The following is a 72089-nucleotide window of genomic DNA, read 5'->3' on the forward strand; positions in this document are numbered from 1 at the left end:
AGTGTCATTTATGTTTGTTACTGTTGCTCCCAGGTATTTGAATTTTTCCATCTCTTCAAAGGATAAATTTCTTACAATACCCTTGTCACGAGACATAATCATATAGGTACTTAGTCTTTTCGGGATTTACTTCCAAACCTGTCTCTTTACTTGCATGAAGTAAAATTTCCCTATCGTTTGTGAATTTTCTCCTAACATATTCACGTAATCCGCATAAACAAAATCAAGCAGCTGATGTAACCCGTTCATTTCCAAATCCTCTCTGTTATCCTGGAGACTTCGTAATGGTATATTCTAGAGCAAGATTAAAAAGTGAAGGTAATGGTGCATCTCCAATAATAATAATAATAATAATAATAATAATAATAATAATAATAATAATTTTACGTGAAGTAAAACTACTAGAGTACATGTGGTAACGGAGCACTTTTTATTCGATGGAAGCCCTATGCAGGATTTTTCTGACTAAAAATTCACCACTCAATGCAGGATTAAACCTACAATGCTTAGTTAGAGAGGCAAGCGTGTACTTTTAGTTTTCCTGGAACAAAGCTTTTATTTACTCGTATCTCATTCATTCATCTTTCGTTCATTTATTCAACTGTCGATTCAGAGAAAACAAGGAAAGTCTGTATAATAAAACTCACATTATAAAAGAAGAGATAACAATCACAAAAAAGACGGCCACTCCAAAGTAACGTTGTACCAAGTATCAAGATAAAAAAAAAAGAGTCTGTTGAGAATTTTCTTGCAAAATGATCCGACATTTTAGGTGAATGAGCAAAAATGTCTTTCTATTCTTACTACAAGCATTAATATGAGTAATTTATAAAACCTTAGTTTTGAATTTGTACAATGCTTTATTGTGAAAATTAATAAGTGTTCCAATACTCACGTTAATGGATACCGTCACAAGAGAAAAGTAGAGGACATTAAATCCGTTCTAAACCCGTCGTTTGTATCACTGAGCCATTGACAGGGATAGCATATTTTTTACCACGCTTTCTATGCCGTGCATGATGTTTCACCACTCCTCTCTTTTCCACCTCATCTGTCAGTGCGGAATGATTCGTAAGGACTCCTGATTGGTCTATTTCTGAGTGGTGTTTTTTTTCCTTGTTGGAGAATTGCATTTTTCAAGGGCTACGGGGCGGAAGGTGGATTGGAGGTAGGCACGGGGGCAGGAACATGTGCGTCGGATGTTCGCACAGCAGGGGTAATGAAACAGTGCGCACAAGGGCTGGTATTTTTAGATGGGGTGAAATTCGTAGAATCAGAGAGGGAGAAAATTTCTGGTACATCATTCTGCAATGTCCGGTTACGAGCTGAAGTATTGTACAAGTGCTGGACGCTTGGGCTTATGTATGTGAACATTTGACATCTTTGTTTCAAACTACATCGTAATTCCATTCGTCGTATCTCCACTTTATATTTTACATTTTATGAACAGAGCCGTAACTCGAATAATAGCATATTTTATTACAAATTAAGTAGATCCAGGTTCGATGTCTGGAAGTGAATGGGAATTTATCTTCCCTTATGCCCAGCCGTGGCGAAAATGTGACTCCCGAGCACATCGTGGCTCGCAATGATAGCTATGCATTTCTCTTCCTTTCTACCTTCCCCACCCCCCACCCTCTCACTCACTGGAGTCAAACTCCGTTCCATTTGTATAGGGACATCATTTTATTTTTACTTCAATTGTATTGTACCTGAGTTTTTGAATGTACTTCACTCCCACCCCTTCTACTAATGAAGTTCGACCGTCCTCCACACAGATCCAAGACCGCATATACAGTCATAATAGCCTTACGGTCATAGTCAACAGGACGTTCCTAAGATATGTTCGCGTTTTCCAGTAACGAAATAGCTTTCAATATTGAATAATTTTCGCACAGGTACTGTCGTACATTTGCCTACGTCGTATCCCGGTTTCCCCCACCAGCTTTTATTCGCCAGCTAGTGGCTGGGCTGTCTTAGCTCTTTTCTGAGAACATTAATTTCTGTTAGAAATTGGACGTCTACGTAATATTATAAAACTGTTTAAAATAACTTAAATAAAAGGGCATCGTTAAGTAATTAACTGTCACGTGATGTCCCTCCCTTTCTACGACCCTACGACATAACCACTTGGACGGACAGTACATAGTATGTCTGAGTAATTTTATCTTTTCGGATCGGGCAGAAGTGAAGATTGAATTTAGAGTACGTAAGGTCTCTTTTATAGAGTAGGTACAGAATTATTTCAACATGAATTACTAGTACGAACAACTAAATTGGTAATTGGGATTAGGTACAATAGTCTATAGTGCGATAATATGCACATTAGAACTGAAACCTGTATGGAAATGAACGGCCACCATTTTAAAAAATGCGTTTAAATATCCATGTTATGATTATTTTTCAATTTAACTTCATTCTCTATATTGTACGCTAATGTGCTGTAGACAGTATAATATACACTGCATAATGAATACGTCCAAATGGACAGCTCAGTTCGTGAGTAAAAACACTCATTGTTAATACAGTACTGTATTTTGATTAAACAAAATCCAAATGAAAATGATTAAACTCAAAAGCGCAATATTTCCTAGTTTACGTAAATGGATGAACTACTTTTCTTCCCTCCTATACCTAGTAAGTGATTTGTGTGTATATTACGCCAGTATCATCGAACTCCAATCGTTGAAGGGGGTAGCAAACGCCGTTGATCCAGAGGTATAGGCAAGTTAATATTAAAAATGTTAGTAAAAATAAAATGATGTCCCTGTAAAAGCAATCGCGGACAGCCGATGAGGGGTGGTCTTCCAGCTTGGGGGTTGGGCGAAGGACTAACAACCCATCACCGTAAAAAACATCTTGTTACGAATCCTTCAAATAAGCCTCGGAATGGGACTGATTCTCTGGCACGACCATAGCAATGGAATAAGGTTTTGGGATTTGGTACTTGGAATGTTAGAAGTCTATATATAATAGGAAGGGTAACATTAGTAGCAAAAGAACTACCTAGATATAGAATAGACTTTGTGGGAGTACAGGAGGTTGGGTTAGATGGGAACAGCATAACACAAATAGGACATTATTTGTTGTATTATGGGGAAGGAAACGATAATCACCATTAGGAACAGGGCAGGGCATGTAGGACGTATGGGCGAATCCAGAAATGCATATAGAGTGTTAGTTGGGAGGCCGGAGGGAAAAAGAGATGTAGATGGGAAGATAATATCAAAATGGATTTGAGGGAGGTAGGATATGATGGTAGAGAATGGATTAATCTTGCTCAGGATAGGGACGACTGGCGGGCTTATGTGAGGGCGGCAATGAACCTCCGGGTTCCTTAAAAGCCAGTAAGTATTTTCGGGAGGAATGTTTCTTACAGTGTTACATCATATGCACAATGTTTCGGACCGAGTTGTACAGGGCTTGAACCGTAAGTCGACTACAAATTATAATAGGGCATAACCATAGGCAGAGTTATGGGAGAGTGTGGGGGGCCCAAATTTGTCTGAACTTTGTTTTTTTTCTATTAACATTTGAAACTGTTGAATTCAAACGACTTTTCTTGCTTTTGTTTCTGAATGGGATATTATTTGTAAATGTTACCACCTTCCTGGAAAATGTTTGTTTTCACAAAAAGAAAGTGTTTGGACTATGGTTGTTTTATGAAAACCACTGAAAATTTCCACTGCTTTAACATGGGACTACAGTGCTTTTTCTTCACTAACACCTAAGTCAGTAGATGGCCGCTGCAGACTTCTAACACAGGAGTACCACTCAGAATGAAAAATAGTGGGACTCCTGATGTCAACAGCACGGCACAGGTTGAATGAGACACATGGCAGTACAAACGATCATCATGATAAAAATTCACTACCTTATATTGGACATAGTGAATAAAAATGTTGTGACCATTTCTGAAACCAATTTTTGTTATACTATATCTGACACCAAAATTTATTGTTGAGCTCTATCATATCTGACACCAGTATTTTGTCGTGCCACTTGCCACAAGGGCGGATGGCTTATCTTTGAGATAATCGCGAGTTATAATTTACTATTAAGACAACACAAACGAATCAGACACTGCGTTATACTTCCTAACTCTCTGATCATTTATGAACTGTACTTGCTTATGGATAGGAAGGATTTCTACTTAGAATGTGATCGCAGGCTTTCGAAATAATCACAAGTGTAGAAATTCACTAATACTGAGTTTATTAATAAGATATCAATTTACTACAGATAGAATATTGAATATTGAGATTGAACGATGTAGAAAGTATGAAAATTTCTGTTAATTTTAAAGTACCAAAATGAACTATTTAAATATAAAGTACAAGAATTGAACTGATGATTTTACTTACAGTAGATAGTAGGGCGAACCCTGATGATGTTCAAAGATGATGCCATTTTCTGAACTTCTTCCTGGACGTTGGGAAATTACGACCGCCACTGCATGACCGCTGTCTTGACCAATAACTAATGACCGCCGTTTTGGACGTTTCATGTCCATTTATAAATTCTCTAACCGCGTCTTTTGTGACGTAACAGAGTGACGCTATTTTACCTGTGAATCTTATAAAAAGACGGTATTGCATTCACTAAACACCACGCTTCTGATTATTAACCATTATTTCAGATCGGCGTTTCCGATCGTCACTTGGAACAATACAGATTTAAGGAACTCTCACGACTGAATCTCTGTTCTTGATTTGACCCAATAGAAATCCAGAGTTCGGAATGATCGCCAATTAAAATGTCTCGCGAGAGACGCTGCATAATCTTTCGTTATATGTCAGCTGTTGCTAGAGACTGCTAAAATGCAAGCGTACGCATTTCCTGTCTTGTTCAAGGACTGGACCTTGCTTCTTTGCTGAGTTAGCTAAACTGTACTCTGTAATCTGTCGAAACAGGAAGCGATCTCTGTCGTATGTCAAAGCATGTCTTAATGCTTTAACAAGTACGATTTCATTACTTTAAAATAAAGTGAAAATATATTGCTTATGATCATAACAAAGTTATGATTGCTTATCATAATCCTTGGGCACAACAAATATATAACGACAAAATCATAATCGACAACTAACGTTCATTTTCAATTACACGCTATTCGGAGATATTGAGATGATTACATGGAGGCAATGAAACAATGGCAGTAGCAAATTAAATATTTGAAAAAAATCTACTCCTAAGTTGTTCTGTTCAACATTTCATAAAAAATACACGGATATTTTGTTATTGCACTCGAAATGTGTATTTTCTTGGACGTTTGAGGATATACTAGAGAATGACTACTACGTAGCCTACATTATTACTATGTCGATTTATTATTAGGAAAAAGTAGACCGTAAAAAATTAGGTACGGTACTCCAAAATATGAGAATACAGTAAAACCTCGTTAATCTGGTTCCCGACAAGCCGGACTTCGTTTAATCCGGACAGGCATAAAAACTATAAGTTTGAAAAAATTAAAGAACCTTGTTTTAAGACTTTTATATATATTAGAACTATGGATTACAATAACAACAATATTACACTTATAGTATTTAAAGTAAAGAAAATCCATCAAGTTTGCATTAAAGAAATTAAATTATACAAACAAATATTATTAGGGCCTTTCGATTACACAAACAAAGGTTTAAAGCAGAGCTGGGCAGCAAGAGCGGATTCTACTCGCTCACAGGGAGCCATATGATTTCTCTTTATCCCCTTTCTTCCCCTCCGAACACCGCGCAGCATTGATTCAGTCACGGATGAATATTAAGCTTCCCCGTTTAGAGTCTGGATCCGCTCCCTATGCCCAGCCGTCGTTTAAAGTATAAATATTCATATTCATATTATTTATTTGCCTGAAGGTACAAGAATACAAGAGGCCTCGTCAATGTAATAATATAAAAAACAATGTGTCAATGTTTAAAATATTAAAAGAGTAAAAAAATAATACAATTTAACTAAAATACTACATCATTTTCAAAAAATTCATTCATATTATAAAAGGGATTATTTTGTAGCCATCTCTTAATCTGAAATTTAAATTGTGTTTCATTAAGTGCCTTTATATTTGTTGGTATCTTATTATATACTTTTATTGCAGTAATTAAATAGCTTGATTGTGTTTTTTGCAACCTGACATGTGGTACATTCAATTGATCATTATTTCTTGTTTCATAGCGATGCAGATCTACTATACTTGTATAATTAGTAATATTCTTGTTTACATACATTAAAAGTTAAAAAATATATAGATTGTAGACTGTCATAATCTTTTCATTTTTGAAAAGAGATCTACATGACAGTCTGGATGGTGACATTGTTATAATACGAACTGCCTTTTTCTGCAGTAACAGAATGTTTGGAATGTCAGAACTATTTCCATATGAAGTAATTCATATCTAATAACACTTTCAAATAGTGCATAGTAAACTTGTTTTAAATAATGTTTGGGAATCTTGTACTTGATACTTCTCAAGAGATAAATTACTCTAGAAATTCTTTGACATACATAACTGACATGGCTGTTCCACTACATACCCAGCATCTTTACAGATTCATTTATCACTTTATTTTGGGTTGTTTCAAACTTAGAGTTAACACATGACTTAGAGTTAACAGAGAGAGTAAGAGCCTATGCCCATTTAATACATCATATAAACGTGTTTTGTTGCTATAAACGGCGTTTTAATTCAGTTTCTACTATTCTTTTAGGTTATTTCAGTTAATCCGGTCTTTCGTTTAACCGGTCCAGTTATGCCCCCAATTAGTCCACATTAACGAGGTGTTACTGCATATACAATATGAATAACTTTTAGTCTGCGCTATTGCGTGAGAGGAGAAGAAGGTAACGACAAGAATCCTACTACAGGAACTGTACAGTACGTTGTATTCTGCCTTCGTTAAATTTTCAAAACTTTATTGATCGACGGAGAAAAGTGACATGGAACGAGAATTTCCCTACTGCACACTGATGTGAAGAGATTTGAACAGACATGAGAATTATTGCGTGAACTTGAAAGGAAGTTTCAGAACTGTTCTAAATGTCAGAATCGCATAAATTTATAATGGCGTAACCTGCCCTATTGGTTTTATGATTATGACTCAGTTCAACGCAGAGCTGTTTCAACAGCCATCTACCCATACTGTTCCTTTTTGCAATACATCGCCACTACTTGTATCATCAGTTTCATATCGAAACGTCATTATTGTCTCTTTCCCGTATCATGAGCCTCATCATGCATAATGTTACATAATATCAGTTAAGGCTCATTCACAATGAAAATTAAACATAACGTAAGAGTTAACTTAAGAATATAAACGTTACGGTAAAATCAAGAAGTCATACCAACATTCACGATGGGAACATAAGCGTAACAGCAAACATACTTGGTAACCATGGAAACATAACAACGACGCCATTTCCTCATAGTCTGTCGTATACTTCAACGGTCCACGATTGTGTTCTGTTTGCAAATCACGTAAGCATAAGCATGAAAGTTTGGAGTTTGCAAACTTTCATGTTAACGTCTTAAGGTAATGTTTATGTCAATGCTTATGTGAATCATTGTGAATGATCCCATTTGATAGCCTGGGCGCAAACTTCTGTGTTTATGTTACGGTTATATTTAATTTTCATTGTGAATGGGCCTTTAGAGAATGGAGAAAGTTACACAACACAGAACTGCACGCATTGTATTCTTCACCTGACATAATTAGGAACATTAAATCCAGACGTTTGAGATGGGCAGGGCATGTAGCAGGTATGAGTGAATCCAGAAATGCATATAGAGTGTTAGTTGGAAGGCCGGAGGGAAAAAGACCTTTGGGGAGGCCGAGACGTAGATGGGAAGATACTATTAAAATGGATTTGAGGGAGGTGGGATATGATGATAGAGACTGGATTAATCTTGCTCAGGATAGGAACCAATGGCGGGCTTATGTGAGGGCGGCAATGAACCTCCGGGTTCCTTAAAAGCCAGTAAGTAAGTATATCAGTTGACCGCATGCAATTGCATGTTTTTATTGATTTGGCATATTGAAAAATTAAAAGTGAATATTTGCCGATCATGGCTTTTACATTGGAATGAAGTCCACACCTGTGGAGTAACGGTTAGAACGTCTGGCCGCGAAACCAGGTGGCCCTGGTTACCTGGTTGAGGTTTTTTCCTGGGTTTTCCCTCAACCCAATATGAGCAAATTCTGGGTAACTTTCGGTACTGGACCCCGGACTCATTTCACCGGCATTATCACCTTCATCTTATTTAGACGTTAAATAACCTGAGATATTGATAAAGCGTCGTAAAATAACCTACATTGGAATGAAGCCAACTTTGTTTGGCATAAATGGATATTTCGAAGGTTTTCCCTTTTAAATTAATATAATACAGGGACATCATTTTATTTTTAGTTCAATTTTTATTGTACCTGAGTTTTTGAATGTACTTCACTCCCACCCCTTCTACTAATGAAGATCAACCGTCCTCCGCACAGATCTAAGACCGCATATACAGTCATAGTGAACAGTACGATCCAAAAATATGTTCGCGTTTTCCAGTGACGAAAGATCTTTCAATATTGAATCATTTTCGCACAGGTACTGTCGTCCATTTGCCTACGCCGTATCCCGGTTTCCCCCACCAGCTTTTATTCGCCAGCTAGTGGCTGGGCTGTCTTAGCTCTTTTCTGAGAACATTAATTTCTGTTAGGAATTGGACGTCTACGTAATATTATACAACTGTTTAAAATAACTTGAATAAAAGGGCCTCGTTAAGTAATTAACTGTCACGTGATTTCCTCCCTTTCTACGACCCTACGACATAACCACTTGGACGGACAGTACATAGTAATTTTATCTTTTCGGATCAGGCAGAAGTGAAGATTGATTTTAGAGTACGTAAGGTACTCTTTTATAGAATAGGTACAGAATTATTTCAACATGAGTTACTAGTACAAGGACGAAACTGGTAATTGGAATTAAGTACAATAGTCTATAGTGCGATAATATGCACATTAGAACTGAAGCCTGTATGGAAATGAACGGCCAACATTAAAAAAAATGCGTTTAAATATGTATTATCCATGTTATGATTATTTTTCAATTTAAATTCATTCTCTATATTATACGCTAATGTGCTGTAGACAGAATAATATACACTGGATAATGAATACGTCCACATGGACAGCTCAGTTCGTGAGTAAAAACACTCATTGTTAATACAGTACTGTATTTTGATTAAACAAAAACCTAATGAAAATGATCAAACTCAAAAGTGCAATATTTCCTGGTTTACGTAAATGGATTAACTAGTTTTCTTCCCTCCTATACCTAGTAAAGTGATTTGTTTGTATATTACGCCAGTATCATCGAATTCCAGTCGTTGAAGGGAGTAGCAAATGGCGTTGATCCAGAGGTATAGGCAAGTTAATATTAAAAATGTTAGTAAAAATGAAATTATGTCCCTGTATTCTTATTTTGCAAATTTAAATGCATGTATTAATATTTTTACTTACTTTTCCCGGTGCAAAATTTCTCTCTAACAAAAATAAGAATAATTTTCAAGAAATATAAAAATTAAGTCAGAAATAAAACCAATAATAATTATTTAATTACTGTTGAGGACATGAAATAGCAGCTACTACAATGGATACTTGTCCCTAGCGTGGAAGTTGGGTCGTTTTCCTCTTTAACACGATACTAGCCGCTTTTCTGTGTATATACTGGTTGTGTAAGTGTAGTTTTCCAGGAGCAAGGTCAAAAATACGCGTCGCCTAGATGTCATTTCGTCTTTCAGTACTTTTACTCTGATTTCTTATAACCAAAAATGAATATTTAGACACCTGCGACTATAGAGTCAAGCATTGTTGAGGTCATGGATCTGCTGCGACGTCACTGAATTGAAGTCAGCTGTATACTAATGCACTAATCTTGATGTCCCTTCAGTCTGTATTATTTGTTCGTATTATGTAACACAAAACCTTCCCACTTTCGATTCAGGGGAAATATACGAGTACATACTATTTTCTCGGCAGATCTTTCGATTTGTAGCAGAATTTACCTGACCGAAAACTGTTTTCTAACGTACGCTCTGTGCGTACAACAGTTCCTAGTCTTTGGGATTGCTGAGTTCCTTAAGTTTCTATCATATTTATTAAATAATTCTGGCGAGGTCACTTCAATACCCTACTGAAAGATGAATAACTATCATTGAGCGATTCAAACTGCAAGTGCTACCATTTACTCTCTGCCTTCGTATGCTGGACGTTAATGAATATATTTTATCTGAATTATCTTTGATATAATTCGTCTGTTCTCATAATTGAAATCCTTGAGCCGGCAGATGGTGCACGGTTAAGAGTCAAACTACCGCTGTTACAGTTACTTCCTTCCCATTTGTGCAGCTGCACTATGTTTCTAGAATAATCACGGCTTTTAACCCTAATGAATAATTAAAACTCATTCAGATTATATCTTATACGCATTTTTACAATATAAATGAACCCTTATAAACACGCCATGTGCGTCCTTACAATTTTATTTCTACAACTTGTTCACCATTTATTTAATAGAGGAGTACAGAAAACTGTGACGGATACCACTTGAAGACCTCCGACCTTGATGCTAGAGTGGTTATCGTTATTACTATTAGACCGGAGTCCACACCTGTGGAGTAACGGTTAGCGCGTCTAGCCGCGAAACCAGGTGGCCCGGGTTCGATTCCCAGTTGGGGCCAGTTACCTGGTTGAGGTTTTTTTCCTGGGTTTTCCCTCAACCCAATATGAGTAAATGCTGGGTAACTTTCGGTGTTGGACCCCGGACTCATTTCACCGGCGTTATCACCTTCATCTCATTCAGACGCTAAATAACCTAAGATATTGATAAAGCGTCGTAAAATAACCTACTAAAATAAAAAATTAGACCCGAGTTAACGGATCGGTGAAGACAGATTTTTAGAAGATGTAAATAATTATTGAAAGCCGTAGATTTTGGAAAAGCAAATTAACCCTTTTCTGGATGAAAAGGCTCAAATCAAAATTGGTCGGTCACGAAGTTACATGATTTGGTAGCAGATGTCTCTCCTGCAAAATGTTGCGTTTGAGTCCTGGTCACATACAGACAAGTGCATAAATACGTAGGTGCATAGTAATACCACAATCTAGTACCTATCAGTCACGAAGCTTGAGGTGATTTTTTGCATTTCTCGTGATACAATGCTCCAAGCGGTTAGCAACTGAGAGTACTAGGAACAATAGACTGTGCGATAGTAGCGATACTAGTGGCTAGTAACTAAAGTTCAACTCTCATTGGCTGCATATTCCCTACGTATTGAGCTTCATGATTGTATGTACTAGATTGTGGTAATACACTATAGTCTTATTATGTACAAATGAAGATTACATACCACTTGTAGGTACATGACAATTGACAATCGACATCAATTTAAGAGGGGAGATACTCTATTGAGGTGATTTTTTGCATTTCTTGTGATACAATGCTCCAAGCGGTTAGCAACTGAGAGTAATAGGAACAATAGATTGTGCGATAGTAGCGATCCTAGTGGCTAGCAACTAAAGTGTGTCTCAGTGAAACGTACAGCAGAGTTGGTATAGGTCAGTTTCTGTCAGATGCGTTTCCAATTCACTGTGGGCTAAAGCAAGGAGATGCACTATCACCTTTACTTTTTAACTTTGCTCTACAGTATGTCATTAGGAAAGTCCAAGATAACAGAGAGGGTTTGGAATTGAACGGGTTACATCAGCTGCTTGTCTATGCGGATGACGTGAATATGTTAGGAGAAAATCCACAAACGGTTAGGGAAAAGACGGGAATTTTATTGGAAGCTAGTAAAGAGATAGGTTTGGAAGTAAATCCCGAAAAGACTAAGTATGTGATTATGTCTCGTGATCGGAATATTGTACTAAATGGAACTATAAAAGTTGGAGATTTATCCTTCGAAGAGGTGGAAAAATTCAAATATCTTGGAGCAACAGTAACAAATGTAAATGACACTTGGAAGGAAATTAAACGCAGAATAAATATGGGAAATGCCTGTTATTATTCGGTTGAGAAGCTTTTGTCATCTAGTCTGCTATCAAAAAATCTTAAAGTTAGAATTTATAAAACAGTTATATTACCGGTTGGTCTATATGGCTGTGAAACTTGGACTCTCACTTTGAGAGAGGAACAGAGATTGAGGGTTTTTGAGAATAAGGTGCTTAGGGAAATATTTGGGACTAAGAGGGATAAATTTACAGGAGAATGAAGAAAGTTGCACAACACAGAACTGCACGCATTGTATTCTTCACTTGACATAATAAGGAACATTAAATCCAGACGTTTGAGATGGGCAGGGCATGTATCACGTATGGGCGAATCTAGAAATGCATATAGTGTGTTAGTTGGGAGGCCGGAGGGAAAAAGACCTTTAGGGAGGGCGAGACGTAGATGGGAAGATAATATTAAAATGGATTTGAGGGAGGTGGGATATGAAGATAGAGAATGAATTAATCTAGCTTAGGATAGGGACCGATGGCGGGCTTATGTGAGGGCGGCAATGAACCTCCGGGTTCCTTAAAAGCCAGTAAGTAAGATACACTATTGGCCTGCAAAAATTTAGTGAAATTCATATTTCTTTATATCTCAATTACTATAAAGCTAAATGAACAAAACTTTTCTTGCTCAACAAACATACACACACACACACACACATACACACACACGCACACTCACATTACACTTTATAAAACACTATTCAGAATATTAAAATAAATAATAATTAATTTCATTTAAAAATAATATCCATTCTAACGGATTTTTATGAAATTTTGTTTAGTAGCTATAGGTAGCATATAATTTTTGTGTACAAACTTTGATTACATCTGTATGCTACCTGTAATTCTTATACAGAGTTTCACCAAAATATATTATATAGGACAGAAGTTATTAATTTTGTCTAAATACGCCATTATACAAGAGCAGTTCCTCTTATGGAAAGATAGACTTTGTAGACAAAAAATATACGCTACTTGTAACTTCTGTACAAAGTTTCATAAAAACATGTTGGGTAAGAGAGAAGTTATTAATTTTGTCTAAATACACCCCGTATAAAACATAATCAGAATTTGTACACAAAAAATATGTACCACCTGTAAGGCCTGTACAAAGTTTCATAACAATCCGTGAGAATGCAGAGAAGTTATTAATTTTTTTTCAGCTACTGAATTAATAACTTGAATGATTAGAAAAGCGCTTTTGTGTCAAAAACAAGACTTTTTTCTGAATCTAAGCTTCAGAAAGCATCATTATTCGACCAAATAAGAAAAACTGACGTAAGAGAATTAATATTTGAGGAGAAAAATTCGCTCCGGCGCCGGGCATCGAATCCGGGTCCTTGGTTCTACGTACCAAGCGCTCTGACCACTGAGCTACGCAGAATTCAATCCACAGTACCGGACCGAACCCTCCTCCTTCAATGTTTCCCTTAGTGGCCTGACTCCAAGTTAGGCATATATGTTGACGTATATATCCAATGTCAACTGCCATTATACTAGGAGCGCACTCAGCTGAGTGACTTGTTTGGCCGGGATTCCGCAGTTGCACAGTAATCTGTACAAATATATTCACTGCAGCTATGAGAATATTATAGATTTATTAATTTGTCCTACAGAACAATGTCTGTAAAATTGACAATTTTTCTCCTCGAATATTAATTGTCAATATTACAGATATTATTCTGTAGGACAAATTAATAAATCTATAATATTGACGTAAGAGAAGCCTGGAAATACAAAATTTCGAGAAATGGGAGAGAACAAGACGTGGAGGTTGTAAAGAACTCGTCGAGAGACTGAGGGACCACAGGCTAGCGGAAATAGTCCAGAATAACTCGCAAAAAAAAAGAAAAACCTGCCATGGAAGCCACCAAAGTTCTCGTATGATAGCCATATGTCTTCGGAAATACCCAAACCGAGGGGTCAATGACCCCCTGTAAATAATAAGTAGAAGGAAATTTAACCGTATGTAATCTGACCTCGCTTTTCTTAGGTAAGATTAGATTAGACTACGCAATATGAAGTTATTCGATCTGATTTATTGATATATTGATAAAAACATAGATACATTGATTCATGGACAAAAAACAATAAGTATGTTCACATCAACCACTATATTAATCATCTTGAATGAATACATATGAATAGATATGAATAGATACATTTGAAATGAATACATATGAATAGATACCCGAAATGAGCATATGCTTGTGCTCGGGTACAGTCCAGTAGTCTACATAAATTTTACAGGGATCAAATATTAATGCTGATAATAGAAATAATAGTAACAACAACAATAATAATAATAATAATAGTAATAATAATAATAATAATAATAATAATAATAATAATCCATGTATGGTGGGTCCCTATCACCACGGCATGGCGCGTCCTCAGGTTGCGGATAGAGGAGACGGCCTCCAGATATGGAGGGTAGCTGCGAATATATTGAATAAGCAGTCGTGGACAGCCGATAAGGGGTGGTCCTCCAGCTTGGGGGTTGGGCGAAGGGCTAACAACCCATCACCGTAAAAAACAGCTTGTTACGAATTCCTACAGTAACGTAGATGGGAGGATAATATTAAAATGGATTTGAGGGAGGTGGGGTATGATGATAGAGACTGGATTAATCTTGCACAGGATAGGGACCGCTGGCGGGCTTATGTGAGGGCGGCAATGAACCTTCGGGTTCCTTAAAAGCCATTTGTAAGTAAGTTGTAAGTAAATAATAATAATAGAATAGACGTGACAGAAATAATACAAAGATTGTAATACAAAATAATTCATTAATAATAATGATGATGATGATAATAATAATAATAATAATAATAATAAAACAAAAATATTTACAATAATAAAATAAATACTAAGACGGATAAATTAAAATATAAAACCACTAGCGAGAGTTAACACAACTCAAATAAGCACAAAATAACCGAAAAAAATGACGAACTCGAAAATTAACAGAAAAGTTCGTTGTATCGCAGACGACAGCAACCGCCGTATTGACATTGTGTTGTGCATTAATGGTAGTAGGGGGGAACCGAAAGTCTACGTAACTGCCGTTCTCTTCGAATCTTCTCGTAAAATCATGGGAAGTTAATGCTGCAAAAACAAAATGTCTACGAGTCAAACTGTTCATTATTACCAGGATAAATACAAATAATACTGAAATATATTAATCAAGTTTCAGTTATAGATCTCCCCTTTTGTGCAAGAGGTATCATATCAAAATATTTTATGAATGGCGGGGAAAATATAAATTTCAAGAACTCTCTAGTGACAAGAGATAGTGACAAGTACAATCAAGTGTAGGCCCTATCTGTGGCGATGATAAGAAATCATTTATTGGAGATATACACTGTTATTAATTAAGAAAATGATCTATTTATATTTATTACAATGTTTTATCTTATAGGTTACATTCATCAGATAAATACAATAAAAATTAGTACCATGTAATACTAGTAACACTTAAAAAAAATAATAAAATTTATCAAATATCATACAAACTTTTTTTCAGTGTACACGTGTTTGCGAGTGATAGTGAGACTATTTTATAAAAATGCTTTATTTAGATTTTATTATGGACAAATTTTTAATTCGAAAAAGATAATCTGAATCAAATTTGGGTTAGAATTAAATGACAGCAGTGATAATTCTAATAATGTGTGCGAAAATTCCCTTCAGGGTTTACAAGAACGTACTACGTTTCGTAAATATAGTGATGAATACTTGCAATATGGTTTTACGTGACGTAAAGATGAATTAATATACTGTAAACAAAATCCCGAGTGTCTTATATGCGGAAATGTTTTATCGAATCAGTCGACGGTGCCGAATAAACTAAAACGACATTTTAGAAATGCCGTTTTCAACGTCATACTTGTGTGAATCAGTATTTTCTAGAATGAAAATAGTGAAATCTAACAGACTGCTGCATCTTAAAGATGACTTACGTGTCCTGTCAACCAAAAGGCCAAGTATAGAGAAACTCTGTGTAACCCACCAAGCGCAGACTTCCCATTAATTTAACGATAATAAACATTTTTTATCGGACATCCAGCATAGATGGGTTGGAATCGTGTTAACATCGACCTACAACACAGGATGTCTGACACTACATAGCAGTTATCAGTGCTTTTTTTTTCTAGCGGAACGCGCTGGAACGGCGTTCCGACATCTTTTTGTTGCATTTTTCATCATTCAAGCGAAATATGTTTGAATAACTATATTTTTAATAGGGGAGGCTCGGCTAATTCCGCAATATTAAGAAGTAAATCTATCATATTTTTATCAAAATGTTTATTGAAAAATATTATGAAAGTATGTAGACATGGACGGAATCTTTCATTACCAAATGAGATAAAGAGACCTATTAAAATGCAAATATATTTAGTTGTACATACATTACAGTTGAAAAAGAACAACTCGGATAATTTCGCAACAGTGCGGATAAATCCGCAATAGGAGTTGGCTAATTCCGCAGTAGTAAATAAATATGAACTACATTATGGATGTAACATAAAAGGAACAATTCTGTGATGTTCGGGTAAAGGGGTATAAGTTATTTTTTTGTTCAGGTGGAATTTTGTTCCCCAGATGAACACACAGGATAAATTATACAAGTGGGTGTGCAAAAATCAAAGAATACAAACAGTTGATGTGTTTTGTGTAGAAAATTATTTGTAATAAGAGTTCCAAATTTAATTTTCATTTCTCTCCGAACTCATTTTTATGACTTATCTCCCTTTACCCACACACCACAGAATTTATATGTAACAATGCTCACTTTCTTCACAGCTGTATAGCAAAACACGAAAAACTTTCGATGTTTCACTGTATTGCCGACGGAGGTATCGACCAATATTCTTGATTTTTTCTATAGCACCGCAGAGGACATGCCTCCTGTTGGCAGCCTCTCAAAACTTACGTTCACGCTATTGTAAAGCCGCAGTTAAATCATATATGTACTACTGCGGAATTACCCGTACTGCGAAATTAGCCGAGTTTCCCCTATAATTTTTCTTTGAATTCCGCTTAGGTCTTGAAAGTCTTAGTTGGACGAAAATGAGGTTAAAAACGACAAAATTCCCGTACAGTGAAAAGTAATCATCTCCCTGTCCGCTATAAGATATTCTACGTAGAGTTTCACCGTCTTTTTCTCCAGACGAAAAGCACTGGTTGTTATATTATTATTATTATTATTATTATTATTATTATTATTATTATTATTATTCTCCTTCTTGGATTAGATCATTACTGATCTGTCCCGGCTCCTAAGTATAGTTGATCACTCCATCTTTTGGTTGGTCGTCCTCGACTTCTGTGACCTTGAGGCTTATAATTTAGGATCATACGGGGCAACGTTTCTTCATTCATTCTGCTGACGTGTTCAAACCATTTATTTCTACAATTCTTCTATTTTTGTTACTATGCTGACTATTTGTAGTTCTTTGCAGATATCTTCATACCTTTTTCTTGTCCAAAAGAGCTCAGAATATGTGCGTCAGATACGTGTGCAACATCCGACGATATGATCACAAATCACCGTCCTTCGCAAGTCTTTCGTGGCTCCGACTTAAAGAACGCAGAACTTTACACTTTTTGTCTTTACTCTTTCGAATTCTGCACACCTCAACACCAAATTACCTTTCGTCTCGTTTCTCTTATCTATACTCTAGTCCACACGGTCAGTAACGGTCAGCGCGTCTGGCCGCGAAACCAGGTGGCCCGGGTTCGAATCCCGGTCGGGGCAAGTTATCTGGTTGAGGTTTTTTTCGGGGTTTTCCCTCAACCCAATACGAGCAAATGCTGGGTAATTTTCGGTGCTGGACCCCGGACTCATTTCACCGGCATTATCACCTTCATTTCATTCAGACGCTAAATAATCTAGATGTTGATACAGCGTCGTAAAATAACCCAATAAAAAATATATATACTCTAACCACGACGTAAATAGCAGATCACTTATCTGTGGCACGTTAAGTATACCTCTTCATAGAACATCTTATTATTCATCATCTTTTACAGTATCCACCTCGCGTCAATGGAATTCCTTGTCACAAAGTATTGGGGGCTGCAAGACAATAAACACCTTTAAAAACAGCTTAAAAGATAACCTTATTAGCATTTCACTCCAATAATACTGATTTAAACTATCACTGTCTACATTGTTACTTCTTTCTTTAGACATCATCCTGATTGTGCTGTATTTTCAAAATTGTCTCATAATAATCTCTGTCTATTATCTAATATTATTTGAAATATATTAACATTGTATTTTAGCTTAATTCTGCTACACAGTTTATTTCAGTGTTTAATTAATAGTTCATAGCATTTTGTTGTTTAATTCGTAAATAAGTCTTGTATACATGTAACTCTCATCTAAATCAAATTGTTGAATTCTTTGTAAGTTCATGCATATGTATATATACTTTTTGCCTTACGGCCTTAACTCTGCCAGCTAAAATAAATCATTATTATTATTATTATTATTATTATTATTATTATTATTATTATTATTATTATATCCTGCAACATATCGAAGAAATCTCATTTCTGCTGCTTCCACTCTTCTTATCTTGCTTTTATTAAGGGTCCAGCATTCCGAGCCATACATCAATACAGGCAAAGCTAAAACGTTACAGAACTGAAGTACAGTTTTCTCTTCTGGTTTTCCTTCCTAGTGTTCTCTTAATTGTACCACAAATGTGTTGGAACAGATTTAATTTTCTGTTAATATCCTTTGTCCTATCATTTCCTAGGAAGACCCCTAAATAGTTAAAATCAGTTACCTGTTCTATTAAAAGATTATTCATTACTATTTTGACTCTTACTATATTCTTCCCATGGAACGCCATTACTTTGGTTTTACTTGGCGATATCTGTAGACTGTATTCAGCAGCAACTCTTTCTAATTGAAAAATGGCTCTCTGTAAGCTGTCCTCGTCAGTTGCTATCACTGCCTGATCATCTGTAAAGAGGAGTGTATGTAATTTTCTATCATCAACTCTAAACTTTTCTGATAAAATATATTGCCATTTCCTTATGACATCATCAATACAAAGGTTAAACAGAGCGGGTGCTAAAGGGCAGCCTTGTCTCACACCTTGATTTATCTCTATATTGGTAGTTAACTCTCTGTTTCCATTTTTTATTTTACCATTGTTCCAGCGTATAGGCTTTGAATTGCTCTTATTACGTGACTTGGAAAGCCTCGTAGGTTCATTATATCCCATATTATATTTCTTTTTACTTTATCAAAGGCTTTAACATAATCTATAAATGCTATAAACATTATTATTATTATTATTATTATTATTATTATTATTATTATTATTATTATTATTATTAAAAACAAATAAGTGTGTCGCGATATCGTGGACGTTCAGTAAAATGTGTCGTCAGTCAAAAATATTGAGAACCACTGATATAAGGAATGATATTCTTAGTAGCAATAAATGACCTTCCTAAATTCATTAAAGCTATAACAATTATTTATGCTGATGACACTACATTCTTATGTTTTAGCTCTACTCTGAATGAATTACATGCTCTAACCAATGATATTCTATCACAGATGGCGTTATGGTTTGAATCGAATGGTTTTTTGCTTAATCAAGAAAAGACTATCAACATAACTTTTAGCCTAAATAATGTAATAAAAAAGGACAACATACAAAATTATACCAAATTTCTAGAACTTTTTATAGACTCCAGTTTAACATGGGAAAAACATATCGAATATATAGGCCTGTGCACAAAATTATTAAGAGTTATATATTTATTAAAGAAATTAGTGACTTGTGTTTCTCAAAATTATTTAAGATGTGCCTACTTTTCGTTCTTTTAGTCGATAATTAGGTATGCCTTAATTTTCTGGGGAAATGGTAGCAAAATTGGGAGTGTCTTGATTTTGCAAAAGAAAGCCATTAGAATTCTATGTCAATCAAACTATCTTGAACATTGTCGACCTCGTTTCAAACAATCACAGATATTAACTGTCATAAATTTATATATATATATATATATATATATATATATATATACATATATATACGACCTAGTCCTTTACACTCGACAAAATATAGACAATTACTTATTAATAGCCAATATGCATGATCATGAAATTAGAAATAGTGAACAAATTAATATTCCATACTGTAGATTACATAAAACTAGTAAAAATTTTTCTGTCATGGGGATGAAATTATATAATAAGCTTCCCAGTCAATATTATAAGTTACCAACCAATAGTTTCAAAGCTAGATTTTATAATTGGCTTTTAATTAATCCTTTCTACTCTGTAGATGAGTTTCTTAACATGAATTCATACGAAATTTTTTTTAATAAATAAAGTTATTTAAATTAGTTACAATTATTACATAAGAGTGAAGTGTTTTCATTAATTTTAGAGTTTCAAAATGTTTTGTGTTTTCATTCAAATTGAGGGGTTTGCCGGAAAAAGGGCGTATACGTCAATATGGTGAATTGAGATACAGGCAATCTAAGATTTTAAAACGCGCCTGAATAAAATGTTATACAGATAGTGAACAAAATTATACATTAAATTAAAAATCTTAGCGAGTATAAATGTTTTGTAGCATTTAGGCAATTTATATTATTAAATTTCCTTATATTTGTATCATATAAAACTTCGGTATATACGCCCTTTATCCATATAATGATATGCTTAGGGGATTTAATGTAGATATCAAATTTAAATTTCACACGGAATTGAAACAAAGATACATTTTATGACATTTATTGTCTACTTCTAAAGTAATTTACATTATTTCAGATGTACTGAGTAGACATTAAGTACGCAAAGCAAAATCTCTGAATATAACAGAAAAAGAAAATCTCCATTTTGTGTGAACATAAATAAATAAAATTTATTCTTTGTATAATCCTGATAACAATAAGCCCGAACATCTGAATATTGTAACAAATCTCTTTATAGAACATAAAATATTTCCGTCTGAATCTACGAGTTTCATAAGTTTGTTTACTCTTAAAGCAAGGACAATAATGAACATAAAAAGCAGTCAAAGGAAACAACTGGACTGACTAAATTGAACTATATATATTTGCTTAGTCTTTACCAGAGAAAACACACACAGTACAGTATGCGGTAACGCTCAGCACTAGCTCTACTTGTAGACTGACTGACTAAATCGTGCACGCACGCGAGCAGCCCTGTCCTGCAGGTATGTACAGTACAATCAAAACAAAATTTCGCTAATATAAATAGCGAATTATTCACTACATTTTAAGCCGTTTTCCCGAAGAAGGGCGTAGAGGTCTATCCGCCTTTCTTCCGGCAAACCCCTCATTACCGTTTTCAATTATATGTATATTTTCAAATGTATGTTTTTTTTTGTGACGAAGCCTATCACTGTATGTTTAATGGCTTAATAAATTGAATTGAATTGAATTGAATTGAATTGATAGAGACGCAATATGTTTTATGTTGAATTCCAATAGTCTAATATCTCGACTCCCTAAATACGCCGCAAAGTGATTGGATCCGAAGTATATAGACTACTTGCAGAAGCTATGTTAATAATGACCGAACATACATTCACGTTCCTGTACTCTGTCAGAGAACTTATCTTTATTTCTACATTTCCTCTAGTGTACGTTTTATCTAACGCTTTAGGAAGTCGAGCGAAACTTTATGTTACTTTCAAAAATTCCAAGACAAAAAGCGGCAAGGACGTCTTTGTAAGAGATATGAAAATAATCTCCCTTTGAGCTTTGCGTTTGGATCTGTAAGCCGTGACTGGATAATGCAATCCATTTTACCTTCGTCTGCAGAGCGAGAGCGGGTCACGGTTCAAGTCAGTCTTGTTCGGCAATCCTCGTCGTCTTATATTGCGTGAACATCCTTTTCCTATAGCCGGGCTAACCCCCTTGTTTCTTGTAATATCCTTTCTTATTCCTCACACTCTACACTGCAGTGAAGTGACTCGTAAACTAAAGTAAAGCCACTGTGAAGAGTTCAGCTGCAGCTTTCCTGGATCTCGCTGGCGGAATGGCTAGTGCCAATAGCGAAACAAACGCGTCACAGCCTAGGTTAAGCCTTTCAGCAAGGGTATTGTTATTTATGTGTCTTAACCTCTGTTCTATCATTATAATGTGTTCTTGCGTCGCATAGTGGTCCAAAATCCATATTTAGGAGGACAAAAGTAATAAAAATAATAATAATATAATAATAATAATAATAATAATAATAATAAGCGGGATGAAGTTACAGGAGAATGGAGAAAGTTACACAACGCAGAACTGCACGCATTGTATTCTTCACCTGACATAATTAGGAACATTAAATCCAGACGTTTGAGATGGGCAAGGCATGTAGCACGTATGGGCGAATTCAGAAATGCATATAGAGTGTTAGTTGGAAGACCGGAGGGAAAACGACCTTCGGGGAGGCCAAGACGTAGATGGGAGGATAATATTAAAATGGATTTGAGGGAGGTGGGATATGATGATAGAGACTGGATTAATCTTGCACAGGATAGGGACCGATGGCGGGCTTATGTGAGGGCGGAAATGAACCTTCGGGTTCCTTAAAAGCCATTTGTAAGTAAGTAATAATAATAATAATAGTAATAATAATAATAATAATAATAATAATAATTTATTTAACCTGGCAGAGTTAAGGCCATACGGCCTTCTCTAACACTCAAACAGGAGTAAAACTGCGTTCCAAAAAACACTACAAATTTACAAAGTATACTACAATTTTACACACAAAACTGAATAAGATAATAATAATAAAATGTAAACAACAAGTAAGTAGAAATCAGACATAATATATAACATACAGAAAGAAAGGAAAAAGCATAATAAAATGTGAACAGCAGGTCAAAATAAATGAGGCATACAACGCATAAAAAATAAGACAGTTATTGATGATAATAATAATAATAATGATAAAAAATAAGAATAGTAATAATAATGATAATAATAATAATAATAATAATAATAAAATAGTGCAGTACAAAGCATACAATGAATACAATATTTTTAAGTACACACAGTAAGGAAAATTATGAAATATAGCTCAACTTATCACATTATAGATATATAGGTCTCGCAAGTACGGATTACCGACGGAAGGAAGGCGAATCAAACATTGCGATAAGGAAGAGCGGGCGAGAGGAGAGGTCACGAGATAACTTGAATGATATTCAAGAGTACAGTCGGAAGAGAAATTACATCGATAGAATCAGTCTTGCGTTGTGATAGTTACATTACGACTTTAGTTTGTTCCATTGCATGTGAATACGTGTCTTGTATCGCACGGTATTATTATTTCATTCGTAAACATATGTTGCGCGTTTAATTAGCTTCGAATTTTTCTCCTGCTACGATCTTTATTTTCACAGCGATGTCCTCATCTGTTCATCTTCTTAGAAGAGACAGTACTTCCATCGGCTCACACCTCTCCCCTCTCGGCTTGCCTACATACATACGTCAAAACAGACAGCAACGCCACCATTGGTTTTCGGTAATCGTTTCTTGCGCGAGCTATCGGAAAATATGAAAACAAAAATATAAAATAAGTTAAATATAATTAGAACATAAAAAAAATGTGAATACGTGGAAACATGCAATACAACACTTGTCATAATAGTAAGTTAGTTTGGCAACTCGTCATAAAATGATTTTCTAACTTGGATTTGAAAGATTTCAGTGTTCGGCAGCCCTTAACTTCAGGCGGCAGAGAGTTCCAGTGACGAGAGGTAGCAACAGTGAAAGATGAGAAATGCAGAGATGATGTGTGAAGTGGAATTTCTAGCGTGTTATCGCGTTGTGATCGAGTATTAATATTATGATAGCGAGAGAGAGTATGAAAACGAGCGAATAAATAATAGGGGGATGAAGTGTGCATAATTCGATATAAGAGAGAAAGTGAGTGCAGATTTCTCCTCTCATGTAACCTAAGCCATGATATAAAAATGAAATGTAAAAAAATGAAATAAACCACTTAAATTATTTTCCCTATATAAGTAACACTGAATTGATAATCTTAATCAGCGGAGGTGGCTGCAGAGCAAGATAGGAAGCCGGTAACATGCCACATTTCGCCACCCAGCATACTTACTCAGCAAGTGCCGCGAGTCTGCCGTTTTCTTTGTTGCGCAACTCTGTTGTAAGTGGTCGATTCCATGCATATTTGGTATCAACATGTCAAGTAGTTCTTTAGGTATGTAACAATGTTTGTTTTTGTTACATTTAATGTTATTATAGTATGTCAAATTAGCATGAATGGACAAGGGACAAAATATAAATGTAACCATTGAGTGCAGACTTGGCTAAGGTAGAGAGAAAAACACCCTTTGTTCCGTCCCAAAATTATTATTTTTTTTTCACTTTCTCGAGTATTTAACTCTATTTTAAATGAAGTCTTAAGGTGCGCAGATTTGCGGAAGTAATAAATTATGCGCACTATTCTTTCCAGGTGCAGTAGTGCAATTTTTCTCGATTACAGTTATTTAAATATCTGTGAACCGAATATGCTTCCGAAGTACAATTCAGGGAATTAAAAGTGGCAGCTTGTTAATTATGTATCAAATGCCGGTAAGCTTCCCGAGTGCCCAAAAGGTGCAATAGTAGCCCTACCTAAAATGTTATACGTATTTTTCCTATAAGATAATTTATCTTTGGAGAGCAAGAGGATAAAGAATATGAGTTTTCTTCTTAACGAAATGAACATTGTCTTAGTGAACTACTTACAAAATTAGGTTCTATAGTGATAGTAATGAAAATTTAGAGGAAAATTACCCCTGAAAAAAGTCGTGGCCGCCCAAGAAAACTTTTCCATTACAGCAAGTATGAGGTCGAAACAAAAACAATCCAGAGAATTAGAGTTTGTATACAAAACAAGTTTACTACTTGTAACTACTGTATAAAGTTTCATGAAAATCTGTTAGAAAAAAGAAAAGTTACTATTTTTGTCTAAATGCATTTCCCTATAAGGAGCAGTTCCTCTTATACCAAAGTAATCAGAGTCTGTACACAAAACAAATGTACTACGTGTAACTACTGTATAAAATTTCATAAATATCTGTTAGATAGGAGAAAAGTGACTAATTTTATCTAATTGTGCCCCCCCCCCTGTATGGGGTAGTTCCACTTAAACCAACATAATGAGAGCTTGTATACAAAACATATATGCCACCAATAACTTCTGTGTAAAATTTCATAAAAATATGTTAGATAGGAGAAAAGTTACTAATTTTATATAATTGCCCCCCCTATAAGGGGTAGTTCCACTTAGACCAACATAATGAGAGCTTGTATACAAAACATATATGCCACCTATAACTTCTGTGTAAAATTTCATAAAAATATGTTAGATAGGAGAAAAGTTACTAATTTTGTCTAAATGCATTCCCCTGTAAGGGGCAGTTCCTCTTATACCAAAGTAATCAGAGTCTGTACACAAAACAAATGTACTACGTGTAACTACTGTATAAAATTTCATAAATATCTGTTAGATAGGAGAAAAGTTACTAATTTTATATAATTGCCCCCGCCCTATAAGGGGTAGTTCCACTTAGACCAACATAATGAGAGCTTGTATACAAAACATATATGCCACCTATAACTTCTGTGTAAAATTTCATAAAAATATGTTAGATAGGAGAAAAGTTACTAATTTTGTCTAATTGCATTCCCCTGTAAGGGGCAGTTCCTCTTATACCAAAGTAATCAGAGTCTGTACACAAAACAAATGTACTACGTGTAACTACTGTATAAAATTTCATAAATATCTGTTAGATAGGAGAAAAGTTACTAATTTTATCTAATTGTGCCCCCCCCTGTATGGGGTAGTTCCACTTAAACCAACATAATGAGAGCTTGTATACAAAACATATATGCCACCAATAACTTCTGTGTAAAATTTCATAAAAATATGTTAGATAGGAGAAAAGTTACTAATTTTGTCTAATTGCGCCCCCCCCCCTATAAGGGGTAGTTCCACTTAGACCAACATAATGAGAGCTTGTATACAAAACATATATGCCACCAATAACTTCTGTGTAAAATTCCATAAAAATATGTTAGATAGGAGAAAAGTTACTAATTTTGTCTAATTGCGCCCCCCCCCCTATAAGGGGTAGCTCCACTTAGACCAACATAATGAGAGCTTGTATACAAAACATATATGCCACCAATAACTTCTGTGTAAAATTCCATAAAAATATGTTAGATAGGAGAAAAGTTACTATTTTGTCTAATTGCGCCCCCCCCCTATAAGGGGTAGTTCCACTTAGACCAACATAATGAGAGCTTGTATACAAAACATATATGCCACCAATAACTTCTGTGTAAAATTCCATAAAAATATGTTAGATAGGAGAAAAGTTACTAATTTTGCCTAATTGCGCCCCCCCCCCATAAGGGGTAGTTCCACTTAGACCACCATAATGAGAGCTTGTATACAAAACATATATGCCACCAATAACTTCTGTGTAAAATTCCATAAAAATATGTTAGATAGGAGAAAAGTTACTAATTTTGTCTAATTGCGCCCCCCCCCTATAAGGGGTAGTTCCACTTAGACCAACATAATGAGAGCTTGTATACAAAACATATATGCCACCAATAACTTCTGTGTAAAATTCCATAAAAATATGTTAGATAGGAGAAAAGTTACTAATTTTGTCTAATTGCGCCCCCTATAAGGGGTAGTTTCCCTTATACTAACGTAATCAGAGCTGGTATACATAACATATATGCTACTTGTAACTTCTGTGTAAAATTCCATAAAAATATGTTAGATAGGAGAAAAGTTACCAATTTTGTCTAATTGCGCCCCCATATAAGGAGTAGTTCCTCTTATACCAACGTAACGAGAGCTGGTATACAAAACATATATGCTACCTGTAACTACTGTGAAAAATTTCATAAAAATCTGTTAGGTAGCTGAAAAGTTATTAGTTTGTCCCGCTAAATTTGCATTCTGGACCACTGTGCGTCGCGAGAGTGCGGTAAATATACAATATTCTTTGATACTGAAGCTATAATGGCTCACCTTCGTAAACATCGTAGGAACACATCGCGATAACACTGGTCGTAGTGTGTTTTGCTTTCAGTATACTCGCCGCGCTAATCACTATTGTTGATAAAGACATGGCAGCGGTAGGCTACATCAATTCTGGTCGCAGAAGAACGATAATCATAAACATATCTCAGCTCGTGATGGGGAACATTGAAATGTTTTGATTAAATATATTGCTAATTTATATAGTCCATATTGCTGATTAATTTAGAAGAATTTAACTTTTAAACATTCATTAATGATTTCTTTAAGATCTCAGATAACCCATTGTTATGGAATATGTGTGAAAGAGAAGACTGGTTAGAGATAATAGTTTGGTTCTCAGAACGAAGCTTGTTTTCGGTACATTACTACGTCCTTTGATTGTAATGTTTGGATTAATTCCGGTTTTGTTCCGATATACATTTCCCTTGCAAAGAACAGTTTTATTCCTTAATTTTGTAAACTGACCACGAATTGAAGCTTGAAGAACCCAGACAAGCTAGAGCTTGCAGCAACTAGAAACTTCTACATTACGACTGACGATGACATTATCCTTGGAATGTGGCAACTTAGTGAATGACTCTGTGAATGCCAGGGTGTTACAAAATTCGCAATCGCCAAGAATCATCCGAACACAAAAATCACACTGTGATAAAAGCGCTGTTATCTCTCACAGCGATTTGTTTGAAGCTGTCACAGTTCGGAGCTGTGTCGGCAAAATGTTGCCATATCCTACTTCTAACGTATGGTACATAATGTGTGCTTTTGTTCACAATTGTGGCTGAGGGGTTAGAGAGTCTAACTCCGAACCCAGCGGTCCCGGGTTCGATTCCCGGTTTGGACGAGTTGCCTGGGTTTTTCCCTCACTCCTATGGATCAATATCAGGTAACTTTATCAGGAACCCCACTCATCATCCTCACATCCTTTCCTCATCATCCCGTTTCTGATTTTTCAGATCACTCTACCGGTGGCCTTCCGAAGCTGCTGACTCTCTCGACCGGCCTCCGTGGAATGAAGTTCAGCGCACCCGAGGCGGACCTACTCGGGGGAGGAGTTTCGCCTCGGACCGACAGGGGGACCTTGGGGGAATTTGCCGAAGCAGGAATGGTATATGGATTCTGTCGGCTGTAGGGACCGGTCTTTAAGGGAGTCATGTGGTTAGGGCGGTGCGCGTAGGAGATTTGTGGCATGCAACTCATTCCATATCGAGAGTTAGCGCAATAGGTCGCAGTGCTGGGCCATTCGTGCCGTCTTCAGTTAAATTCCATTCCAATTCCGTTCCATGTTTGCTTTAAAATCGACCAATATTTGCAATTAAAATACTAAATGAAATTAAACTCTCGATGACTGACGAAAATGAATAAAAATTGTTCTGAATCAAGAGTGTGGATACACTGTACGTGACGTAGCAACGCGAAACACATAGACATGTCTGAAAGAATGATCTCCAGTAGACGACTAACTGGTGAATAATTTTGGAACTGAAGCTAGAGAGCCTAACCTTTGTAAAAAAAATATTGATTTAATTTCACTTTCCTATGTTTCATTCAAACTAATTGGTTATACTGATACTTTGTGGGAGCATAGTTGAAAGAATTCTCGTCGTTTGCTCGTGAAACAAATAACTTTCATTATATATTACCGCGAAATTTGCATGGAAGAACTTTTAGGTAAAAAAAAAAAAATACATATATAACCACAACACTATGCGTTTCCGCCAATTAACACAACGCAAATTAAAGGGCCAACTAGCAACAAGACTCCAACTGTTGGTTTACACTCTACATGAGCATGAATGCAGTGTTTTGGTTACAGATCACAATTATTGGAAAGTGTAATAATTAAAAGCAACTAGACACCGCGAGTGACCCTTTGTGTGCAGGTGCTAACAGGCATCTATAAATTCATGATATTAAACTCTGCCATCATGATTTATGAGAGACATTGAGTCTATTTGAAACTGAGAGCAGGAATATATTGTTTCTTGTTGCGGTCGATTTAGGCGTAAGACAGTAACTTATAAATATAATATTGCCTACAGATTTAAACTCTTACATCAGCGTTGTCAGACACAACCTAAACGGAGCGGAGCGCTCCACTATAACTCGTTGCGTGTTCCGGTGCTTCCACTGACATAAGCAAGTTCACGCTCCGACTGGACGTCTTTAGCTCCACAACCGGTTTCGGAGCTTACAACTCTGGCACTACTGTCTTACATTGAATATTACACTCTTACTACGTCATACTATTTTTGGCCAATAAAACGGTACGAAAGGACGTATTTCAACCAATCATGGCTGCTTATCGCACAATTTTATCGCGTCCCTAGCATTTGTTTAATTTTATCGCGTCCCTAGCATTTGTTTAAATTTATCGCGTCCCTAGCATTTGTTTCTTTGTTTGCCAACATTTGAAACTGCTCTGGTCTGGACGTCAAAAATATATATAAAATTACAAACTACTCCAGTCGATTCACAGCAGTTTCAAATATGACTCACATTGGCATTCAGGAACAAGAATTAATAAAAATCACTGATCACACCTATGCATCTTCTGAAATCCGATTTACAAATAAATGAAGAGCACCATTCGGAAATCCTGAATAAGTTGAATACACCATGTAGGCCTAAATCAACGAGTTCCACTTCTATTATGCACACGTCCAATATAACATCAATTGAACCACCAACCACATTAAAATTTGAAAATTGTACATTCCATAATTATTCCTTTTAAAATTATTCATTCGGAAATTCTGAATAAGTTGAATACACCATGTAGGCCTAAATCAACGAGTTCCACTTCTATTACGCACACGTCCAATATAACATCAATTGAACCACCAACCACATTCAAATTTGAAAATTGTACATTCAATAATTATTCCTTTTAAAATTATTCATGTTTATTTTTTATGTCATCGTCGTTAATTAAAACTTTTCTAACACTTGTGTATATTAGTTAGGTTATGTTATAGCTTCTGCTCTGAGAGGATAAAAAGAACTTCTGCTATATGATATTATGGTTAGTCACGTATCAGAGATTGTTTAATATTAAGATTTATTGAATAGTAATCATTACAGTGTCTGTATAAAGACACTACTGCCATCTATATAGCATGCATCTAGCGTAATATTTGTAATGTTGAGATGGTACAATAATACATTTGAAGACAGTTGTATTTTCGTAAGTCAATTAATATTTTATTGTATTGGAGTACTTCGTTACTTCTAATCTTTGTATACTTTCTTCTAATCGTGTAATAGTCAATTAAATCCCACTCGAGTTTTGATTTTCTCTAGATAAATCAAAACGTCTAGTGAGATTACTGTTGTTAACTTCATACGTAGTTGACAATATATAGGATGAAAAGTAATTAAACCGACAAACTCCGGGAAGTTGTATGAGACACCAAAATAAACAGTTTTCTTTAATGTGAGACACTATTTCACGAGAACACCAGATCTTAATGTAATACAAACCATTGCCATGCTTTATTGCTTGACTCTAATACATTCAAATATTAATTGAATTACTAAAATTCTATTTCACTAATGTTAGCTTCACCAAAACGTTTGAACGGAGCCGCCATTTTCAGTTGACTATCTATGCGGGAAACAAATGACGATCGCAAAGTATGTTTTATAGTACCGTAAAGAATATGCAGTTTGAAATGTTTGCAAAGAAACAGATGAGAGGGAGGTGATAAAACAGAAGAAAGTATATGAAGATTAGAAAAAATAAAGTACTCTAATACAATAAAATATTATTTGACTTACTAAAATTCTCTTTCACTAATGTTAGCTTCATCAAAACGTTTGAACGGAGCCGCCATTTTTAGTTGACTATCTATAAGGGAAACAAGGGACGATCGCAAAGCATGTTTTATACTACCATAAAGAATTTGCAGTTTGAAATGTTGGCAAACAAAGAAACAAATGCTAGGGAAGTGATAAAAACAAACAAATGCTAGGAAAATGACAAAATTTTAGCGATGAACAGCCATGATTGGTTAAAACACGTCCTTTCGTACCGTTTTATTGGCAAAAAGTAGTATGACGTAGTAAAAGTGTAATAGTCACAATAAATAATAAGAGTGTTGTTTGATTCGGTCTTTACTGAAATTATTCACGAATATGCCAGTATATAAAAAAACTGTTTCTTCGCAAATTCAGAAGTATTCGACCAATATGGTTATACTCGTAGATCAAAGAAGTATAACGTTCTCTGTCAACATATTTTTATTTCCCTTTGGGGAAAAATGCATTTATTTCTCCGGACCCGAGAGGACTTTGACTCTAGAAGGAACTCAAATGTATTATGCACTCTTTAGGTGATTCGCTAAGCGCTTGTCTCCTCTCTCTTACTTTTGGCCTATTCAGAGAAATAATGCCTTAAATATTTAAGGAAATATTATATATGACCATTTCTCTCTTTCGTATGACCCTTCCGAATATACAGGGACATCATTTTATTTTTACTAACATTTTTAATATTAACTTGCCTATACCTCTGGATCAACGCCATTTGCTACCCCATTCCAAGACTGGAGTTCGATTATACTGGCGTAATATACAAACAAATCACTTTACTAGGTATAGGAGCGAAGAAAAATACTTCATCCATTTACGTAAACTAGGAAATATTGCGCTTTTGAGTTTGATCATTTTCATTAGGTTTTTGTTTAATCAAAATACAGTACTGTATTAACAATGAGTGTTTTTACTCACGACTGAGCTGTCCATGTTGACGTATTCATTATCCAGTGTATATGATATTGTCTAAAGCACATTAGCGTACACTATAGACAATGAAGTTAAATTGAAAAATAATCATAATATCGATATTTAAACGCATTTTTTTAAATGGTGGCCGTTCATTTCGATACAGGCTTCAGTTCTAATGTGCATATTATCGCACTACAGACTATTGTACCTAATCCCAATTAGCAGTTTCGTTCTTCGTACTAGTAACTCATGTTGAAATAATTCTGTATCTACTCTATAAAAGAGTACCTTACGTACTGTAAATTCAATCTTCACTTCTGCTCGATCCGAAAAGATAAAATTACTCAGACATGCTATCTACTGTCCGTCCAAGTGGTTATGTCGTAGGGTCGTAGAAAGGGAGGAAATCACATGACAGTTAATCACTTAACGAGGCCTTTCATTTAAGTTATTTTAAACAGTTGTATAATATTACGTAGATGTCCAATTCCTAACAGAAATTAATGTTCTCAGAAAAGAGCTAAGACAGCCCAGCCACTAGCTGGCGAATAAAATCTGGTGGGGGAAACCGGGATACGACGTAGGCAAATGGACGACAGTACTTGTGCGAAAATGATTCAATATTGAAAGCTCTTTCGTCACTGGAAAACGCGAACATATTTTTGGAACGTACTGTTACTATGACCGTAAGACTACTATGGCTGTATATGCGGTCTTGGATCTGTGTGGAGGACGGTTGAACTTCATTAGTAGAAGGAGTGGGAGTGAAGTACATTCAAAAACTCAGGTACAATAAAAATTGAAGTAAAAATAAAATGATATCCCTGTATAAGGAGGACGGGGACAACATGGAAAGATTTATCTTTTGTAGTAAAATAATAGCTCGAAAGATATTTTATACCTGAATATGTGGGAATAAAACGTTGGTAGAGATAGCTGAACATTGCTAGGCCTACCAGTTTGGAGGAAGCAAGCTGAAGACAGACATACATGGAGGCAAGCTATTGAAGAGCCCAAGGCCCGATATGATACTTTTCTATTTGAATGAAAATCATTAGCACAAGTGATTGTTTAATTTCTTATAGTTACTAAATGCCGTTCAATATCAAGAAAACTATCCGTAATGCTCCCTTGCAGGGGCCCGTTTCAAGATGTTAAATTACAAATTGACAATAAAATTTACAATTTATAAGTAAAAGATTACAAATGGTTATAATCTCTGTTACATAGTACAACATTATTAATCTATAAAGTTTGACAAACTTCACCAAATGAGCTAAATAAATTTACTAACGCGATTATGAATTAAGCATTGTCACTAACAACAGTTTACGAAGAATAGCGGGGAGGTAGAGCTTAAGTTTTCCGTATCTTCATTCATTCATTCATTCATTCATTCATTCATTCATTCATTCATTATTATCTTCCATAGATCTTACATGAGCAATGAAATTTTAAGATGCGGAACACGTCAAAATTTTGCAATATTACGATTACAATTTTTACAAATGTTTACAATATTTTACAATTTTTACAGTTTTACAATGTAGTAATTTTCTACAATGATGAGGTGAGGTCCGAGGATTCGCCTAAAGATTACCCGGCATTTGCCTTTTGGTTGGGGAAAACCTCGGAAAAACCCAACCAGGTAATCAAATCAAAGGGGGAAATGAAGTGATGCCGAGGACTCGCTATCAATGTGTATATTTATATTATTTTATCATAAAATGGATTACATAAGCTCCCTAAATCATAAGTTTCAAGTGATGATATTTCCGCCTATGGCTTATCTATTTCAAAATATTTATTTTAATGTGTGTTTTTTACAAACGTTTTTGCTCTACTTTGAGCATTTTCAGGTCTTGTCTTATAATTAGAACATAGGCTAAGGTAACTTAATAATTTAAGTACATACAAAACACGAAAATATTGCATATCTGTTAGACATACTTTGTGTAACGTATAGTTAAAGCTTGAAAAAATGGTCGAAGTTGCAATACATAATAATTGAAGTTAAAAAATACCAATCTAAAATGAGAAGGTTAAAAACAAGATTTTTCTGTTCACAACATAACGTAGGCTATACTGGGTGTTCAGTTCAAAGTGTGTCATGGCTCGATGTATGTCGTCATGTGGCTAGTCGATGAGCCTAGAGAATTCAATCTTCCTACACTTCAGCAGAGGTGTATTACTTATGTGCCAGAGACGTTGCCTAGCAAGTACGGCGTTCATTCAGAAGAGTACTTACCGATACGTACGGTAACGCCGGTAGTGGCAGGAATGTGAATTGTTTCGAAACATGTACTGAGGTGAGTTTTTTTCTTACTGTCGGGTTATGTGGAGAGGGTTAAGACGATTACTTACGTATCTGTTGACATTAATTTCGACGGTCAACATGGACACGGAGCATTTGATTTGTGTTGTGGAATGTCGCCGTACGCAACCGATGATTACAAATACCCTGCGTACGACTTGGCCGCGCAAAACACAGTTGCAAAAGGTTATGGTAGCACACAGACCGTACAGACCGCCATCTGTTGCTACGACGTTCAAGTTATACGACGTTCTCAAGTTCAGATTGAACGCCTTGATTAATAGGCTACTTCTCTGACATAAAAGCTGAACTCGCTTCAAATCGCTGACTCATCAACAGTGACGTCATGACACACTTTGAAATGAACACCCAGTATATCCGCCAAACGTATGCTTGACTTTGTAACTTAGAACTGTGAGCAAAATCGTCTTTATGTATATGACTTGAAGACAATCATAAGTAGGCCTATACTAATTTTTCGGTCTTTATAACTTACTTACAAATGGCTTTTAAGGAACCCGGAGGTTCATTGTCGCACTCGCATAAGCCCGCCATCGGTCCCTATCCTGTGCAAGATTAATCCAGTCTCTATCATCATATCCCACCTCCCTCAAATCCTTTTTAATATTATCCTCCTATCTATATCTCGGCTTCCCCAAAGATCTTTTTCCTTCCGGCCTCCCAACTAACACTCTATATGCATTTCTAGATACGCCTATACGTGCCCTACCCATCTCAAACGTCTGGATTTAATATTCCTAATTATGTCAGGTAAAGAATACAATGCATGCAGTTCTGCGTTGTACAGGGACATCATTTTATTTTTACTAACATTTTTAATATTAACCTGTCTATACCTTTAGAGAACCAGAAACACCGCATGCTCCCCCCTCCAAGACTGGAGTTCGATGATACTGGCGTAAATCACAAATCACTCTACTAGGTATAGGATGGAAGAAAAGTAGTTCATCCATTTACGTAAACTAGGAAATATCGCGATTTTGAGTTTGATAATTTTCGTTAGGTTTTTCTTTAATCAAAGTACAGTACTGTATTAAGAATAAGTGTTTTTACTCACGGAGTGAGTTATCCATGCGAACGTATTCATTATGCAGTGTATATTATACTGTCTACAGCACATTAGCGTACAATATAGAGAAAGAAGTTAAATTGAAAAATAATCATAATATGAATATTTAAACACAATTTTGAAACTGGTGGCCGTTCATTTCGATACAGGCTTCAGTTCTTTTGTGCATATTATCGCACTATAGACTATTGCATCTAATTCCAATTGCCAGTTTCGTCCTTCGTACTAGTAACTCATGTTGAAATAATTCTGTACCTACTCTACGTACTGTGAATTCAATCTTCACTTCTGCCCGATCCGAAAATATAAAATTACTCAGACATGCTATCTACTGTCCGTCCAAGTGGTTATGCCTCAGGATTGTAGAAAGGGAGGAAATCACGTGACAGTTAATTACTTAACGAGGCCCTTTTATTTAAGTTAAATTAAACAGCTGTATAATATTACGTAAACGTCCAATTCCTAAGAGAAATTAATGTTTTCAGAAAAGAGCTAAGACAGCCCAGCTTTTACAGAGGGGCGAGCAGAAGCAGGTGGGGGGGAATCGGGATGCGACGTAGGCAAACGGACAGTACCTGTGCGAAAATATGATTCAATATTGAAAGCTCTTTCGTCACTGGAAAACGCGAACATATTTCTGGAACGTACTATACCCAGTAACTCAGTACTGCTTACTATCTGCGGTCTTGGTTCTGTGTGGAGTTGGAACTTCCTTAGTAGAAGGGGTGGGAGTGAAGTACATTCAAAAACTCAGGTACAATAAAAATTGAAGCCCCAAATATTTTCCTAAGAATCTTATTCTCAAACACACTTAATCTCTGTTCCTCTCAAAATGAGAGTCCAAGTTTCACAATCATACAGAACAACCGGTAATATAACTGGTTTATAAATTCTAAATTTCAATTTTCGGCCTTTAAAGTATTTTACTACAAATTCAGTTCTTCAATATCATTTTCACTTCCTAACAAATTATTTAACTTACATTGCAGAATGCCACATAGTAACAAGACATATTTTCAAGTCAGAATAATCGATACAATCTGTCACGAATAAAATTGTACTTATTCAACAACATCCACAGTAGGCCTATATTTAACTTTGTAATGATTAAAAATATCAATATTACAGAATATGTTTTAAAATATAAACGATAATCTATAAATGTTCAACATTGACAAATAATGAAAATGTTTTCATATTATTTCCACTGAAATATTGTCGGCACGATACGATGCTCAGTATGAGATGGCGGTCTTGAATCACTTTGTAAAAAACTGTCACTATGGCACTTATTGACGTAGGCCCGCCGTGGCGAAAAGGCCATGGTGCGCCGAGCCACTGTGTAAGCTGCAACGTGCATAGCACCTATGGAGGGAGGCGGACAACCGAAGGCGAAGTTAATGTTTAGGACGTGTAACGAAGAAAGAAATGAACAAGAAAACATAGGACACATTATCACAACCTAAAATTAACTGTCTTCAGAATGTCTCTGCGACAAAGTTTCAAAATCAGGAATTATGTCACTTACTGCCAATCGTAGTTGATCACGAAGGTATTTGTCTGTCAGTCGTGATCTAAATTTTATTTTTACTATTTTCATTGTTGAAAATCATTTTTCACAAACGTAAGTTACAGCGAACATGGTTTCAACAGAGCAAGCGAAAGAACGAAGCTTCAAATATTTATTTTTTTCCAAAGATTTGAAAAGTTCAATATCTGTCAAGTCCTTACATCTAGCTTTCATTTAACGGCACATTGTAAATCTGTGAGTTTAAATTGAAAATCTAACCGCATTATTCATACATCTGCTGTAAAAGAATCGACGTACAGAGATGATAATGATAATAATAATAATAATAATAATAATAATAATAATAATAATAATAATAATAATAACAACACTTAACCTTTTAATGTTTCTTCAGTAACATGTAGTAACTTATAATGCCGTTTTATGTTATACAACCGTTTTCCTAGTAATATTTGTGAACAAATCATACATTTAATATTTTCATCATATTGTAAGCAAAAGAATGCATCCTCCCATCCTACTTGAAACTTTAGTTTTTTATAGAGGTACATGGTTTCGAGAGAGAGATTGCGACGATACGCCACTCGCAGGTCCGAGACAAATACAAATAGAACGGAGTTTGACTCCAGTGAGTAAGAGGGTGGGGGTTGTAGGTAGGAAGCGAGAGAAAAGCACTGGGAGCCACAATGTGCTCGTGAGTCGCATTTTCGCCGCGGCTGACTTAGGCTATTAAATTTATACATGTGGATGTAGTCTAAGACCAGAAATGCTGTACTGTATATAGTAAGATTGTTTTATACTTTGTATGTGCAAAATTTAATGTAGTAAAATTGCTTTATATATGTGCAAAATTTAAGTTCCATCATTGAACAACATCGAATGTCGAAATGAATACATTCTACTGACTTCAAAATTACCGAATTTTCTATGGGTCAGGCACATACAGTAGGTATACTGTAGTATTTTTATAATGTAAATTTTGGACAAAGAATATAAGTTACTTTCGACATCTGAGGTACACAATGTGGCAAGTACTCTTCCAGTACGATGTGGTACAAGCATTCTCTGAAAAAGTATATGTATTTTTACTGCCCTGTCATGTTTAAAATAATTCTGGTTCACGTTTTCTTAATAAGAAGTCGGATCAGGGAAAACGTAATTCTCGTAGTCACTTCAAGGTTAAGCTGAGAGTCCCATTGCAAGCATGATCGTAAATGGACAGAAGGTATGCATACCTCTTGAAGCAGACTTACCACGAAACCTTCCCCTCTTCCTGCTTTCTCTACATTCAGTTTTGTGCGCAGTTACGTAACTGCTGTTGTGAGCTTCCAAGGCCAAACATACATTCAGGAAAATGATTCGCCTTTCACAGCGCAAGCGGTAGGATTTCAAGCTACAAATGCAGCTGATCAGGATTCAATAATTAAGGGTAATGAATTGGAGTTTATCTCTCTTCCATAGAGACGTATGTATGTATTTTATTTTAGTAGGTTATTTTACGACGCTTTATCAACATCTTAGGTTATTTAGCATCTGAATGAGATGGTGATAATGCCGGTGGAATGAATCCGGGGTCCAGCACCGAAAGTTACCCAGCATTTGCTCATATTGGGTTGAGGGAAAACCCCGGAAAAACCTCAACCAGGTAACTTGCCCCGACCGGGAAATCTAGCCCGGGCCACCTGGTTTCGCGGCCAGACGCGCTAACCGTTACTCCACAGGTGTGGACAGTGTGTATGTATGTATGTATGTATGTACTGTATGCATGTATGCATGTATGCTTGTTATCTTATTGGCAAGGAAATGGAGATTTACTTCTCTTTCATATGGATTAGTGAATGAACCTTGTCTTATCGGCAAGGAAGTGGAGATTACCTTCCTTCCAAAACAACTAGGAGTATACACCTTATCTTATCTGCAAGAATCTTATTTTATCGGCAAGAAAATGGAGATTTACTTCTATTTCATAAGGATTAGTGAATGAATCTTGTCTTATCGGCAAGGAAGTGGAGATTACCTTCCTTCCAAAACAACTAAGAGTATACACCTTGTCTTATCTGCAAGAATCTTATTTTATGTGCAAGAAAATGGAGATTTACTTCTATTTCATAAGGATTAGTGAATGAACCTTGTCTTATCGGCAAGGAAGTGGAGATTGCCTTCCTTCCAAAAGAACTAGGAGTGTAAATCTTGTCTTATCGGCAAGAAAGTGGAGATTATGAATCTTATTTTATCGAAAGTCGATATTGTAGGCCTATCTTCCTCCTTTCTTTAAAAACTGGATGATGTATGAACTTCGTTTTGTCGGCAAGGAAGTGGATAAATATCTTTCTTCTAGAAGGGCTGGGTGTATGAACCTTATTATGTTGAAGGAAGTGAAGATGGATCTTTCTTTGGGGACTTTGTAGTGAACCTTGTCTTGAAGGAAGTGGAGATTTATATTCTTATCATAGGGATTGTATATTTGTTGCATTAAACCTTGCTTCTCGGCAAGAAAGTGGATATTCATTTTCGTTCCACACTAAACTCAGTGTGGCGGCCGGGTAGCTCAGTTGGTAGAGCAGCTGGCTACGGACTGGAAGGTCCGGGGTTCGATCCCAGGTGGTGACAGGATTTTTTCTCGTTGCCAAACTTTCAGAACGGCCCCGAGGTTCACTCAGCCTCCTATAAAATTGAGTACCGGGTCTTTCCCGGGAGTAAAAGGCGGCCAGAGCGTGGTGCCGACCACACCACCTTATTCTAGTGCCGAGGTCATGGAAAGCATGGGGCTCTATCTCCATGCCCCCCAAGTGCCTTCATGGCATGTGTTTAAAACTTGTTTCGCCGCTAGAATGTTTACATTTGTCTTCCTTTTATAGGTACTATGTGTATAAATCTCGTCTCATTGGAAAGAAAGTCGATATTTATCTTCCTTCTATACGAAATGAGTGTATAACCATTGTTTCACCAGAGAGAAAGTGGAGCTTTCTGTTTCTTCCATAGGGACTGAGTGCATAAACTTTCAGTGACATGAAAATGGAGATTCATCTTAATCCATTTGGACTGGGTGTAAAAACTTTGTTTTGTCTCCCTTCTATAGGGATTGGGGTATTACCCTTACCTCACAGTCAAGAAAGTGGAGATTACACAGGATTACGAAATTAAATTTTGGTTTAAGATTTTCAATATCGAAGATTCATTTTGATTAATATTCTTCTCTTGAAAGACCTGAAGTCAGATTTTATCTATCATGTATGAAAAAAATATATAATGATTTGAAGAACTGTCGTATTTATAGCTCCATTCATGCAATATTAACATATTTAAATACATAAATCAAGTAATATTTGAAAATGTCTATACAGTAAATAAAATCAAGCAACACTATCTTGTTCATATTCACAATTTAGGTTCAACTCATTCCAAGTCTCGTGCAGACACTTCATTTTTCAATACCGCTTCCTCTTCATCTGGAAGTTCTGTCTTGCAGATTGTCTTCTATGTTGCAGCTCCACATTCTCTCTTCTCATAGACCAGTAATGTCAAAGCAAGCGCATTTTCCTGACCTTGACGTCGTGCGCGGGCATCAAGCGCTAAGTTTGGAAAGAGGAAGGGTTATGTACGAGTATATGAATAAGCAGCCTGTTGGATTAAGAAAACAGTGGTGCACAAACTTCAAACGGAACGTGAAATTTTATGTCGTTATTTTTATATGGCTTCTTTCTGTTTGATGTTATCTATACTGTCTGTAAAACAAAAGTACTAACACCAATTTTTTTATATTGTAGTTGTGTTTCAAACGTTAATAACATAATAAAGGATTAAGAAGAAATATTCACATAAATTCCATAGTAGTACAACTATACTGTACTAAATGGATGAAATACATCAATCATAAAGAAAGTGATATCCCCCCCCCCAAAAAAAGAGATTGAGTATGATATGGTAAGTTGGAATTGATATTGATGATATCTTTAGAATTATAAAAGTAATCAATAAACTAATCAAAACAATATTACAGTACAAAGCAAAGTTACCTAGGTGCTCTATATGTTTTAAGTGTAACTAATACTCCGTAACAAAACTGTTATCGTATTTTGCTTTTAAGGTGATATTGGTGAGCAACTTCCTATCATCAGAATGTTAAATTATTTTCTCGAAATCTGCTGAAGCTATAGAGCTGACATTTTTACAACACATGGGCACGTATCTTTTGCTTATGATGTAACAGTAGTTCCTTTGTTAATTAATTTCCTTACAAACAATTTCCTGAGCAAATGCTGGGTAACTTTCGGTGTTGGACCCCGGACTCGTTTCACCGACATTATCACCTTCATCTCATTCAGACGCTAAATAACCTGAGATGTTGATAAAGCGTCTTAAAATAACCTACTAAAATAAAAAATACGAACAATTTCATGCGAATATTTTCAAAATTTTCAATACACTATCTTCAGTAATACGTGTATACGGTATATTAGATTTACGAAAACGTTCTGTAAGGCTACTAAATAAATAGGTCTATACCTGAAAATTTCACTTTTCTATACGAAAAGTTGAGAAAATATTTCTTTTGAATAAAAAAATCAAACTTGTGAAAAACGAGCATTAAAATTAAAACTTACATTCTTATAATGCACTTATACGTCTCAGACAAATCTAAAAATTAACATGGATACAGTTTTAATAAGTTATCTTCCTTTTATCTATAGAATCAGTGCTGGCCATCCCTGAATATAGTTCGACCAAGCGGCATATACTACCACTTTCGTCTGTCTCTTTCCTTTCCGCTGTAAAGCGCTCGGGCTCTTCTGAGTTCTAAAGCTCGCACTTGTTCCTATGGGCAATCAGTTGACATCACTGTCATAGACCAACAGTAGTCAGCCATCATCAATTCATCCATCTGCCTTGATAACGCTTTTCTATTGCTTTCCCATTCCCGATATATTGTGGACCAGCCTTGACAAGGGACGTGGGACGGCCGAAGTTATGTTTGGAAGAGAAAATGTTAAGACGGAACAGGCGAATGCGTCTATCGGGGAGATGGAGGAGGAGAGGAGAAAGAAATTACACGAACAAGTGTAGAACATACTCAGTTCTGGTATGGACCATTCCAACTCTGACTCTTAAGATGCAGACTTTACTGTTTTGTATGTTGAGTAATGCGACGCGAAGGAGGAATATTTAACATTTTTTTTTTACAAAAATCAGAGCAGATTTCCAATACTGTAGTAATATTACATAGTATATGGAGGCATATTTGTAACATCAAATGGTTGGAAGGTTGGCAGAACTGCGATTTTAGCATCGCCCCATCTGTCAAGCGCAAATGACGTCATGATAGGCTATTACTGCTTAGAGTCCAATAGTAAAAAAGGCGACTTGAAAAGAAGAAAATAAAAATAATAAAACTGAAAGAAAAAAAGATGGGGACCGGGAGGGAAGGGATGAAAGAAAACGAAATAAAAGCTGAAAGCACGAGACAAAGAAGACTTACATTGCACATTGGAGAAGTTCTGTTGTGTATGTATGTGTAGAAAGAGGGAGATACCATGTTCTTCTTACATATATTTCTTTGGAGAGTTCGCTTTTATTCTACGAGCAACAGCTTGACCGAATGACAGACAAAGGCAGCCAAGAAACGAGCAGGGATAAAAAAAAGCTGCAAAAATCATTTTCGTATCTTCGTTGTGCTTTTCTTTTTAGTGCTGTATAGCAGTGACTTCCGCACGTACTCCGGCCTTGCCCACCTGACGAAAGTTAGTCTTCAGGCAGCAGCAGTGTCACATTACAGCACTACTGCGTAGAAGCGGAGGGGAGGTGGAGGGGAGGGGTAGGCTTTGCATGTGTAACAACTTCTGCAGCTTTATATCTTTCTTGAAATTGATGTTTTGTTTTAGAAACGCCTTCGCATTTCCGGCTCCACCGAATTATTACGCAGAACAACAACTGTACGATCCTAAAACTCGTATACAAAAAGGAGATCGATTCGTCCTCTCTGCATTCCACCTTGGCGATCCAGGTTCGACCCCTTCTGGGCCACGAAAGAATTTATAGTGAACAAAGCAGGCGCAAGGGGTTTCTATCGAGGTTATCTCGTTTCCCTTCACCATTACGCCTCGTTCACACTTTTCAAATAACTTGAATTCAAGTCACTTGAAAGACGAACTTGAAAAGTGTGAACTATGTTTCAAGTTGACTTGAAATCAATTAACGGCTTGAATTCAAGTTTCAAGTGAAGTTGGATCCCTTTCTACTTTTTACTTGACTTGAAAGGAAACTTGAAAAGTGTGAACGTCACTTGATACTTGGATTCAAGGAGAAAAGCGCGGGAATTCAAATTAACAACTATTTTAAGAGTGAATTTAAATACTATTATAGTCACAATCATGCCATGGTATGAAAGAAAAATTTCACAACCTCGAGCGGGAATCGAAGCTGCGACTTCCTGTGAAATTTTTCTTTCATACCATGGCATGATTGTGACTATAATAGTATTTAAATTCATTAATATGTCACATCAACGGACGTGTATACGTCACCAAACATCATAAGATGAAGATTATATTTTAAGAGCATTAAATTAACAGCTGATTGTTTTTCTGTTCTACTGGGAACGTAAAAATAATAGGAAACAGCAGTAAGTGAAATAATGACCAAGTATTTGAGTTTCTGAAGTTGTATAATATTCACGAAGGCCTGCGGATTATAGAAACTGCAAAGTTTCGTAATAAAAATGCAAAGGAAGCTGCCAAGGAAGTAAGAGTTCATTGTAGAATTGAACAGCAGAGATTTTAACGTGGACACACGAGATAGCCTATGAAAGGCAATAATAAAAACCATTAAACTGTAGATAAAGAAGAAGCGAGGAAGATAAGACAGATTAAGAAAAGAAGAGCGTTGCTTGAAGGGATGACATTTATCGCCGAAACTGGCATGGTTCAGTGTGGTTGATAGATTTTTTTTGGGAACTCTAACAGCTTCAAGATAATCATTTTCAATTATGGTAAATCGACTTGCTAATATTTTATTACATTTACGATAAGGATTATCAAATCTGATTGAAGATTTCACTTATTCTATTTGTAATGGTCAATAGTCATGTATTTCTCTTACTAAGCTAATTCCTAACCCACACTTAACAACGTGTCTTCCATTTCTTCAACATATTTATCATTTCCCTGGCACGGAGGTTTGATACTACAGAAATTCCTAATTGCACAACATCCATCGACGCCATTTTATCCTACTTGAAAACAAAATAACTTGAATATGTCTGAACTGATACTTTAATTCAGGTTACTTGAAATCACGTGACTTGAATTCAAGTTACTTGAAGAGCGTGAACGAGGCTTTATCATCATTCTACCAATAGCCTACTCCACAATCACGCTCATTTAAGGTGGGCTTCCGGAACAAATATAACATGGCTGGAAGTTGTACACATTTTGTTCAATAATGACTATTAAAAAGGAGACTGAAATGATACAAAGAACTATAAAGGTATAAGCTGCCTTTTCGAGATGAATATTCTTTTGTATGAAGCATTTCATTGCGTGATTTAATTCCTAATAATCTCAGTCAGTTTAAGAGAGCAGTGTATTTTAATAACAAGTTATTTTGTCCTTTAAATGTGCAGAAATTTTATCCGAACAAATGCAACTTTTAATTCTGCAAATGAATTTTACAATGTTACATTTGTTCGGGTCAAATTTCTGCACATTTAAAGTACAAAACTTAAATTCTTATAATATTTATTATCGTAATACACTGCTCTCTTAAATTGACAGAGCGTATTGGGAATTAAATTAATTAAATGTACGGTACATTATGCAACGAGCCTATAATGGTAGTAATTAAGACGCGAGTATGTTTGTTTATGAAACTCGCTGCGCTCGTTTCATAATTTTCATACGAGCGTCTTAATTATAATTATAGGCAAGTTTCATACACTTTTTATGCTCGACCATATTTCTAACTAGAAATTATTCATAAGTATTCATGTTATGGTTATGTGAGGATCGGAACTGACCTAAATTGTGAGATGTGCGCAGACGCGAAAGTATTAATTTTTTCCGAGGAACGAATGTGTCATTGACCTTGACATAATCTAGAGAATAACATGAACATTAATTTTGATATAACCTGGAAATTGATTTAGAATTGAAAAACGAGAGACAAGTTGGATTTATTTGAATATTATTTACAATTAGCGCTAATTATTATAGTAACAGAACATAACCTTCTGCGACAGTATTGGATTTCCAGCCTCCGTGACTTTTCCCTAGTTGTCTTTCGATTGCATATCCGAGAATAATCGAAAACCTGAACTTCAATGAATAGGTATACTTTAATGACATGCATTAAAAGACTGCTACCAGGTGTATAATTACTACATTTCGGCATGGTCGAGCATAAAACAATTTTCATGTCGAAAGGAAAGCAGAAACGAGTAAAATTGTATGAAACTTTTTTTTGTTTGAAATATCTCAAAGAATAACCCCTTGAAATTAGTGACATTGCTTATAGTTCACCCTGTATATTTGATTACCGTTTCGAATATAAAAACCGTCAAAGGTAAAAATGAGTGACCATTCTTCACCCAAGTTATCTTGGTAGCTGAACTTCCAAGTGTTCTGTGCCTTCCTTACAGATATTTGTTTTGTACCTGAAGCTTCTTAAGCAGTTTACTGCTACAAAAAAACATAGTTAAGAATTTATTTTAGGAACATTTGGCATCCATTAACAACAATCTCGTCGTTCTGTCTGTCCGTCTTTCAAAGACTTTCTGATTGACTAACGTGTGTTTACGTATTGTGACACTGCGACTTCCATCAAAAGTTTCGTCATACGATACGAAAATGCATTGTCTTTCCTTTCCTGTTCTAGATCTAACGAATCTGTGAGGTTTACCAGCAGCACATTCTATTTTCTATACCATGAAAATTGTCAATTCTGTTGTGTTGAAAAGCACCTCACGGTTGACGAGCCTGTGGGCTTTGCTATTATTATTCAACCACCGTGACATTCTTATCGGAGAATTGCTTATCCATTAAGAGGACATTTTCAAGCTCATGATGTCCTATGTCGAGTAACCAACATTATTACTATTTAAACTTATTAATTAGTTACAGCAATACTGAAATTTCAAATAATTAGTTTTTACATGCTATTCCTGTATTTCGTACTGGAAAATTTTCCGATGGCTGAACATTAGTAGGAGCATTGGAGAGTTGCATGACGTCACCAGGGTAACGGTTTGCTTGTATGATGTGGATAGGGAGAGAATACATATAAGTATGAACTATCTCTGGAATTGGGGTGTGGGTAGAAAGGCCTCTAATTGGCTTCCTCGTCAGCTTGTTTCGTATTGAATTTCCATTGAATATTGTTCCGGTTGCGAACCAAAGCCGACAGAGCGCCTGTACGAAGTTTCTATCTTAAGCATGAAAAAGTACTTTCAACTCCTACATAAAAAGAAATTAGATATTGTGAAGCTTGCGTTATTTATTGCATTTTCCTTTTTAATGATTCATAGTGAGTATTTTCATTTCCTAGAATAATAACTCGATTCAGATGTAAGAGTTCAGTGATCTGAAAAGGAAGACCAATTATGCTGTCTTTGAGACGGAAATACATATAGCTGTGTATTATATCTTTGTCCACATGACACAATTATAGGGTATTCATTCCTTTCTGCAGCTATTCATGTTGAAATAGGCTTAATTATGTCTTTCTTCTTACTTTGGGATTTAAGTTCTGTATGTGGAGTTTCATTTTCATGAAATAGTACATTACATTTGAGAACTTTTACTCAAGAAATAACTGTACTTTATCCAAAACCTTTAATAAATACAAGACGAAACCATAATTGTCTTTTCATCAAACCTAAAAAATTGACAGTGGAACCTCAGTTCCCAGCAGTTTTATGTAAATACGCCTCCTATTATAATTGAACGATAATTGTAGACCTAGTCAGTTAGTATTCAGTCCCAAAATACATACATCAGAGGTCTGCATCGGACGTTTTCGCTCAAGCGCCAAGTAGTTCATAGCATAATCCGATAGGTAGCGCACATGCATGATGGGTAAAATTGTCGCGAGCGATAAATCCTCGTACGGTATAAGCCGAGCGTTAGACATTCCTTCTTGTTACAGTGATGAACTGTGTAGTAACATCATAAATGTTTATCATTTCGAAATTTTGCAGTGTTTAACTAACCTCTCCATAGTACAACTATAAAACTTCCTTTAAAATGTAATAAAAAATGTTGTAGGTAATTGTTTTTTTTTTCTCCAAACAGGGGTGATTTTGTTTTTGCCACATCTGTTAGATGTTATTGGATGTAAATGTAATTATTATAAACGGAGAACACAATCACGATAATGCAAGAACCGTATCAAGTTTTCTAGTAATAATAATAATAATAATAATAATAATAATAATAATAATAATTAGTGTATCAATATTTTTCGTCTGTAATAGTTATGCAGCATGATTATTCGTTTTATTATATTTTCTGTGACGTTATCTCTGTACTAATATTGTTAGTAATCTACTGCTATATCAATAATATTTTGTAAAACGTTTCTACATTGTCCCAGTATATAGGCGGAACACTATGTATGGACCTATCATATTATATACTGTATGTGGTAAATCAAATATTGAATAATTATTAATTAGCAATAATAACTACATCGAAGTTTTTCATACTATTTTATTTATTGCTTCATGTTACTGTTTTGGTACGTTCCATTAAACGTTTGTCATAAACGCAGAAAATAAAGCCTTATTCTTATCGTGTGAGCAAAACATATGTGTATCTTATCTGTCGCCTTCCATACAAGATAAGACATGTCGGTGAGATGACCTTGCACTGTGCTTCTATTTATTACGAGCGTATCACGACCGATCTTATGTCACTCGAGGGTGCGACATTCGACCGAGTTCAAGCGAGCCATTTAACTCCAATGCAGCACTCTGACATATATATATATATATATATATATATATATATATATATATATATATATATAGCTTAAGTGTTGTGCCATGGGCAGGTCTTTCACATCAAACCCAGCATTCTCCAATCTTTCCTATTTTCTGCCATATCTTTATGTCGTCTATCATCTGATATCTTCTTCTGCCCCGAACTCTTCTCCCGTTCACCATTTCTTCCAGTACATCCTTCAGTAGGCAGTTTCTACTCAGCATTTGACCCAACCAATAATTCCTTTCTCTCTTTCTGATGAATTTCAGCATCATTCTTTCTTCACCCACTTTTTCCAACGCAGCTTCATTTCTTATTCTGTCTGTCCACTTCACACGCTCCATTCTTCTCCATATCCACATTTCAAGATATCAGATGATAGATGACATTAAGATATGCGAGTCATATGTGGAGACAAAGAGGAAGACAGAAAATATGAACGATTGGAGAATGCTGGGTTTGCAGTGAAAGACCTGCCCTAGGGCAGAACACTTATGTATGTATGTATGTATGTATGCATGTATGTATGTATGTATGTATCAGAGACCTGCAAGAGAGCGATGCTTAACGATATCTGAGATCGGTTTTACCGAACGCTCTTCGTGTCTAATCGCTCGAGCTCGGGTTTGGCCTGCGCTCTCTCGAGCTCGCCCGGGGGATCGCTCCCCTGTCAGAACGAGCGCTCGCTTCAACCACTGTACGCGAAGCAGTATGCTACAGTAGGCCTACTACGTAGTACAGCATTGGTAAAAATCGAATGAATTCATTTGATTACACTAGCCTGCGAATTTCAACTTTGTATTTGTTGCCTAAACTAAGTAATGTGATTTTATATAATGTCGATGTGCTGAATCCGAATTTTCAATCCGTTTGCTTCTATCACGTCAGGTTTGTTTGCAAAATCACTTTAAATGTATTTTATAATTACGTGAATTTCATCACCAACTTTTTCATTTCACTTTTTTATTTCAAATTCAAAAACTATATTTAAAAGACACAACTTGCTGAAATTATGTGTAGGGTTGTTCATACATGTCACTAGAGTATTTTTGCTTTGTTTTGTCTTGTTTACGTAACTATTGGATGTATAAATGAGCACAATGTATCACACAAAAAATTACACCACTTGCTTCTTAGTTGAGAAAGTTCTCCTGTTCCTCTTTCTTTTATGTTTTTCTTCAGGTATTTCACGCTTTAACATCCAACAATAATCACCAAGCATACTGATGCTCCCGCGTCCCTGGTATCTTCTTTCGAACTCCTGCAGATCCTTGTGAAATCGTTCATCTTACCCTTAGCTGAAAAAGCCTAGATTTTCGGCGAAATAATCTAGCTGAGAAAACTGAAAATTTTGATACTCATGTTACAACCAAATTCCTTGTATGCTGCAAGCATGTTAGCCACAATGTTTCGGTAATTAGGATCCTTGTTGCCAAGAAATTTTGAAACAACTTCACACAAAAAAATCCATGCTGATTTCTCCTTTTCGTCCATACTGTTTTTAAATGCTGCACCAGATATGTACTTAAAACAGCCTCCTTCCTTATTTAAAGCTTTTACAAGCTGTTTCATTAAGCCAAGCTTGATGTGGAGAGATGGCAGCACAACTTTAGAAGAACTCGCAAGGCTTTGGCGCACAACATTCTTACAACCGATTTCCAAATTTTGTCGAGGTGACCTGTCTTTCATAGTCCAGTGATCAACTCGTGCCCTACTATCCCACAGGCAAAGAATGCATGGAAATTTGATAAAACCAGATTGTTGACCCAGGAACATAGTAAGAACTTTGTAATCATCACAAACTTGCCACTAGTGTTCTTATAGTCTAGTTGCAACAACAGCAGTTGCAAATTTGTGTATGATTTTTTTAGGATCACTGAATGGGCAACGGGCACTAAACCAAAAATGTTTCCATTATGAAGGAGGAATCCTTTAAACTTCGCTTGGAAGCATCAATGAACAGTCTCCATTCACTTAGGTCATAGTTTGGAAGTCCAAGTTTTAGCATAAATTCTTTCACATTACTGCAATATACAAGAGTATCATCTTCAGAGAAAAAGTATTTAAAGCCTATTTCACGTTGTCAGTACCAATAGAATGATGTTTGTTTAAGATTTTCTGGTCGCACAGGGATTGCTAAACTAGGCACAGTAAAATGGCTGACCGAACAACTGAATACACGATTTGATTTTTATGTTTAGAATCGTACCCCTTCACATCACACGAACAGAAGTAGCAGTCTTTACTATGGTTCGACTGCTCTCTCCAAACCATAAGTACTCCAAAAGATAGCAACGGTCTTTTCCAATTGATCAAATGACGAAATTCTTCAGTGAATACTCTACATACTTTGTGTGGTGCCCAAGCTTTACTTTGGTCTCCAAGTTTGATTCCAAAATAGGCATGGTATGACTTTTTGACAAAATCTGTAATATTACACCTCTGCTTAGGCAATGTGTATATCCTACATAAGTTATATACCAAAAGTGGTATGGATTATTTAGACATCCTCGATGCAACATGGTAAATACTTTCTTACTGGACTAAAAATTTTCAACATTCTACTCCACAATAAAGCTTCAAACTGATTTCGCTTCGTTTCCAGATGAAACGCAGACTAATGAAATGTGAGAGAAACCAGACGAGTTTAGTTCAGTCTCTCACCAAGGAGTGGCTGACATTTCTGTCTTTCACAAATAAAAATAATGAGAAGGCTGCACGTTATTTCGCCCTAACTTCCTTATGTGCTTACACCCCCTATCTGCTAAGAAACATCCAATGTCCTTGGTTTTCAATATAAACACCTTAAAAATATGTTAAATGCATTTGGTTTTCATATCCTAACATACTAAACCTACATATGTTAAAGTATTACAGTTTAAATAATTACGCTATAAATTGTCGTAATATATTATAAGAAAATTAAAATAACAAAAAATGGTACGTGATAGGAACTTTTTGGCTTTGAATTTGATTTCAGCATGCTAAAAATACCCTAAAAACATTAAAACTTTGGAGGCAGGAATTTCATCGCAGACTAGTGTTATCAGAACCATTCGAAATAATAGAAATATTCACAATATCACTCGATTATTCATTGATTTTGCTTACCATACCACCGTATGAAGTTACACAAAATATGTACTCGCATAACAGAATACGTATGTTCCATTTTAAGATAATGATAAGAGCTTCGAGTTCAGAATCATATGACGCAAAAATAGAATGATAAGCCTCGAATGTTCTGTGTGGTTGTAGCGTACTGACTCTTCTAACAGCCCCGGTATCTGACCCTGATCTTCATTAAATTAAACACCTGACCTACATGGCGATAAGAAAAAAGAGCGCTGCTCTCAGGCTGTAGACCTACGTATAGAATGACTAATCAACATACTGCAATGTTATTGAACAATTCATTCATGCATTCGAATGATTTAATCCTACAATGGAGTAATCATAGAAATCATTCGATTGCTTTCAACAATTATATATTTTAGTGGAAATTTAATTAAATACACATTTTTCTTTGTTTAGATTGAAAGAACCTGAAATGATTTTCTGTATAAATATATTTCATTCCTACTCAATTTAACATTTAACTTCAAAAAACATACTGAGACACAAATTTAATCGTAATAATATTGTAAATACAAATGAAATGTTTGGTTATATTACTATAAAATGTATATAAAACCGAGAAATTGCATTTAATACGTGATAACTAAAAATGTCTGTCGAAGTATGAAATGCAAATAATAAACTAGTAGCGATATATTTTGTTTCATCTCGAACGTAATATGAACTTTACTCATATTAACTTGGGAATATTTTTATTTTTTATTTTAGTAGGTTATTTTACGACGCCTTATCAACAGCTTAGGTTATTTAGCGTCTGAATGAAATGATGATAATGCCGGTGAAATGAGTCTGGGGTCCAGCACCGAAAGTTGCCCAGCATTTGCTCGTATTGGGTTGAGGGAAAACCCCGGAAAAAAACTTTAACCAGGTAACTTGCCCCGACCGGGATTCGAACCCGGGCCACCTGGTTTCGCGCTGACCGTTACTCCACAGGTGTGGACAATCCTATGTACTTTAAGGTATTCTTATCCCTTACTTCTCCGAATTTAGTCCAAGCAGAGCTAGTAACTGCTCTCCCTTTTTTTCCACTACCCTGACTCTGCTGATTTAATTTTATTTTCGACATATACTTTTGACATCGTGTCTTGTAATCTTTTGCCATCAACAGAGACGGTGTCCGAGCCTCTGCTTGAGATCGACGTCGATACTATTGAATCATCTTCAACATTCGTTTTGATGAAACGTACTGATTAGACAAGCCTACAATTCACCTACTGCGTACTGCTACCGGAAGAGCACTCATGAACACCGAGCGCTCGTCCTCAGACCCGATCGCTCGTTGTGTTGCTTTACTTCGTGATTTATCGGAAATATTCGTATCTGATCGTCATTCATTCCGTCAGTGCCTTCCTGGACTGATAACGATATCCCGCGCTCGCTCTCTTGCAGGTCTCTGGTATGTATATATGCATGCATTATATCAGCGTTTCTCAAACGTTTTTGAAGTGGGGACCACTTTTTTAAGTCAGAACAGTTCCGCGGACCACCTTACTCTTGTTCCCTTCGAAAGCAAATTTATCACTTTTGTAGCATATTTTAATACCAGTATACTTACATTTTAAAATAGAAACAATTAATTAAAATTAATTTAATTCAATTAATTTTATATTAGTATTAACTAATTAAATTAATGTTAATAGAAGAAAATTCATTTTCATTTTTTTAATAATTCAAGGTATTAGAGTTTAGATAATCTTTAACTAATTAACTAAAAACATAGATAAATGTTGGTAAATGAGATTCTTGCACAGTTCTATACTTGGATGTATGCTGGAAAGCTTAAGTCGGAAATCGTCACATACATCAAGTCGATTTCGGTACTTTGTTTTTATTAGAGTTAGTGATGAAAACCCTTTCTCACACAGATACGTAGAAGCAAACTGAATTATAATCTCTAAAGCACCATTGTACAGTTCACTATATTCTCTTTTCACTTGTGATGAGGTCCAGAAATTAACTACACCTTCCGCTTCAAATTTCATTTTAAGTCCGGTGTCTTTCGAGAGTTCAATTAACTGTTCTCTTTCATTCAATGAAAGTTTGTTAGCTTCAATATCGCAATGAAAGTGTCACGAACCAATGAAAATTCGCCATATGTACTTGGAAAATAAGTTTCAGAGTTGTATTATTGGTGTACGACGTACAGTACGTGACCATTTAATGTGCAAACTGGGTGTCGGCAAAACTATTAAGAAAGTCGTAAATACATGAAAAGGTTCGGTACTATAATCCTCTGTTATGAATTCGGATGGTCCCTGGCTGGGTTACAGGCGCCAGATGTGCTGGGAAAAGATGGCGGGAAGCGCCACATTCATAGTGCTTCATATTCCTCTTTTGTTGTTGAGAGTAGAGTGGGAAGTCGGTAGACAGGTAATTAAATGTCAGTATTGAGAGAAAAAGTGAAAGGCGATTGCCATGTGTCATTTCCAAACTCTGAGATTTTCAGCTATTAGTGTAATACGCAATTCGTTTGAATTTCATTTTTTCTTCTGTCTTTTTTGAAGGACCACAAGGGGAGACCTCGAGGACCACAGGTGGTCCGCGGACCATGGTTTGAGAAACGCTGCATTTATATGATAGCATCACAGTCTAATATATACAGTTACGAAGCTCAATACTTATTAAACATGCAAACATAGATAGTTGCTCACCACCAGGATCGCTACTGTCGCTTCACCACAGACCCTTTCCCCAGCAGACGATAAAATGTATTGTACTTTCGATATAATAATAATAATAATAATAATAATAATAATAATAATAATTTATTTAATCTGACAGGATTAAGGCCATAAGGCCTTCTCTTCCATCCTACCAGATAGCACATATAAATACAAAAAAGAAATACAAACACTGATGAAAATGATACAACTTAAGTTAAAGCCCTATAGAGGGTCAACAGAGTCAAAAGTACATTATAGTGCTCTCATCGAGCTAATACAACGAAAAGAAAGAAAACAGAGATAGCAATGATGATATTGATAACTGACAATAATAATAATAATAATAATAATAATAATAATAATAAATACATTACATATTAATTTTCAATTTTACAACAGCATAGTTACAATATTTACTATATGTCATGGGTTAAGGTGAAGTTGCGCAACCTGACATGTGTTCAACAAACAATTCCACGAACTAGAATATGATTTTTTAATTTAAATTTGAATTTTGATATTGTCCGACAGTCTCTGACGTGGTCAGGGAGAGAATTCCAGAGACGTGGAATAGATATGCTGAAAGATGATGAGTAGAAGGATGTTCTGTGCAGAGGAATAGAGAGAAGGTAGATGTTCCGGGTTCGAGGTAGTGAAAGGTAAACAAAACGAGATGCTAGGTAAGAGGGTGTGGAGGTGTGGATATCGTATTATTTTAAAAAAATTAACACCTTCCTTCCACTATTGAAATGTGAAATACGTAAGGTTTTTATATTATTTTCATAAATTATATATTATATTTTATAAACTCACCTTCATGGATCTTTCGGAAGAAGGATAATTCTGACCTCTTTTTCTTACAATATTTATAGTACCACAAACGTCTCCTTGTCCCATATTATTATTCAAATTATTGTTTTTTAGCCATTTACAGTTATTACAACCGATAACGAACATTTCACAGTTTACACAACTTTTCACAACAATGCGAAATACGGCACAGTCAATACCTTTTTGATCTAGACCAGGCTATAATGTATGTTCGGGTTCTATATTTTAGTGTATGGAGCTCAGTGAAATATTATAACTTTATTGCGTATCATAAGTTTTATTTAGTGTAATGTGTTCAGAAGTTCCGTTTACTTCTTGTTGAATATGTTGCAGAAGTAATTACAAAACTGTGTTATTTTAATGTCAAGAAAATTTTACATGTTAACATAATCTGTTCTCATCAACATTTTAAGTTTAGAATTGAAGCTATTTTGAGGTTTAATAAAAAAAAATTTATATTGTGATTTTAGTTTAGCACATCTACCTTCCTTAATTGTAGACAGAAAATTTACCATAGCACTCCTGTGACACTAATGTAGTACGTACGATTGTGTTACTTCGTCTCTTAGGTAGTAGATAAATACAATAATTCAGTTCTCAATTGTAGTATTAAAATGCAGACAAATTGAATATGCGGAATATCATACATAACATTATGTTTAATTATAGTCTAATCTATAATTGCGAATATAGAAATATAAGTTAAATATAGTAAACATAGCCTATAATTTCCATATGGCATAACATACATGTAATGGCAGGGCATTGGAGATCACTAAAATTAGACAGAAAGGAGCAACTCGTACAGTAAACATAACCTATAAGTTCAACATATCTAAATATCCGTGCGGTGCAACTGAAAATTATTGAATCGTGCATAAATGAATGTACAATAATTTCGCAATATTTAATCGAAATAAAGGCAGGTAGGTCTATTACACATACGAACAACGTAATTTTCACACCAAAAATAATATTACACCTTAACTCGCAAGGAATTATGTCTGAAGTGTCCCCTAATCATTATTTTAAATTTTATTAATGCAATTACACTACATTTTAGAGAAATATATGTTACTCTTTATGCATTTCAATTAATTTATATGGTTGAAACGCCGCCCTTCGTGATCGGGTTAAGCGAGTCACATGGTCTGCCTTACGGCTTGTATTAGATCACGATGGCAGTGACACAGTCTATTGTTCCTTGTACTCACAGCGCTCCAAGCGGCTAGCAACTACCGCGAGAAATGCAACTCGTTGGCAAAAAATCATCCCAAGCTTCGTGACTGTATATAGTAGACTGTGATAGCATCACGTTCAGTAGTAGTGTAAACAGAAGCTAAATCGTAGCGTTATTGGGGTTCGAATGAGACATAGAACATAGATTTTTGTCCGATTTATATATAATTCTCTGTTTTTTTTTTTTTTTGGCATCGTGCTGATAGGCATTGCAGGAGTTCCACTGCTCAGTGCATGTGGAAAAACACCAAATATGAGCCATGAAAATGTCCTACCATGGAATGGAAAATTTCAATAGAAACGTAGTCGGTAAAATTTCAGTAACTTTTTAACATTCGTGAGGGTATTGCTCAGTTATGAAGCAATAAGTCAGCTCTTATCTTGTACACATTGTTTTATGACTGTATATTAATCTTTTGGATGAAAATTTATTTAATCCCACACACGCAGGTAAGTAGCGAAGTACGTAATTGGGTTGAGTTAGCAGAGTCGTTAAGTTATTACCCTGAAATGCATATTCAAGTTCTAACGGTTATTCACCTTAAAGATTGACTCGGCATCGTCTCGCTTCCCTCCCATATTCTCTTCTAAACTTTTAGGGAAGACACTCGAAAACTTTACAGGGTACTTAATAAATAGATTGTGCGTGGAGAGAAAATTAAAGCCATAAAAACAGCTACAAAACCTGAAACGTATAACGAAGATAGGTGAGGGACTATAATACAGCAGGCTGGTAGTACAGAATTTATTATCCTGTGTGCTACACAAATGAGATTACTTAATCGGCATTATTCTGCCACTGACGTCACAAAATATATAATTTATACATCAATACAGTTCAATTAAATTTTAACTCTAACGACATTTTATAATTCAATAGACCTCAGACAATCTGTTCGTGCTGCGTGAATTACTGGAATGGTAATTCCAGTTTCAATTTGGTTGGTCAGCTAATATTCACCACAAAATGTGCGGAGATTTGATCCCTAACAGATTCTGTGAAAATTCTGGCGGAGTTTATCAGATTTCTCTTCTATAAATTTGGTTATCTTTCTTCTTTTTCATCCTTGGTTCTGCAAATAATAGTATATTATGTCGTTCTGTTTCAATTTGAGCCATTTCCGCTTACATGTTTTGCCAAAATTTCGGTTTTCCTTTAATTTTTTGTCATTGAATGAATGAATGAATGTTGGCCATGATGTCCCATGTTGGGCACAGGCCTCCTGTGATGGGGTTAGAACCCCCTCGACAGGGATGGCTCAAGTGTACTCGCTTGGTGAGCCAATCCAGGCGAGCTTGTCGTGTATACTACTTTTGTGATATGGTTAATAACCCTGTTAGACTTTAACTACTCTCAGCACTCTGTTCTTTGTTCATATTGTTTTTGCACTACTCACATTATACTGACACCGGCTCTTTGACAAACACTGATTGCTATTTACACTATTTACCTGACACTTTCTCAACACTGACTTTACTATTTACAAAACTTATCTTACACTTTCACTAATACTGACTTTACTATTTACAATATCTTAACACTGATTACGTTATCTATTTACAATGACCTTCCCTAGTTCTTTCCACAAAACTCTGTTCTTTGCTGTCCTCGACTAATGTTTCCCCGCCTCTTTGGTAAACATGTCAGACCATCTGAGCCGCGGTCTTCCCTGTCCTCTCTTTCCGACGTAGGGGTCCCACATCGTGACTGCATGGGTCCATCCTGTCTGATGTATTCATTACTTTTCTTTATTTCCAGAGATGAGTCACGGAGAAATTTTTGTACTGCGACCAATCAGTCTATTATACAGGTTGAACCGTAAGTAATGTCATTAATTTCAAAGAACTATTCTTTGAAATATTCCAAACAAAACCGTTTAATACAATTTTTATCGTTTTTGCTTCCTTTTCGATTACAAAATAATTTTATACAAAATATTTCAGAGCGTGTTTTGGGGAAGCTATTGATTGAATTTATAATATGCTCAGTCAATTTAAGAGAATGGTATATTATGATAATAAATTATTAAAAGAATTTTAGTTTTGTCTTTTAAATATGCAGAAATTTGATCTGAACAAACGTAACTTGTCATTATAAAAAGAAATTTATGAGGCTGCAGCATACTGCATCGGACGAATGTCCCATGCAGTATTCTGTAGTCTCATAGCAATGCGTAGGAGATATCAAAAAAGGAAGGAAGAGGAAAGGAGAAGGGGACAGAGAGAAGGAAGAGGAAAGGAAAATAAGGGTAAGAAGAGGAAGAGGATATCAAAAGGGAAGGAAGAGGAAAGGAGACGGGGACAAAGAGAGAAAGAAGAGGAAAGGAAAACAAGGGGGAGGAAGAGGAAGGGAAGGGGATATCGAAAGGGAAGGAAGAGGAAAGGAGAAGGGGACAAAGAGAGAAGCAAGAGGAAAGGAAAATAAGGGGGACGAAGAGAAGGGGATATCAAAATGGAAGGAAGAGGAAAGGAGAAGGGGACAGAGAGAAGAAAGAGGATACGAAAATAAGGGTGAGAAGAGGAAGAGAAGGGAAAGGAATATCAAGAAGTGAAGGAAGAATAAAGGAAAAGAAGATAAAGAAGCAAGAGGAATGGAAAGTAGGAGAAAGGAAGAGAAAGGGAAGGGAATATCAAGAGGGGAAGGGAGAGGACAGGAAAAGGAACAAAGAGAGAAGGAAGAGGAAAAGAAAATGATAAGAGTGAGGAAGAGGAAGAGAAGGTAATATCAAGAGGGGAAGGAAGAGGAAAGGAAAAGGGACAAAGAGAGAAGGAAGAGGAAAAGAAAATAATAAAAGTGAGGAAGAGGAAGAGAAGGTAATATAAAGAGGGGAAGGAAGAGGAAAGGAAAAGGGACAAAGAGAGAAGGAAGAGGAAAAGAAAATAATAAAAGTGAGGAAGAGGAAGAGAAGATAATATCAAGAGGGGAAGGAAGAGGAAAGGAAAAGGGACAAAGAGAGAAGGAAGAGGAAAAGAAAATAATAAAAGTGAGGAAGAGGAAGAGAAGGTAATATCAAGAGGGGAAGGAAGAGGAAAGGAAAAGGGACAAAGAGAGAAGGAAGAGGAAAAGAAAATTATGAGTGAGGAAGAGGAAGAGAAGGTAATATCAAGAGGGGAAGGAAGAGGAAAGGAAAAGGGACAAAGAGAGAAGGAAGAGGAAAAGAAAATAATAAAAGTGAGGAAGAGGAAGAGAAGGTAATATCAAGAGGGGAAGGAAGAGGAAAGGAAAAGGGACAAAGAGAGAAGGAAGAGGAAAAGAAAATTATGAGTGAGGAAGAGGAAGAGAAGGTAATATCAAGAGGGGAAGGAAGAGGAAGGAAAAGGGACAAAGAGAGAAGGAAGAGGAAAAGGAAATAATAAAAGTGAGGAAGAGGAAGAGAAGGTAATATCAAGAGGGGAAGGAAAAGGAAAGGAAAAGGGACAAAGAGAGAAGGAAGAGGAAAAGAAAATAATAAAAGTGAGGAAGAGGAAGAGAAGGTAATATCAAGAGGGGAAGGAAGAGGAAAGGGAAAGGGACAAAGAGAGAAGGAAGAGGAAAAGAAAATTATGAGTGAGGAAGAGGAAGAGAAGGTAATATCAAGAGGGGAAGGAAGAGGAAAGGGAAAGGGACAAAGAGAGAAGGAAGAGGAAAAGAAAATTATGAGTGAGGAAGAGGAAGAGAAGGTAATATCAAGAGGGGAAGGAAGAGGAAAGGGAAAGGGACAAAGAGAGAAGGAAGAGGAAAAGAAAATTATGAGTGAGGAAGAGGAAGAGAAGGTAATATCAAGAAGGAAAGGAAGAGGAAAGGAGGAGAGAAAGGGAGAGGGAAGAAGAAAGAATGAGGAAGAGCAAAAGAAGGGAATATGAATAAGGAAATGAAAATTATAAAGAAGAGAACAAGTATGTGAAGAAGAGGACAAGAAAAAAATATAGGGTGAGGAAGAGGAAGAGAAAGAAATATCAGTAAAGAAGTTAAGATGATAAATAAGAGAACACTCGGGAGAGGAAGAGGAGATAACATCAAGAAAGAAATAAAGAATAAAAATAACAGAAAGAGGGAAGGAAAGGAAGGGAAGGCAATATCAAGAAGAGAAGGAAGTGGGAATGGAAAATGGCAAGGACTGGAGGAACAGAAGATAATGGCATTAGGGATGAAAAAAAGAAATAGATGGATATTTTAGGATTAGAACTATAACCTCACTTTATAATAATTAGTTATTATTCAATAGTAGTCACGTAGGCTACAACTTTCATTTGTCAACATCTTATTTATCGATCATTGCCAACTGTAACAGGTTATGATTTTATACATTCTTCATGACTTACTCTACAACACAGAATTTAAAAAATAATTTCAACCAATTAAAAAATTGTTTTGCATGTGAAAAAAAAAATGAACTGCTATAACAATCGTTAACACAATTAAAATAGGTGTTGGTTGTTTTAAACAAAATTATGTTGAAGAAATGGAAGATACATTAACAAACCGTTAAAAATAAACAGGCTGTTAATTTAACATTAGTTAAGTAAAATTAAACAGTAGTTGGCGAAACTGGCCAACAGACTTTAGTTGAAGTACAATATGTAAATATAAACCGTGTAATATATTAATTTGTTGCTTGTTTTAGCTGCATACAGAATTAGTCTCGGATATCTAGAATATAGGAATGCATAACAAGTTACGTGTAATGTTACTGCAGGTGCTCTGAGCCAAGGTACCGCTCCATGTCTACGAGCATTACTCTCGTGAGAATGCGCTTTCCATTCATTTCCTTCCATTAAGCGATCTGTCCCGGATCCTCTTTAACAGCGACTCGGGTCTCTTTATGATATTTTTATGGCATATTTAATCAGGATGAGAAGCACAGGAGGAGGAGAGGGGGGGAGGAAGAGGATACGGGCTCAGCATCCCAACATTTAATGAGACCAGCCACACATTTCGTTTATTGTCACTTAGGATTGTGAATGAGAATCAAAAGACGGCAGGACTATAAATACAAGAAGCACGCTTTATAACTCCAAAATGTTTCCATAAAGTTCATATCTTCTTCAACATAACGCTGAAAATGAAACTCCAGACAAGAAAAGAGTAGATTCAAGATCACTTCATAAAACATTGTTCGTTATTGTTAGCTACATCCGAATGAGCCGTCACTTGCCTGCGTTGCTGCCTTGTTTTTAAATACCATTCTTACTTTTCCCTTTCATTATCATCACACTCTACTTTCCTTTTCTTCTTCCTCTTTCTCTTCTTGTCTGATAGTACAGTTCGATGTCGGATCTTAAGATCCATTCACAATGAAAATTAAAGGTAAAAGTAATAACTTAAAACTTAAACCATGGATAAATATATAATAGGAAGCGAAACTGCGGTCAGCACCATCTGGCGGCAGGGGGCTCAAATAAGATAATCAGCGCCCATCGTCGTAGGTGGTGAACATTAGAACTATGTGTTGGGTACATTACCCAGAGTTCTCTATTTATCCGTTCGAGATATTGCTCGAGGAGACAAGATGGTAGACAGAAACTTGTTAATAAGTGAACATAAAGTGATACTAGGTTTGTGTGTAAGCAGTGTATGTTAAACAGTGATGTTTATGGACGTTGTATAAATAGTGTTGTTGAATGTATTGTAAAGTAATAGTAATATAATAAATTGAACTATCTAAGTATTCTTGCAGACTTTTCCATTGCGCTGTACAATAAATACCCAAAGAATACAATCCCAATTATCTAACCTTTTGCTTTATTTTTTGTCTCTGTCTGGTTATATTTTAATTGGGTAGTGTAAAATAGATCGTCTCTTTTATCTTCATGTTGGATCCTGTAAGAATTTTCAGTAGAAGATGCTGTGAGGAATAAAAATGTAAATGTTTTATTTTAAATTGGGTTAGTTTTGAATATCGATGAGAGTGGGAGGGAATACTTTCTGCACAGTTTAACATTTTCGTCACCAGGTGCGCTGCTAAATGCATAAAGCAATTAGTTACTCTTTTCGCTAGTTGGTGCGCTGCTAGATGTAATAACGCCCCTCCTGCCAACAGGTGGCAGCAAGATAAATTTCTACAACAGCGTTTTCCCTAATCGTTTGTAGATGTACATATCAGTATTATTATTATTATTATTATTATTATTATTATTATTATTATTTATTGCTTATTTATTAATATTATAAGTATCAAGAAAAATAGAATTTTTGGTGCAAGTTTACTGGCATATTTTAAGTTTTTTAAAGGCATACTTGCATGCATATTTAGTAATTTATAGAGCATGAACTTCCTGGCCCTAGTGATAATGCTAGCGATATGAGACCAAGGGTCCAGTGCCGAAAGTTACTCGGCAGCATGATTTGTATTACTATTACCGTGCTTCTTACTACAACATCGGACAAATAAGAGATATGGATTCATACACCGAGACCCAATTGTTAAAACAAAGGCCGAATTGAATGACTTCAACTGTAAGATTACAATATCGTGGATTCAACGTGATACCAAACCTCCACCTAAGAAAATATACAATATTATATTAAAAAGTATTGGACATTTAGGCGCTATACGAGATTCGAACCCACGATGTTATCTATCACGCAGCGTTTTGTGTTGTCTCACAATTCATAATTGCCTTCATAATTTAATAAATGCTTTGGAAAACACATTATACAACTTTCACGTGTTAAATTTTTACGTTACCTTGTTAACATGTTTCGGCCTGTTATTGGCCTTCATCAGAACTGGTCGTTGCTGATCTTGGCGCCTTTTGTTTTGTTTCCTGTGGGAGTGTGTTCGTGTAGTGTAATGTGGAGTGAAAGAGTGTGTGTGCTCTGAAATTGAGTTGTGTGTTGAGAATTTCATTTGTATCATTTCAAACATGTTACAAAGAACACATCACAGCCATAACAAAATTACAAAACACTTCCACATATGCAGAACACATCACAAATGCTAACCACACATACAGAGACATCAACACAGACATGGAAATTCTACACATCCAACCAAAAAGCCAGAAACTAAACACACTAGAACAATACGAAATATACAGACACACAAAAACACATCCAAATTAACTTTTCAACACACAACTCAATTTCAGAACACACACACTCTTGACTCCACATTATACTACACAAACACACCCCCACAGGAAACATAACAAAAGGCGCCAAGACCAGCAACGATCAGTTCTGATGAAGGCCAATAACAGGCCGAAACATGTTAACAAGGTAACATAAAAATGTTACATGTGAAAGTTATATACAGTGAAACTTCCAATAGTGAACACCGCCGGGGAAAAAATAAATATCCGTTATTGAGAAGTGTCCGCTATTTAGAAAATCGTTAGCTTACTCTTCACAAATATTAGTAAGTTTACTTTTCCAGTCAGATGCAATTTCTGGATCAACACTTCCTACACTTTTGTAGGAAATATTGTGTCGTGACCGAAACTTTCTAGCCAACCACCCGAAGCTTTAAAATTAGAATAGCCCAGCTCTTTTGCCATTTCTAAGGCTTTCTCTCTAATCAAGGTCCCAGATAAAGGCATCTTATTTGCTCTAGCACGGCAGAACCATTCATATATTAAATTGTCAATGGCAAGCCCCTTAGTTTTAGGAAAAGCTCTTTTTGTGTTCTCATTTCCATTCTCAGTGTATGGTTTTAAAATAACATCCTTGTTTTTCAAAATTTCACTAACCTGAGTTTTTCCCACATTATACTTTGTGGCCAGCTCACGAACACTTAATTTCTCCTTCTCACTATGCTTTACAATATCCACTTTCCCTTCTAGTGACAAACGTTTACGTTTTTGTGACATTTTTAATGTGACTGTACTTCCGAACACTCAACTTGACAAACTAAGAAAGTACGGACTACTCACGTACAGTATCACAACTAGCAACTGTGATGCTTACCTTTTAATAAAGTACAAGAACGTTCAAATGCACGATAATGATTGTTGCAAAGAATTCCATTAGAATTCCGTTTAATTTACAACCGTATTTTTCTTTTTTTCTTTCACGCTGTCCGTTATTTGGAAGTTTTAATTGTTGTTGGAAGATACATTTCAGTGTCCGCGTCCGTTATTGAGAATGTCCGCTATTTGGAAGAATTTTATCATAAGGGCCAATGTTATTTTGCAGGGGAATTTTTAAATGTCCGCTATTGAGAGGAGTCCGCTATTGGTATGTGTCCGTTAAGGGAAGTTTCACTGTAATACGTTTTCCAAAGTGATATAGTGTTAAAAGTTGTGTAATCAAGATGTATATCAATAAATGCCTTTATTTATATAATCTACCCAGCAACTTTTTTACCAGTGTATGACTGACATTTTCCACACGCCTCACGGCAGCGGCCAGTTTCACTTTCCCACTCAAGTCAGCTTAAGCGGTGCAGAGAACAAAGGCTTTCAATTTGTCGGTCCATTTCGGAGTATCAGTTCCTGAAACGGAGATCCTGACCCTGGGGACCATTGTGGACATAGTCGCTTGTTGCGCACTATTACCGGCAATTGTTCTGCATGCTGCACTTTACTGACTCAGCAGTTACGACCGCTGCCACTGCTTGTCCTCCTGCACCAGGGGAGAGCATAACTCTGCAATCTACACAGTGACTCATTCTTCAGAATCCTTATCACATCGTCAGATTTTTGTGATTGCACTTCCACTATGATTTGTAGCTATCTGAGAGATAGGTTGCAACTGGCGGAGGCCAATGGAAAATTCCTCACACCCTCCCTACTTTTCCCTTCTTCTTCTTCTTTTTTTTTCTTCTTCTTCTTCTTCTTCTTCCTCTTATTTTTTGGTACCGACAGACCGACTTCGGACTTTCGTCTAAATCAGAGCGGAAATCTTCCGTTTTTTGTCGTAAGAAATGGTTATTGTCCGTTCCGGATAATCTTAAATTAATATTAATTATAGAGCCTATGAGCTATTCCATCTCAAATCGACAGAAATATAGAGAAAATTGACCTTACAATTTCTAAATGCAATGAAACTTTTTTTGTACGTAGAGAACTGTGATACAATGCTTTGTGCAAAGTTTGAGGAATCAGAACTTCATAGTGTTTAAATTAAAAATATTTTAATGTATCGTATTTTCATAAAATTAGCAACTTTAAACTGTTGTAGCTCCGAAACCCTTTCACCCAATGGTCAAAATCATGGTTTATTTCGATGCTGAGAAATTAAAGTTTATATTGACGTATAAACAGATTTTCTTACTTTTTAGGGAAATTGATAAATTTATTAGATTTTTCCTCATTAACACGCCTTTGGTTAGGAAAACATATTTTTAAAATATATAGTTAGATTCCGCATTGAAAGTACAAATAAACGCACATTTTTTTACTGCTGGTATGTTGATAAGAAAGTATTGAAAATATCAAATAAAGAAAATAAATACAGAGTGATTTATATAGAACTGACACATTTCATTCTTTAATTATTCCGTTGGAAATTCATTCAATGACCCAATTTTAGCACCAAATTAAGCAGAATGTTCTGGAGTTTTGATTCCTTGTCACTAGATGCGCAGATGTTTATGTGCTATTCCTATTGTTGGCAGCACTAGATGCGCAGATGTTTATGTTTTATTCCTATTGTTGGCAGTTGTTTTCGACATTTTGTGTCAAAGTGAAAATGCAGTACACATTAAATCAACGACTCTTTCTTGTGAAGCAATACTGTATTACGAATTCAATTACAGCTACTCAAAGGGCATACCAGAGAGAATTTGGTGTTCGCAATCCTCCCAAAAGAAACACAATACTGGGACTGATAAACAAATTGGAAACAACTGGATCTCTGGTGAGTGAAAAGGGTAAGCATCGTTCATCTAGGCTTCCCACGGTTGTTGTTGACGTAAGAGCACGACTGGAGCAGTCACCCAAAAAATCATTAAGACGTTTGTCGCAGGAGACAGGGTACACCTACTCAATGTGTCAGAGAGCTGCGAAAAGTGCAGGCCTAAAACCAAGTTTCTTTGACGACCGAATAATTTCCAGGAACCTGTGGCCACCGAGATGTCCGGATTTGACAACGCCGGACTTCTTTCTATGGGGTTACTTAAAAGACAGGGTTTACGCCACACGTCCCCAGACATTGGACGATCTGAAGGACAACATCACACATGAGATTCAAGTTATTGACAACAGAGTCCTCCAACGAGTGGCCAGTAACATGGAACGACGTGTTGAGTTGTGCCTTATGCAGGATGGAGGACATTTACAACATTTGCTATAGAGGTAAATAATCTCCCAAAATTCCTCTACATTTTAGGTATAATAAGTTGTCGCTAGCACATTTCGTTTTGAAACAATTAATGAAAGAAATGTGTCAGTTCTATATAAATCACTCTGTAGTACGCGCGTGAACTAACCAGCTGACTGTGAGACGGGAGCTAGCCGAGACAAGCAAGGCCAGGAGACAAACACGTGATGTTTCATCTAGTAGCGCATAGCTGGGCTACCTTTATCAAGTTTTAATAAACACAGGAGTAAAATGACGGCCAACGCTTCCTTATCTTCAGCTCTCGGCCAGTGCGTGCGGTACTGCGCCGTTCAAGTCTAGGCGTGTGAAAATAATCTATTTAATACCCTCGAAACTTATTGCCGTACCACTAAGCAAACAATGGCGAATCCCTCTTAATAATGCAAGGTTTTTTCTCAATACTTTTTTACATTTTTACAAATGAGCAAAAAGCCTAAAAGTAAGTAAAATCAGATTATCTGTCTCTCTGTATACAATAAAAATAAGGATTACTTCTTATCATAACCTACCAAATGTCAGCTTCAAAATGAGCTCTCGTTCAATGTTCTACAGTAAATGGTTCCAGAGTTCTGAGCGCTGAAACATGTTTGTTTTTCTAAAATACACTAAATTTGTCGCTTAACAATACGAAAACCGTTTGACTTTCGATAGTATATTTTTGAAAATGCACTCTCCTCAGCACCATGTATAAATAGGGAAAAAATTAGAGTATAAAAAAATGCGAGGTTTTTTACTGATAGATTTCATATGGAATAGCCCCTATGTATGTGATATGTCAATAAATTTTTCAATCAAGTGTGAATTAAATAAAATACTGATACTGATGGCTTTTAGAGAACCCGGAGGTTCATTGCCGCCCTCACATAAGCCCGCCATCGGTCCCTATGCTGAGCAAGATTAATCAAGTCTCTACCATCATATCCTACCTCCTTCAAATCCATTTTAATATTATCCTTCCATCTACGTCTCGGCTTCTCCAAAGGCCTTTTCCCTCTAGCACTCAATATGCATTTCTGGATTCGCACATAGGTGCTACATGTCCTGCCTATCTCAAACGTCTGGATTTAATGTTCCTAATTATATCAGGTTAATAATACAATGCGTGTAGCTCTGCGTTGTGTAACTTTCTCCATTCTCCTGTAATTTTATCCCTCTTACCCCCAAATATTTTCCTAATCACCTTATTCTCAAACATCCTTAACTACTGTTCTTTTTTCAAAGTGAGAGTCCAAGTAATATAGGCCTAACTGTTTTATAAATTGTAATTTTCAGTTTTTTTGAGAGCAGACTGGATGACAAAAGCTTGTCAACCGAATAATAACAGACATTTGCCATATTTATTCTGCATTTAATTTCCTCCCGAGTGTCATTTATATTTGTTACTGTTGCTCCGAGATATTTGAATTTTTGCACCTTTTTAAAGAATAAATTTACAATTTTTGTATTTTCATTTCGTACTATGTTCTGATCACGAGACATAATCATATAGGCTACTTTGTCTTTTCGGGGTTTACTTCCAAACCTTTCTCCTTGCTTGCTTCAAGTAAAATTCACGTGTTTTTCGTAACAGTTAGTAAACTTTCTCCTAACGTAGTGAATTAAATAAAATAATTAAAAATACTGACAGTGGCACTGTCAGCACTGCTTTATTATATCATAGCATTCGTATTACTTACTTATTTACTGGCTTCTAAGGAACCCGGAGGTTCATTGCCGCCCTCACATAAGGCCGCCATTGGTCCCTATCCTGAGCAAGATTAATCCATTCTCTATCAGCATATCCCACCTCCCTCAAATCCATTTTAATATTATCCTCCCACCTACGTCTCGGTCTCCCTAAAGGTCTTTTTCCCTCCGGCCTCCCAACTAACACTCTATATGCATTTCTGGATTCTTCCATACTTGCTACATGCCCTGCCCATCTCAAACGTCTGGATTTAATGTTCCTAATTATTTCAGGTGAAGAATACAATGCGTGCAGTTCTGTGTTGTGTAACTTTCTCCATTCTCCTGTAACTTCATCCCTCTTAGCCCCAAATATTTTCCTAAGTACCTTATTCTCAAACACCCTTAACCTATGTTCCTCCCTCAAAGTGAGAGTCCAAGTTTCACAACCATAAAGAACGACCGATAATATAACTGTTTTATAAATTCTAACTTTCAGATTTTTTGACAGCAGACTGGATGATAAAAGTTTCTCAACCGAATAATAACATGCATTTCCCATATTTATTCTGTGTCTAATTTCCTCCCAAGTATCATTTATATTTGTTACTGTTGCTCCAAGATATTCGAACTTCTCCACCTCTTCAAAAGATAAAATTCCAATTTTTATATTTCCATTTCGTGCAATATTCTCGTCACGAGACATAATCATATACTTCGTCTTTTCGGGACTTACTTCCAAACCTATCTCTTTACTTGCTAGCATTCGTATAAGCTTTCGCTAATTTATAATCCTCTTGTTCCATGCCTTTGATATGTTTGATAGTGGTTGGGTGTGATTTGAAGTCCTGTGATATTGTACCTGTGACGGGTTTGTCACAGGTTCCGACTGTGACTGCAGTTCCAAAATCACAGCTCCGAGAAATCATCACTCCTGCCCAATAGCACATTACAGATATCACGTTAGTTATTATTTTCATAATTATTGGTTTGGCACAATTTGTGATATTTATCGGTCGAGAGAAGCTAGACTGACAGAAATTCACCAATATTATTCAGATGCAATATTGTGTGTATATTTCATACTGCGATTATAGTAGACTTATAACAATATATTGCGAAAATATAAATTGTTCCATTATAATCGTATAGCGAATTGCAGGTCCGTGTGACGTTACTGATTTAAGTCATGAAGCATTTAATAACATTAGTGCTTTAGTTCAAGGTTGGTAGCATTGAAGTGCCAGCTATCTTTGATCTTTGGTACCTCACCATATACTACACCAGCGTTTCTCAAACTATGGTCCGCGGACCACCTGTGGTCCTCGAGGTCTGCACTTGTGGTCCTTCAAAAAAGACGGAAGAAAAAGTAAAATTCAAACGAATTGCGTATATCACACTATAGCTGAAAATCTCAGAGTTTGGAAATGATACATGGCAATTGTCTTTCACTTTTTCTCCCAGTACTGACATTTAATGAAATGTATTACCCTACCTGTCTACCGACTTCCCACTCTACTCTCAACAACAAAAGAGGAATTTGAAGCACTATGAACGTGGTGTTTCTCGTCATCTTTTCTCTGCACATCTGGCGCCTGTAACCCAGCCAGGGACCTCCCAAATTCATAACAGAGGACCGAACCTTTTCATGTATTTATGACTTTCTTAATAGTTTTGCCGACATTCAGTCTGCACATTGAAATGGTCACGTACTGTACGTCGGACACCAATAATACAATTCTGAGGTCACAATTTGAAACTTATTTTCCAAGTTAATATGACGAATTTCCATGGATTCGTGATCACTTTCATTGCGATAGGCCTATTGAAAATAAACTTTCATAGAGTGAAAGAGAACAGTTAATTGAACTCTCGAATGACACCGGACTTAAAGTGAAATTCCAAGCTGAAGGTATGGTTAATTTCTGGACTGCATCACAAGTGAAAAGAGAATACAGTGAACTGTACAATGATGCTTTAGAGAATATAATTCAGTTTGCTTCTACGTATCCGTGTGAGAAAGGGTTTTCATCACTAACTCTAATAAAAGCAAAGTAGGCTACCGAAATCGACTTGCTGTATGTGACGATCTCCGACTTAAGCTTGCCATCATTTATCCAAGTATTCAACAACTGTGTAAGAATCTCATTAATGTGAGTACCAACATTTACTTTTTTTAGTTAATTGATTAAAGATTATCTAAACTCTAAAATCTTTGAATTATTAAAAAAACGAAAATGAATTTTCTTCTATTAACATTGACTTAAATAGTTACTGCTAATATAAAATTAATTGAATTAAATTAATTTTAATTAATTGATTATATTTTAAAATATAAGTATACTGGTATTAAAATATGCTACAAAAGTGATAAATTTGCTTTCGAAGGGAACAAGAGTAAGGTAGTCCGCGAAACTGTTCTGACTTAAAAAAGTGGTCCCCACTTGAAAAAAGTTTGAGAAACGCTGTATTAGACTATATTGTTTTGAGTGTACACAAAAATTCAATTCATATAAGTGATACTCTTATTTCTTAGGAGTACGACAAGGGTGGCCTTTATCACCTACCCTGTTCAACATATACTTGGAGGATTTAGTGAAGATCTGTTTTCAGAACATGGGAGAAGTGATAGTAGGAGGAAAAAGAGAATAAAGTGCATTAGATTTGCTAATATGACATTGTTAGAAGAAGAGAAGACGATACTAAGGGATATGCTACTGGAGCTAAATGACAGCTGTGAGCAGTATGGGATAAAGATTAATGCAAACAAGACGAAGATCATGGTTATCGGAAGAAAAATGAAGAAGGTAAAAAAACGAATTCTACATGAGGCAATACAGCCAGTGGACAACTTCAGATACTCGAGGTGTACTGCTATAAGTAGTAACATGAGTTGCTGCCAGGAAGTCAAAAGGAAGATAGTAATGGCAAAGGAAGCTTTTAATAGAAAAAGGAGCATCTTCTGCGGACCTCTGGAAAAAGAACTAAGGACTTGAAGTGCTTTCTGTGGAGTGTGGCTTTGTATGGGGCCGAAACATGGACATCACGACGAATAAAGAGAAGCGACTAGAAGCATTTGAAATGTGGATATAGAGAAGAATGGAGAGAGTGAAATGGACAGATAGAATAAGAAGTGAAGCTGTGTTGAAAAGAGCGGGTGAAAAAAAAATGATGCTGAAACTGTTCAGGAAGAAAAAAAGATTTGGTTGGGTCACTGGTTAAGAAGAAACTGCCTACTGAAGGATGTACTGGAAGGAATGGTGAACGAGGCAGAAGAAGATATCAGATGGTAGACGATATTAAGATACGAGTATATGGATCATACGCGGAGACTAAGAGGAGGACAAAAAGTAGGAAAGATTGGAGAAAGCTGGATTTGCAGTGAAAGAGCTAACTTTGGGCAGAACACTATGTATGTATGTATGTATGTATGTATGTATGTATGTATGTATGTATGTATGTATGTATGTATGTATGTATGTATGTATGTATGTATGTATGGGTGTAAGTAAGTACGTATGTTCCAACCAGAAGATCAACCGCGAAAGGAATGTGCTTACTATTGCATCATCTATTGGAGCGAAGTAGATAAATAATATTATCGTTATAACGTCAGTTTAAAAACCATGCGCTCTCCTGCATATGTTATCCTATATGGAGGGATTAAAAGACCAGGAGATTAACAGTGATCTAATTTTGTAACTAGGGTAGTATAAATATTTGTGTATCAATGTTATTGTTTGTGCTATGAGAGCTAGCCAATACAGATACGAGTACCCACGTGTGTGACCTTATGACATCTTATGACTTCAACATTCATTCACAGCATTACTCCGCTCCGTCTCATTCCGCAGAGACTTTCTCGTGGTTGGAGTACAGTATGCACTTATGCACGTATATACGTATGTATGTATGTATGTATGTATGTATGTATGTACAGAGTGATTTATATAGAACTGACACATTTCTTTCATTAATTGTTTCAAAACGAATTGTGCTAGCGACAACTTATTATACCTAAAATGTAGAGGAATTTTGGGAGATTATTTACCCCCATAGCAAATGTTGAAAATGTCCTCCATTCTGCATAAGGCACAACTCAACACGTCGTTCCATGTTATTGGCCACTCGTTGGAGGACTCTGTTGTCAATAGCTTGAATCTCCTGTGTGATGTTGTGCTTCAGATCGTCCAATGTCTGGGGACGTGTGGCGTAAACCCTGTCTTTTAAGTAACCCCATAGAAAGAAGTCCGCGTTGTCAAATCCGGAGATCTCGGTGGCCACAGGTTCCTGGAAATTATTCAGTCGTCAAAGAAACTTGCAATTAGTTCCGTGGATTCATTTGATGTATGACGTGTAGCGCCATCTTGCTGAAAATATCCTTGACTCAGCTCTACATCGTCCAGTTGCTCAACAAACTCCATGAAAATCAGTCGGTACTCTGCAGTGTTGACAGTCTGGTTAAAAAAAATTGGCCCCACAATTCTCTGTGCGGATATTGCGCACCAAACTCCGATTTTAACGGGGTGCATAGGTGCTTCATGGGTTACATGTGGATTTTCGATGGC

Source organism: Periplaneta americana, chromosome 12 (genome assembly GCF_040183065.1).
Source record: "Periplaneta americana isolate PAMFEO1 chromosome 12, P.americana_PAMFEO1_priV1, whole genome shotgun sequence".
NCBI lineage: Eukaryota > Metazoa > Arthropoda > Insecta > Blattodea > Blattidae > Periplaneta > Periplaneta americana.